The sequence below is a fragment of the Protomyctophum bolini genome (genome assembly GCF_963924005.1).
Source record: "Protomyctophum bolini genome assembly, chromosome: 9".
Taxonomy (NCBI): domain Eukaryota; kingdom Metazoa; phylum Chordata; class Actinopteri; order Myctophiformes; family Myctophidae; genus Protomyctophum; species Protomyctophum bolini.
The window spans coordinates 7,414,274-7,486,362 of record NC_137870.1 but is presented as its reverse complement, the minus strand read 5'-3'; the positions used below and the strand labels follow the sequence as shown (position 1 = coordinate 7,486,362).

Below are 72,089 nucleotides of genomic sequence, written 5' to 3'. Positions count from 1 at the left end.
AGACACGACACATAATAACAATAAAACAATAACTTTATTTATGGAGCACTTGTCGAAACGAAGTTATACAAAGTGCTTTACGTAAAAGTGAAGACCACTCACTGAACTCTGTGAAATGTTTTTTTTAGACTATACACACCAAACACACACACACACACACACACACACACACACACCAAACACACACAGGTCCAGTCAGTCACACATGTAGACGTTCTGCATTCACTGGCAAGGAATTCCAAAGTGCATTTTTGCTGAGATAAGGTTCCATTCCACACTCCTGGGGTCACTCTTTTGGAGATGGAGGTTGGCAGGGAGTGGTCATGGGGGGTGGGGTGCATATGGGAGTGCCCCTCATGTCCTCATCTCCTGACTCACCCCTGTGCCCCCCCCCCCCCCCCCCCACATAGGCTACGGCACGGTTTGACCAGGATAGTTTGGTAGCCAGCAGGCTTCCTCTGTCTGTCCTTTTAACTGGAACCCTCTTCCTGCGAACAGAAAACCTGCTGTGCCCACACTTTCCCTTCCTTTCACGATACATGATGAAATGTTCACTGTTTTAAGCATCGAATTGTCACTCGCAAGCAGGCAGGCAGACAGGCAGGCAGGCAGGCAAGCAGGCAGGCAGGCAGGCAGGCAGGCAGACAGACGGGCAAGCAGGCAGGCAGGCAGGCAGGCAGGCAGGCAGGCAGGCAGGCAGGCAGGCAGGCAGGCAGGCAGGCAGACAGACGGGCAAGCAGGCAGGCAGACAGGCAGGCAGGCAGGCACGCACGCGCACACACACACACGGATAAATCTCTTCCCATACACGGACAAATGCACACACGCATTCATTCACGGTCACAGACATACACACGCCCGAACACACACACACACACACACACACACACACACACACACACACACACACACACACACACACACACACACACACACACACACACACACACACACACACACACACACACACACACACACACACACACACACACACACACACAGTCCCTCCTCCACAACACATTCCAGTGATATCATCGCTAGGAATCCTAATGACAAGGTCGTGGAGCGGGCAAAGATGGAGAATAGTGTGTGACTGTGTGTGTGTTTGTGCATGTGTGTGTGTGTGTGTGTGTGTGTGTGTGTGTGTGTGTGTGTGCGTGTGTGTGTGTGTGTGTGTGTGTGTGCGTGTGTGTGTGTGTTTCTGTGGGTGTTCATGCATTTGTGAGCTGAGGATACCGAGTGTTTCCCCTTGCATATTAAGACAATGATTTTATTAATGAACGTGAATAAATGGGACAGAATTAACTCAGCTTTGACCTTTTTTCTCTTTCTGGGGAACACTGTGCACACAGGTGTTCATTTAACAGTGTAACAGTGTATACCTGGAACCCTACGGGTCCAAATTTGATCTAAATATGGACAGTAACCATTTTAATTGTACCACTGACAAAACAAACAGAATGATAATTATCATTGACTATTGATCATTTTCTGCTATATTGCACTCATTTCTATCATGGGTTTTACAAGGTATACAAGACTGCAATATCAGATGCTAAGTAGCCTAATGGTGTTATTAACCATCCATCCATCTTCTTCTGTAGTCGGGTCGCGGGGGTCAACAGCTCCACCAGAGAACTCCCGACATTCCTTTCCAGAGCAACATTCGTGAATTCCTTCTGGGGGAACCCGAGGCGTTCCAAGGCCAGTGAGTCGATGTGATCCCTCCATCTGCGCCTCCGGTCTGCCCCGGGGTCTCCTCCCATGCAGCCTCGAGGACCTCCCTATAGGGAGACGCCCGAGAGGCATCCTAACCAGATGCCCCGAACCACCTCAGCTATGGCTCCTTTCCAGGCGAAGAAGCAGCGACTCTACTCCGAGTCTCTCTCGCGTGACTGAACTTCTCATCTCTAAGGGAGATGGCAGCCTCCCGTCGAAGAAAACTCATTTCGGGCCGCTTGTATTCGTGACCTTATTCTTTCGGTCATGACCCACACTTCATGACCATACTGTAGGTGAGAGTAGGAACGCTTCATGACCATACTGTAGGTGAGAGTAGGAACAAAGTCTGCTCGGTAGACAGAGAGCTTTGCCTTCTGGCTCAGCTCTCTTTTCGTCACAACAGTGCGGTACAGTGACTGCTCCTATATTCTCAGGCTGATCTCCTTGCTGATAAACCAAGTTCTTGATATAGTTTGAAAGTAAAACTTTGAATGTGATTTCAAACTCTGCAGTCAGACCTGCAGTGATTCAGTGGTGATTCGTCTCTTTGTCCTTTGCATGGTTGCATTAATGCTTCAGTAAATCAGCCTCCATCACCAACATAATCCTCCTGCCTGACTGACTGATCATTTTGTGGCGGGACTGCCAAGAACAGAAACTATAAAAGAAACGGAGTTTAACAGAGAAACGGGGAAACAGGAAGTGAAGGACAGGGTTTTTTTTTTGTGAAAGGAGCAACGTCCTTGGACTTTCCTGGCTTCAACTTCACTTGAAATGTCGTGCAGAATTCACCACTTTTAAGGGACTTAGTGTAGCACGGGCCAGGAGGCACGCGCAGTTGGCTAAATCTACAGTTGATTTGGTCGACTAAAATGTATTTTGGCGGGCCTCGTCGTAATGTCTTATTTTACACTTGCTGAAAATAGAAGATGTATACAAGCTCGCGTTGTGAGCTTGTAGATCGGCTATTTCCAGCATGCAACCAAGTGTAAAATGACTTATACTGGATCTCTTGTCCACTATAGTCCCTTCCTAACATTATAGTCTAGTTTTTATTTTTTATTTGTTGACGAAATTGTCAATATATTTAGTCTTAGTTTTGTAGTCACCATAGATTAGTTTTCATTTAGTTTCCATTTAGTTTTCCTCAGTGAAAAAAAGGTAGTCGACGTCATAGTTTTAGTCGACAAAATCAACACCGCACAGTGCATGGATTTACAGTATATGTCCAGATATATCTTGCGTGGGTATAGTAAAAATAACAGGAAGCCATACTGTAGTCTTCAGTGTTGACACAAACCTGCATGAATGACCGGCCAGTCGGCCATCCAATGGAAATAAACAAACACGTAAGGAACGAACGGAGCGGCAGCGGAACTCTCTATAGGGCTAAAAATATGAAACGCTGAGGCCCTACGCTCCACCTAGGAGCCTACAGGAATAAGTCAAGTGAGTCAAGAGGCCTTCCTCAAACACAAACACCTGCAGCCTGCCCCCGAGGCCTTCCTCAAACACCTGCAGCCTGCCCCGGAGCATGCGTCCGGACAGTCGCCATGACAACCACTTGCATTGCATGTCAACAGTTTATACAGTGGAATACGAGTGGGTGGGACTCGGAGATGTGTGGATTTTGGGAGGGTTCAAAAACAGAATGATGTGGAAATTAGTCTGCGATGAAACGTGTAATAATAATAATATGGTACACTAGTAGTGAGAGAGTATAGGTTGGCAATTGGGGGGCAGAAATATGCAGAAAGAGAGAAACGATAAGAGGAATGTTAGAAGAATCTCAGATTTATAAGAAAATCAGTATTATGTTTAGCAAATCAACCCTCAAATCTCTTTGTGAATTCCCTTGATTAAAGTTGCAGTCCATAACTTTTATGTCCTACCCGGGACTAGCTATAGAACTTGTCTACTGTGTGGGAGCAATAAGAATCTCCCAAGGACTCATTCAAGTCAGTCAGAAGAATTAAGGGCCCATGGGATTCATTTGCCCTGCAGGGTTCCCAATAGTCTCAAGAATCCACACACTGCTAATGTTAAGGTTAAATATTTAGTTTAGCCGTCTCTCCTGGTTGCCCAAGGCTCCTAGACCTTCCGTATATATACTGTATACGTTTGTGCTTGTTGTTGATGGCAGGTGATGAATTAAAACTTGCATATTGGTCACATACAATTAAAGATACCTAATAAGTTGATACATTTCAATCATCTGCATTTTTGTTAATGCATTTATTATGTATTTTGACTGAACATCTTGGATGGCAAAGCACTGAGAGGAACTGCCGAGCATAAATGGACAAAGGAATTAAAGAGAAAAGAAGGATGCAGGCCCAGCTAGGGGCCCATATTTTAGATCCCTGATGGACTGTACTGAGAGGAGAATTAACATTTACTGTAACTTTTGTCCCATCCTCCTCTTATAATCCTAGAGAGGAAGTAAGGGAAAGGGGGAGCGTGTGTGTGTGTGTGTGTGTGTGTGTCAGTAAAGATTTGAGCCAGGTTGGGATGTGGTTTTGAGTAGGCGTGGACAGCAGGGTTCCGTATCAGCAGGTTATGTAGCAGTAAGACCACAGAGCTGACAACAGGAATGCTCCAATATGAGCAAGAAACAGAACACCAAAATGGCGGTGATGCTGCAATTGTCTAGGAAAACTATAAGAAAGTACAAATGAGAGATGAATAATCGGAAAGATGACAAAAAAAGGCAGCAATAAAGGAGGTTGTTTCAATCACACATTCATTATCACCATGGCTACCACTTCAAGCACAATGACCCTTTGGTAGAGTATGATACAGAGACATGGCGGTGCCGTGTCATTAGTCGGTTCATTGTTCCCAAATTACTATCCCTATCTCTAACCCTAACCTAAACATAACGCAAGCATGGGAGCAGTGCATGTTCGCCAACCTTAATGTATGTTCGGACTAACTAATTAAGACTTCGGATCTATGGGCAGTTCCCGTCATGGCGGCAAGACTGACTGCTCAGGAGAGGAGAAAAACTGATTAATTTTTTTTATCCAAAATGAGTCAATAGCACAGGCAGACTCTTGTCATACTAGAGCATGTCAGAATTAAATGTCAGAGCTGAAATCGACATGAGATAAATGCTTAAACATGTAGCTATGTTAGAGAGTCCACAGAAGTGAACCTTTCAGGACTGTTTTCTCAACATGCTGTTTCTCTCGCAAGACATTACAATATGAACCAATATATATGTAAATTTGAAGCTATGATTCCCTGCTTTCATATGACATGACAAATCAAAGATAAATGAAAGTCCAATGACTTACCGGGTGTCAAGTTTGGTCACATTTGGTTGTGCAGTTGGCTTGCTGTAATGCAACTCCAAATATCTGAGATAAAACTTGCCCGTTTTTTAAAGACTTGAGATTATCAGTTTCCATTAGAACAGATAGAAAATAAGTGTTAATTATACTGTGTTTAACCACTTAAACCCCAGCATCTGTATTCTGGGGGGAACATTCACCAAAAATAGCCGATCTACAGGCTCACAATTGTGAGGTGAAATACTTGGCTATGACCACTATCGCTTTCTTTGTGGGCCAATAGTGGCTGCTAGACATAACTCAAATTAGTCTCTCTAGATTGTGTGAACATACATTTACAACAAAATAACTAATAGAATGAACACAAAGTAAGTGCATGTGTGTGTGGGTGGACAGCACAGCAGTACTCCAAGCATTCCACAGGTGTATGAAGGGCTTTAATATCTTCTTCAACCAATCACTGGAAGCATGGTGATTGATTGGTAGCCAGCCCAACAATCAGAAAATGGTCAGCACCTGGAACTAAACACGCAATCTCCACACAGTATTCACTCACACACACACACATGTATGACCGATGGAAACTGGTCTCACAGACAAACCGCCACAATTGTCTGCAGGTGACATCTCAAGGAAGGTGTCACAATTCAATCTGTATCAATGTCTATATTTGACTGTGATTCATATATTTATAAAACTTACCCATAATGACTCAAACTCTCGTCTCACCCTAACCCTATAACCAAATGCCTATTGTCTAACCCTTACCAAAATATGTAACAGTGCATAATCTCAAACCAAATAATATTGATAGTGTTATTATTAGACTAGTGGGTCAACATTGTCGACATTTTATACATGATGACAAAATTTTAATTTTAATTTTTGTAGTGGTGCAACCACTCCTACAACCAGCAATGCCCATGTACACCTATGTGGTCATGTACCCATGTGGTCATGAGCACGAGTATGAGAGTATGAGTACCAGTAGGGGGCGCCAAAAACAGAGAGAGGGGTAGTGCTGTGCCTGCTGCCTGCTAATGAGAGAGAGAGAGAGAGAGAGAGAGAGAGAGGGGTGGGGGAATGCACCACTCAGATCACACGGGTGTGATTTTTTTAACTACACATACTGAGGTGTGGTCCAAACACTGCCATTTGATTTGCCATGGAGTTATTATGTTGGAGCAAGTTGTGAGGGATCTGAGAACCATTTGTCTCCAAGCGGTCAATACGTGCAGTCATCCATCCAGTAAAGTGCAGCTGGCCCGGGCCCCGGAAATGGTCTTCTGATCCAGGTGCGTCTCATGAATTAACCCATTCTGACCTGAGATCAGATTCATACGAGGTTTCCATGCACTGGACACACACTGGTCTGATTAACCCATTCTGACCTGAGATCAGATTCTAAAAATGTCAGTCGTTCTTCGATTTTTCAAAAATAGCAGATCTACAAGCTCATAGCGCGCCACCGAGTGGCGCGCTATGAGCTTGTAGATCTGCTATTTTTCAATAGCTATAAAGCACGACATGATGCCAACACCAACATGGGTTCCCGTTCAGAATGGGTTATAACTGCTTGAACTTGATGGCGTGGAGCCACACTAAATTCATCTAAATGCGCCCCGTCGTGTCAAGTTGAAGAGAGATTATTTAGCGGCGGCGTGACCCTGAGGGGGGGGGGGGGGGCTCTGCAGCCAATCTGGGAACGTCTTAGTCTGATATAGCTTTAGTGGGGTCTGCTCCAGCACCTGGCTGCCTTTCTCTCCAAGACGGTGCGGGGATAAAACATGAATCTTCTTTGATACATAAAATATAATGTCGAGCAGAGCTCACACCTGGCAGGTCGAGTTCGGCAAACCCATCTGGTGTGTGGGTGGGTGTCTGTGTGTACAAACTGTACATACATGATGTGTGCTTATGTGCGTGCATGTGTGCATGTGAGCATGTGCAATAGTGTGACTTAACATGAATATACAATGTGGCGTGTACGTGCATCTGTCTGTCTGTCTGTGTGTCAATCCAGTTGTGCAGCTGTATGTGCACATAACGTGTGCTTATGATTTATGTTCATTTGTGTGAGCATCTGTTGTCAACGTGCACATTTGTGTATTTCTCAGTGTGTGTGTGTGTGTGTGTGTGTGTGTGTGTGTGTGTGTGTGTGTGTGTGTGTGTGTGTGTGTGTTATTTATGCATCAGTTGGCTGTGTCAAAGAAGGCTCGCTCCAGATGGTCCAGGGTCACAGCAGGGCTGTTCCTCCCGGGCCAGCTGAGTCCAGGTGTGGTCAGTGCATGGTGGAAGCAAGTACGGTATACCGTACCGTACGGGTCCGTTTGGTTTAATGTTATACGCTCTCAAGAGTTAAAGATCTATAAGGGGTCCATTTGGTTATACCAACTCTCCATCATTTAGCGTGGGGACCTCCTGGAACCCTGTCAAGGACCCGTACTAGCCTGGGGTCCACCTATGCCTTCGATGGCATAGGCAGCTCCCGGATCTATAGACACAGCTGCGCGACATGAGACTAATTAATTAGAGCGACAGAGAGAGAGAGAGAGAGAGGAGTGTACGTGTGTGCGTCAATTTGACAAAGGTGCAGACCATCAGAAAACAGCAGAGAGTGATGGACGTTTGCACTACTCTATGCCGAATTCAAGTGGACTCGGTCCCAGACTTATTTTCTTTTCTCCCTGGAAATAAAAACGTCTTGAGTTTCCGAGGCTATAAGGACCACTGGTGGTCCCAGCTGGGCCTCTGGCCCCAGAGAGAATAATCCATTTGTTCTCATCCAGACTGGATTCATGCTTGAGTGCTTGGGGTTCGCAGGGTGGAGAAAGATGTTCTCTTCTTGTTATCTAACTGTTTACCCAGATCGCTACACTCGGATAGCATCAGTAAATAAGCCAAGGCAACAGAGACGTGCTTTGGGGAAACGGGCCCAGAGTGACCAATTGCCATGTGTACACACACTCACACGCACGTACTGCACGCACATGCACAGACACTCACACGCACGTGCTACACGCACATGCACACACACTCACACGCACGTGCTACACGCACATGTACACACACTCACACGCACGTGTACTACACGCACATGTACACACACTCACACGCACGCACTACACGCACATGTACACACACTCACACGCACGTACTACACGCACATGTACACACACTCACACGCACGCACTACACGCACATGTACACACACTCACACGCACGCACTACACGCACATGCACACACACTCACACGCACGTACTGCACGCACATGTACACACACTCACACGTTCGTACTACACGCTTGTATAGCAGACCTACAAGCACGAGCTTGTAGATCTGCTATTTTTCAATAGCTAAAGAATAACATAATGCTTTAGTTAAAACACCAAACCGGGTTCCCGTCCAGAATGGGTTTAAGCAGCTCGGCAAAGTCGGCATCAACCATGGACCGTTCGATCCGGTGGAAGAAAGCTATATGGAGAATCCAGTCCAAACCAGCGGCGCCTGGAAAGCGGGCTTTAAACCGATGATGATGATGATGATGATGAGGATGCTACTGACAAGGACAGAAGCCTTTCTCCCTCTGGCCCTGCATGGCCAAAGGCCTTTAGACCTTCAACACATGCAGTTAGAATGGGGCCTGGGCCAAGGCAGCAGTCCCTTTGAGTGCATGCGGTGAACCCAGCCAGCCCAGCCTCTTGAGTCCAACCAAAGGCCTCCTCATTTGAAATGACCCCGACCAATATGACTGGAATCGGAGTGTGACACAACTTAATGGGGGACAATTTCATTAACACCACGATGGTTCTTTGATTTAGCCAGGGTAAGTCACAGAACATTCAGTATTTAACATTGGGCATTTCAATATCTGCAGCACACACACACACACACACACACACACACACACACACACACACACACACACACACACACACACACACACACACACACACACACACACACACACACACACACACACACACACACACACACACACACACACACACACACACACACACACCCCACTTCCCTTCATTTGTCTTTTGCACTGCCTCCCTCTCTCTCTCTCTCTCTCTCTCTCTCCCTCCTCTCTCTCTCTTCTTTATCCCTTTATCCCTCTCTCTCTGTGCGACAGACTGATGTGACAGTAGAGAGCAGACAATGTCGGGTTACAGTAGCAATTTAGGAAGGAGGACGGAAGTACCCTGGGCGGGTAGCATCCCTCTCGCAGCCTCTCATTGATGATTCACCAGGCTGCGCGATGAAGGTCGCTGACCCCAATCTGACTGAAGCCCGCCCGGTGCAGCATATATACGCCGCCGCGCGGCAGTGTCGCATACACCCAAAACAGCCGACCTGTAAGCTCACAATGTGTCGCGGCCGCGGCACATTGTGAGCTTGTGGATCCGTTATTTTCCGTTGGCAATGCCGCCGCGCAAAATTAGGCATGAGGGGAGGACGGAGGAGGAGGAGGAGGAGGAGGAGGAGGAGGAGGAGGAGGAGGAGGAGGGAGATGAGAGAGAGGGAGACGATAAGGAGGAGGGGACAGCGGTACCTACGTCAGTGTTTCTCGCTAATAGACAAATGTCCTTGTCCCTGACACAACTAAATCAAGTCTCTGAGTACGGGGGAGAGAAAGAATGAAAGAATGAAAGAAAGTGATGTGGAGGGCGAGAGAGAGAGAGAGAGATGAAGGAATGGGAGAAAATGAGGAAGGCAGAAGGAGGCCGAGATTTCAGTCTGATATTATAGGGTAGTAGGGTGGGTTCTGGGGTGGGTGAAATTCTGCGTTATTATATAAGTTTGTCCGCCGCACATAGCCTACACCAGTGGTTCCCAAAGTGGGGTCCGGGGACCCCTAGGGGTCCTTGAGGGAGTTCCAGGGGGTCCCCATGCAGCTAAACGATAGTACCTTAATGGTTTCATTTGTACACACTCAGAGATAGAAATTACATTAAATGGGGGTCCGTAGCCTAATGCATGTCAAACTGGGCGGTCCTTGAAATTAAACGGGTTGAGAATCACTGCTAGAGCTGTAAAAAGTCTTCTCTTATGGGGGTCCCTGGCATATATTTTCAAATGGGGGTCCTTGGGCTCATTAGTGAAAGAAGAAGATTAAGTATATACATTTCCACCACTGACAATCAGTTTGGCTTCAAGCCCAAACATAGTACAGACTTATGTATCTATGCTCTGAAAGCAGCATGCAGTGGAGACCTATAGAAGGCAGGGCTCTACTATGCTGGTTGGTTTTATTGATGCGTTGAGAGCCTTTGATAGAATCCACCACTACAAGCTTTTTAATAAGCTCAAGATTAGGGGTGTGCCAAACTGTTTATTACGCATTCTTGTCTACTCATGGTATGCTAACCAGAAAATGCAGGTAAAATGTGGGAGCACATAATCCACCCCTTTTCGGGTGGGTAATGGGGTCAGGCAGGGGGGGAATTTTATCCCCAGCCCTCTTCAATTTATACTGTATATGGACGTCGTGTCAATGCAGCTGGGGGGTGCAGAACAGGTTGTATGATGGGTGATAGCCTATAATTAATCATTTTATGTACGCGGATGACCTTGCCATACTGTCCCCTAGTAGCAGAGGGTTCCAACAGCTACTCAATATTTGTACAAATTACGGTATTGACTTTGATATTCAGTATAATGCCAAGAAGACATCTGTTATATGTAAAACAATGGAAAAACTAATCAGGACACACATTGTAGAGCATATGAAGTCCAACAAACTCTTTAGTAACAGCCAGTACGGCTTTATGTCTGGAAGATCAACCACACTTCAACTTCTTACAGTTCTTGATAAATGGTCAGCATCTTTAGATAGAGGACAGTCGGTTGACTGCATTTATATGGATTTCCAAAAAGCTTTTGATAAAGTTCCCCATAAGAGACTGGTGTCAAAATTAAGGTCTTACTGTATAGACAACAGAGTTATAGGTTGGGTACAGGACTTTCTCAGTAACAGGAAACAAAAGGTGGTGGTTAATGGAGCCACTTCAGATTGGAAGTCAGTGACCTCTGGAGTCCCACAGGGATCTGTATTGGGACCTGTACTTTTTGTTATTTATATAAACGATCTACCAAGTGAGATACAATCCGACGTCTACCTTTTTGCGGACGACACAAAAATATTTAGAACTATAACCAATGACACAGACACAGCACAACTCCAAGCAGACCTCCAAAGTACCAGTAATTGGTGTGACAGGTGGCTACTGAAATTAAATCCAGATAAATGCAAACAGTTGCACATTGGGAGAAGAACTGACAACTTGGCTAATTATACAGTTGGAGATCTAGTGATTCATCAAGTAGAGGAAGAAAATGATATAGGGGTGGTGGTTGATAGTTCACTAGAATTTGAAATACACATCTCTGAAAAAGTAAAAAAGGCAAACTCCATGTTGGCGATAATAAGAAGAACCTTTTTAAATTTACGAAAATAACTATTTATTCCGTTATATAAATCCTTGGTGAGATCACATCTTGAATTTGCAAGCTCAGTCTGGTGCCCCTACAAAAACAAATACATAGAGAAAATAGAGAAGGTTCAGAGAAGGGCTACTAAACTAATACCAGGGTTGAAAGAAAGGTCATATGAAGAAAGGTTAAGACACTTACAGTTACCAACGTTAGTGTACAGGAGGCACAGAGGAGATATGATCGAGGTCTATAAACTTGTTCACCAGATATATGACTTTACAGCCGAGCCTGTTGTCCATTTTTGGGACAGCAGGTATGAGTTGAGAGGGAATTCTCTTAAACTCTTACCACTAAATTGTCACTCAGAAAAGAGAAAGAATTTCTTTACACTTAGAGCTGTCAGAGCATGGAATACACTTCCGGAGGAAGTGGTCCAGGCTCCTTCAGTCAATACTTTTAAGAATAGACTTGACAAATTTTGGTCAACAAAAGGTTTTTTGTATAACTATAGGGCTGGCTTGTAAGGTCATAGACTGGTAAATAGTAAATACAGGACTTGAAAGAGTATTATGTATAACTAAGTACTAAGTATAACTAACTAAAAACCAAAAAAAACAAAAAAACAAAGAGGGCGGGTCCACATGAACTTGGTTGTTTTTTAAAGGGTAAAAAAAAAAAAAAAAAGGAATACGAATGTATTTATGTATGTATGTACTTGTGAATTTTAAATATGTATTTATGTCTGTTGTGAGTCTGGCGTAGAGGATTTCATCCTGTGCTGGAAATCTTTTCAATAAATAAATTTCAATAAAATAAAAGAGCATGATACTCATATGTAGAACTAAAGAAGATCTGGAACTTAAGTTTCCTGCCTTTCATCTGTCTGGTCAAATTATGGGTGTGTCCAAAATGACAAAATATCTTGGGCATATTATAACAGATACCTTAGAGGATGACAATGACATGTTTAGACAGAGGAGAATGCTATATGTAGGCTACAAGCCAACATGTTGGTCTGTAAATTTCACCATTGTACTACGGATGTTAAGGTAAACCTATAGAGCTTATTGCACCCCTCTCTACACTCATATAAGTGGATCTGACAAACATGATTCAATCTGTTATGATTAACAAGCCACATTTACGTTTTTTGTGTACAAGAATATGTCAAGTATTTTGATTATCATCTCTTGTTAACCCCATGGTCAAAATGCATTAAAATTTACGGGCAAATGGTTATTAGGAACAGTAAATGTAAAATGATTAAATCTGTTATGATTAACAAGACACATTTACGTTTTTTGTGTACAAGAATATGTCACTTTTTTCGAGAATCATCTCTTGTTAATAATACAAGAACGTGTGCATGTATTTCTCAAATAGACTCATTTACTTAATTCCAACCAATGTTGTTCTGTACCCACACAAAATGGTCAGAATCCAGTAAAATATACAGAATTAAGCCTTGGAAACCTGGACACGCCCCTTCAATAACTTTTCCCCCTTCAAGTAGTCCTCCTGTGTCCTCACATCAGACGCCATTTTCACAGCACCTGCACAAACTTTCAACTTGTCTTCACTTCACCATTTTTTCACGTTTAAGGTAAGAATTAATAATATTAGCCGAGCATTTGATTGAGGTTCAATTTAGCAAGTGTTTACAATATGTTTTGTTTAGTAGCAGCTGTAAAAAAACGTACTGTTTGCTGCTTTACAACACACATCAAAGCAGACGCACGTGTGACGCCAGTGACGGTTTTATTTCCACATAAATGCACAGAGTGTGTGTGTGTGTGTGTGTGTGTGTGTGTGTGTGTGTGTGTGTGCGTGTGTGTGTGTGTGTGTGTGTGTGTGTGTGTGTGTGTGTGTGCGTCTGTAATCCACACACCTCAACAACCAGTTTGCAAATACAACTATTTACATGATGTCTTACGTTGCCATTTAGTGCCCTAAACAAACATTAAAGTCCATGGACTAGAAAGAAAGAAAGAAAGAAAGAAAGAAAGAAAGGACCTACATAGGGACATTCTTTGCCACCATGCCAGTCATGAACCAATACAGCCACCCTGTCACAACGACTCACAACGAACCTCAGTGACCACGCAACAACGTACATCAAATAATGTCAATCAGTCTTCTATTGAAAATTAACCATTGGAATTGATGGCTGTTATGTCAAAGCCCAAAAGCTCCATCTCCAACCAAATGGAAATAGCAAATTCACTCATGGGATTATTGAAGTGATCAAGAGCCACATACACACACACACATACTGTTCCCTGGTACAACAACGGAACTCACATACTGTACAGCAGATACAACACAACAGACCAACTCTAGATTCACATGATGACTATAGCATTCAACCCCAGAGCCAGAACCAGTTCCATTGCCATTTGCCACCCGGTCAATGGGTCCCAAAATGACAGCAATAGCACACCAGCTTGAATCACACGCATTAAAAACACAAGCAGTAGCCAAGAAGCAAAAGACAGAGTTCATACCTTGAGCTGTCGACTCTTCCACTTGACTTCATAAGATAGTTGTAGTGATGCCAGGGGAAAACTGTGGCTCTCTCTCTCTCCAGTTCATGATGAGACCTCCAGCAGCTCCTCCAGACTCCAGTCATCTCATCTCCATCCTCCATACATCTGGCTGGCTAGCCGGCCATGCAGTACTCTCCTCCCAGTATCAATGGCCCCCAACCAGCCTCATTATCCTGGCTGCCTGATCAGCCTTGGTCTGGATGTTTCGCACTACACAGCACATAGCAAGCATTCTGCTGTAGTGCCTTGGTCAGGGGTTTAGGGCATAGGCTCCATAGGGTCCAGCATTCACAGCATGTCGTGGTCAGGGGTTTAGGGCATAGGCTCCATAGGGTCCAGCATTCACAGCATGTCGTGGTCAGGGGTTTAGGGCATAGGCTCTATAGGGTCCAGCATTCACAGCATTTCAGGGCTCTATAGGGTCCAGCATTCACAGCATGTCAGGGCTAGGGTCCAGCATTCACAGCATGTCAGGGCTAAGAAGAAGCTGATCTCGGGGATCTGGGGTCGTCACCCTGGCCCGTGTACCTGTGAGAGAGACCATATAAGCTTTGAGTATAAGTATTGGCTATTTCCCCATATATAAGCCCACCGGGGGTTGGATTTTTGTGCTAATTAGCTTATTTCCATCGAAATAAGTAGTAAAGTGTGCCGCTTGGGATACTATTTACATTATGATTTGAGCAATGGAAATAAGCAAATTAGCACAACACCCCAATGCCCAATTCAATTCAATTCAATTCATTGGGGGTTTATGGTAGGGGAAATAGCCAATAATGCGCTTTTGCAGAAAATAACACCTGGACCTCTTTGGTGGGGACGTAACAACTACAAAGAAAAGTAACAAAGCCTTCTAGCATCGAATTATCCTACAGTACCATTTTGTGCGGGAACCCCTTTTGGTGATATAGCATTATGTTATGCTTTAGCTATTAAAAAATAGCAGCTGCTATTTTTGAAAAATCGAACAACGACTGACACAGAAACATAGCTTTTTCAGAAAACTGTCAGGATTTAGAAGACATTTTTAGAATCTGATGTCAGGTCAGAATGGGTTAAACCATCATTGGTAAACAGTTAAGAAGAATTCAGTTTTATACAAGGATTTGGTCCTGTGACACCCCAAACAAAACATTGTGTCTGTATATATTTATTCTATTTATGTATATATAGGACCCACATGCACACATACAGCACTTAATGCACCTTTGTTTTTTATTTCAACACCCAGTCCCTCCCTCCCTCTCTCACACACACACGCGCGCGCACACACACACACACACACACACACACACACACAGTATGCTTAGCATAGGTATAGCTAACTCAGTGTTAGCTAACTATAGCTAACACTTTACAGCACTTCAAGCACCTTTGTTTGTTCATTTAATTTCACCCCCCCCCCCTCCCTCTCTCTCACACACACACACGCACGTTAATGCTCACTTAGCATTGGTAGCTAACTCACCTGCAGAATGAAAACAAACCCAACAGTTTGTTGTTATGAAGATAACTTCTCTTTCAAGCTGTCACACAGTGTTGTGACTGAGCAGTTTTCACTTCCTAACACGCCAGACTACTCCACTTCATGGAGTGCAAAGTTACATTATAAGTTGTTTATATTTTTCACTCTGTTTACTATAACAAACAAGTTTGCAGCCCGTGTGTGGAGAGGGAGGGGGCGTGGCTACGGGAGGGTTTTAAAGAGCGCGCTTGAAGCCTGGTTAGGGAGTGTCTGCCAATTCACATAAATGTACGAGTCTGTCCAAAAAAAAGTAAGTCTCTAGCACATTCCTGTCAAAAGTTATGATTTTTTTTAAAGAAATATAAACCAAATGCTCAATCCCAGTTATGAGTTTCCCTCCCTAACTAGTCTGATTTGCTGTCAGCTGCATGTGCTCCAATGAATGGACTCGACGCATGCATAAAACCAAGGGTTGTGTATACATTTAAAATTTATGCTGAGACAGTATTTGAAATTTAAATATTCTATTTTCAAATGGTTATTTGTGCTCCATAAATAAAAATAGCATCTCTCATAGCAAATGGCTTCTATAGGCTACAGGTATAATACCAATAATACTACCAATTCACTGGAGCGTCTACTTTCTAGGGCAGTATTTTTCAGGCCTTTTCATGTCAAGGACCCCCAAATTAACCCTAATTAGCCCACAGACCCCCATTTGAAAAGATATGTCAGGGACCCCCGTAAGAGAAGATTTTTTTACGGCTCTAGCAGTGATTCTCAACCCGTTTAATTTCAAGGTCCCCCCCAGTCTGACATGCATATCCCCTTTCTTGGAAAAAATAACACGATTGGAACTATGCATGCACAAAAACGAATATGACAACACACTACAGCTGATTCTGATTCTGAAATTTGCAGGTTTATAAACCTTACATAAATGGAAATAAACGTGAAGGTGACAAAAAACTGGTGATAGGAATAAACTCGCAGCGTGATATGGTTTAGGCCACACACATTGCTCCTTGTTTCTGTACTCTGTACAGATGCATGCAATGCATATCACCCCATCTGCATCTCTCTGGCTCTTCTGCCAAATCTCACAGGATTACAGTAACTATGTGGCATTGAGGTTACATGCTCACTGATGATTTAACAAGTTAACCCCTATAGGCCTACTGTATGCTTCACTGGCTGGAGTAGGCTTGACATTTCAAATTCATGAGCAGACTGGATCGCTCCTGAATAGACAGATGACAGACCCTGGCCGTAGTTCTGTAAGGTACACTTCTACCATCAGAGGACACTGGCATGAGTGCCTCGCCTAGAGTAGTAACCTGTGGGGCTGGATAAATGTACTGTATTTTTTATTTTATTTTTATTTGTATTCTCGTACAGTATATGTGATGTATACTGTCTTACCTTTTGGGCCACGAGCCTGTAATAAAGTTTATATATATTAGTGTCAATTTGGGGGTCCTTGACATAAAAAAGTTTGGGAACCACTGGCTTTATATACACAAGGAATTTTACTTGAGGTTGACGCATCGTAGCAGGACAGCAAAAGATTAGCACATTTACATAGCAAGTTCAAAGTCAAGTGGATAGGAGAGAGAGAGAGACAATCTATCACTGCATTATTATGGAGGATATATGGGAGGGAGGGACGAGGGTGTCATTATGGAGGCTACGTGGGAGGGAGGGACGTGGGTGTCTGGAACTATCCTGTGTTTCGTGGGAAGCGCCTGAACAGTGAACACTTAGGCTGGACCTCCTCAGTGCCACAGACTCTAATGACCACATGCAGGAAGATAAACCTTCACAGGAATGTGATCTCAGCCCTGATTAAATAACTGCGTGGACATTCAACTCTCTCTGCATGCATAGCAGCACAGTTCCCCTTTAGACCATTCTGTACCGTGGGAACGCCTTTTGGTGGCAACTAAGCATTATGTTATACTTTAGCTATTGAAAAATAGCAGATCTACAAGCTGAGAGCTCATAGGGCTACGAGATTGTAGGTCTGCTATTTTTGAAAAATCGTGAAAATGCGGCACAACTCTTTGAATAATATATATTCTTTCAGAATACTTAATTATATATTTTTTCAACGTCAGGCCTAAATGGGTTAGATAGACACATCCCGATCCAACTACCTAACTGCCTCATTCACAAACACCACTTTCAACCTGAACCCTATTTTGGGAGAAAAATAAATGAAGAAACGTAATAATAATATGTATTCCCATGCCTTTTTGTTCTTGCTTAATGTAAGTCGCTCTGGATTAAGAGCGTCTGCTAAATGCCTAAATTGTAATTGTAAATTGTAATAATAAAAATAAACACTTTCAAAAAACATTATTGTTACTTACTTATTATTAAGCATGTTCCTCTCAACGGATTAAGTAGCCTAATTTCAGAACAGTATGAACAATAAAACGTATTGTCATTTTTGAAATATTGTACGAGCTAAGATTTGTGTGATGTTTGAGAGGGATGACAATCCCCGTTTAACAGTTGTCTTTCTTAAAGCCATTCAAAATTATATAATGAATTTATTATATAATAAAGCCGGAGGATTATTAATTGGGTTGAATCTTGAAAGGTGACTTCCACAGCTTCCACTTCCAAGTTTATTTAGTGTCCCCGAAGGGCAAATTGGGTTGCAGCATAGAGTACAGTACATTAAACAATGAGACAGTACAAATAAACAAACAGTTCACATAGCAGATACCAAAGTACAAAGGTGCACATAACCATTAAAGTGCAGGCGTTAAAGTGCTATGCGATACAGTGGGTCATAAAGTGCGTGTGCATAGACATTAGGCACGAGACCAATACAGTAAAAAGTAAAAAGTGCTTATCATCATAAGGTTATCTCCTAGATCTACCCACAGCCGCATGTAGTGTGCAAATAGAGACGGGGACAAAGGAATGTTTGTGCTTGTTTTTTTGTGGCACAGGGGGACTCGCAAGCGAAGGCCGGATGGGAGAAGGATGTACTCTCCGTGTAGACTTATAACTAAGGCATAGATTTGGCATGCAGGCCTTGCTTATACTGTATGGATTTTTACTCACACCTACAAAACAGCACACCCGAAATCTGCTCTCCAAACTGGCTGTGCTGGCATTTCCAGTCTGGAGACTATAAGGTTTTCTGGTTGGTCAGGTTTGTGTCTTCAGAGATGGTGGATGTATCCGGTGAGAGTCCATATTGCTGGTTCATAATCAGAATGGTAGACTGAACGGTATCGGCAGCACATCTTCCTGTTTATTCCTTCGGGGAAGGGAGTCAAACCGCATGGGGCCGCCTGGACTTTGAAGTATAGATAAATGAAGATATCTTTAATCACGCCCTAATTAGTGCTTCCCTTTTCTCCTCCCACCTCCTCTTATACAGTATGTCTTCCTGTCTAGACCGAAGCCTAAATCGTTGTTAGTTTGAAAAATATGTTATTTATAAAAAACGAGCGACATGCACCGCCATGAGACAAGGTATGAAGTAGGATTTAGGTTGTGCCAGAGAGTCCGTTCCATATACTTTTGTGTTGTTTAACTCACTTCTGGAATGGTATCCTGTGGTGGCTATTTCCCCACACACACCTGTCTGGAAACGTGTCATACTGCATTGCTTACTTGTGAACTGTCAAGTCATGTTTAATAAAGGACATCATTATTCATGACGTCAGAGCAAACCATGTTGTGTTGTTTTTACAGGTCTATTATATTATACCTGTACATTACACGTTATTACATTGGAAAAGTAAAACCCTAACCCTGTAACCACTAACCAGTAGACTGCATGAAGACACAGTCTCGATATTTGGGGCGGCTGTGGCTCAGGAGGTAGAGCAGGTCGTCCAATGATCCATGAGGTCAGTGGTTCGAATCCCGCCTCCTCCTCCTGTCCACATGTCGAAGTGTCCTTGGGCAAGACACTGAACCCTACATTGCCTCCAATGAGTCGGCCGGTGTGTGCTCGCCACCATTGGTGTGTGAATGTGGGAAGTGAGGACTCTGGCGTCGACTGTTCGCCGCCTCACCTCCCAATGTATGAATGAATGAACCATTGTAAAGCGCTTTGAGCACTTGAAAAAGCGCTATAGAAATGCAATTCATTAGATATATGAATGAGCCACATTCCGTGGAGAAGAGTTTCACCACCAGCCCAGGCCACCCGAGTCAAGTGACAGCAAATAGAGGAGAGGGTGTCCAGCCACCAAAAGGCTCTTCCACACCTCCAGCAATGTTCACATTGCAAGACATACGTCTTGCAATGTATGTGTGTGGTTCCAGAATTGGCCATCATTCTCCACTCAAGTGTTATTTACCAATGATGAATCCATACTGTATTTGACTCAATGATTATATCATACCCGTGTGCAGGCTTAAGAACAGCCAAACGAACACGCATGCAGGCACGTGAGGCGGCTGTATACCTCACAGTAGACTAGACTGTACTGTACTGTACTGTACTCTTGATCCAGAGCGACTTACATTAAGCAAAAACAAATCATGGCACGGTACAGTAGGTTTGGGGACCAGGCTGCCACTCGGTGGCATATCTGGCTGGCATTCCCCCCTGCCTGGGTCTTTATCTCCACGAGCACTTGAGCTGGGGAAGTGAGACTGCTACGCAGCGCCTGAGCCGCACAATCACTGGAGCTACTCCAACATTCTCATAGCTGCAAGTTAAACAAACCAGAGGACTGCCTGTGACTCAGCCATTCCTCGTGTGTCCCATCAACAGCACCATTAAACAATGGGCACATACCTGTAAATATCATAATAATAGAGCATAGCAGTGGCGGCCATTTTCTTCTACCATAAAACATTTGATTATGTGATTTTTCTTTTTAATAATAACGCAAAAAAAGGGTATTTATTTATTAAATACGGTATTCAAATATTCTTTGACACACAAAATCCAATGTTTTATGGTCATGATTCACCGGGAGTCTGGATGGCTTGGTTCCAGGCGTAAAAATAATTGATATAAATATTTTCTGAATTCTCTATTAGGAAACATTAATGGGTGTTCTATCTGTGTCACCACAAATTGTCCGCCCCTGCTATATGCCAAAAATAGAGAAACTTGTTGTGTCCAGTTGGACTGTCTTGAAATGTATACAGAAATACAGGTTATCAAGAAGAATGCGTTTCACACCAGTATTTCCACAATGTTTGGCTAATACGGCAGTAAAAAGGATGAGAATCTGTCCCAGGCCCCATTCTTGTAGAAATCCCCCACATCACTTTACTCATGTTCGTAGTCTGAATGATGGACAGTACCTATACCTGTCCATCATCTGTTTTGAAATAAGATTGCATGCTTTGCATGCAATGACATTGTCAATGACCTCATTTGGCCTCAACCCTTTTCTATTATATATCTGTGTGTGAGATAGATAGCTTCAATCTGATTGAATATTACCCATGATTATTGCAACCGCAGGTCGCATTTACTATGAAATCGTGCATTTCCCCTCAGGCTGTCGGTCACCCCAGGCATGACCATATATGGTCATGCCTCGTGACATCACATGACGTCATCAACAATATTAAGCCCATACTGTATATGGAGATCTCTGATGTCATCAATATTGGCTGCAGCAACTCTACATCCGACCTGGATCTGACCTCAAACCTCAAACCTTAGATCTCCATATATGGAGCTGACCTGTTCTGACATTCCATATGTTGATCCTTCCCCATCCATCCTTCCTCTTCGATGTCTCCCTTTTGACTGATCCATTTAAACTCTAGACGGGCCTGCCAGAAGGTTATTAGTAGGCAGCCGTACAGCCGCACCCGGCAGAAAACTAGTTCTCAACAGGCCCGAAAATGAAGGGCCGGCCCTACCTGGGTCATCATCAAACCCTGTACACTAAAGACACTGCCCACCCTTAGATCTCCATATATGGAGCTAACCTGTTCTGACATTCCATATGTTGATCTGACCAGTGACCACATCAAACCCTGTACACTCAAGACATGCTCCATACTGTATATGGCCAGTACAGAATTCATTCCATATGTTGATCTGACCCCCCCCATGCCAAAGCACCATGCAGCGTTCGCCCAGCAGTCTTCCCTCACCCAGGCGGATGCGTGCACCCACACACGTGCGGTTACGACCTCGCCTAAAAAGGGCGAGGAAGCTTCTCGCCCTCAGGCGTCTTACTGGTTATACATTATTCCCAGAATATGAGAGCAAATAGTAATAGAACTGTATCCACAGCAATGCCTTGTTAAGCTCCGTTGGATTCATGTACATTCTTTTGTCCTGCTGTATTTGTGGGCGAGGGCAGAGCGAAGCGATGATGAAGTGACTGTGGCCGTGTATTTTTGTAAGTTATCACAGACACTTGACAGGAAGTGAGAGAAGGCCACAAACAGGAAGGAGTGGAATGTGTTTCCTGTTGGCCAGTGGGTGTTAGACAGGGCAGATTCCTTGTACCACCATGACACACACACACACACACACACACACACACACACACACACACACACACACACACACACACACACACACACACACACACACACACACACACACACACACACACACACACACACACACACACACACACACACACACACACACACACGTAAAGAATGTTTTTCCACTGGAATCAGGGAGAAGCAGACCGCCAGGAAAGAGAAACAGTAAGAGTAGATAACATTGAGACAGTGTACTGTGCCCCCAACCATGCACTGCTACAATTTAACCGAGCATGGATCCAACTCCCTCTCATGCCAAGTGATCATTCATAGTTGGACAAAAAGGACACACGTACACCTCATTAATTAATGCAGCAATAACAGCAGCAAACGACTCCGAGCCATGGTGGTGACGGAAAACGTTTTCACGAGGAGCCTGGTATGGAATGCATACTAGTAGTTAGTGTATACTATCAGAGAAGTAAGTGAGGATGTGAACTATAGGGAGCCAAAGAAGGCTCCAGATAGTGAAATAGCGTGCAGGGGGTATATGAAATTAACATTGAGTGTCCTTGAGGAGCTTCCTGATTGAATCACAGAGACCCAATGACGTCATACACGGTTTAAACCATTCGGGGCGGGACACACCTTTTGGTGTTTTAAAGCATTATGTTATACTTTAAGCTATTGAAAGCTAGCAGATCTACAAGCTCATAGCGGTGCCACGCTATGACCTTGTAGATCTTCTATTTTTGAAAATATTTGCTTCGGGGGGGTCCTTGGAACAACATATTTTGAGATTGGGGTCCGGGGGCCAATTACATGAAAATCGACATGAAAATGTGTGAGAACGACTTACATAGAAACATAGGGTTTTTCAGAAAACTGTCAGGATTTAGAAGGCATTTGTAGAATGGGCCTCCGGCGGTCTAAATGGGTTAAGTCATATTTTGGAGTGGGGTTGAAGATGAAAAGCGAGGGAGTGCGCGGCGGCGAGGGAGGGAGGGAGGCAGAGCGGATGAGTCACCGTCTCACTGATGACTGTCTTCAGTGAGTGGTCATCAGATCATTCAGGTACAGAAAGAGACACAAACACCACGGTGGTACGGCCGCCTAATGGCACTCAAATAAAATGACTTATTGGGAACACACAAAATACACCTTTTAGCAAGATTAAATATTATTGATGCCGTCGTCCTGTAATAAGACCGGTTCCAAATGCTGATTAGTCTCGGTCTTATTTAATGCAATTTATGGAGCCAGATTTGAATGACAACCGCTTGCCCTATTATAAGTCTTAAAGATGTTGGGTTACTTTGTCCTGAGTGACAAATGGTTACGATTAGTCTGATGCACAGTTGATATCAGATAGAACATAACTAAAAAACATCGCATGGATGAACCTGGGACGTGATGTATCCTGAGGTCAACGGGGTTTCGGGTCTCTCAACATCATACCCCTCACTCAGGCGACACAGCCGGGAGTGATCAAGTCCCGACTTACGTCCCAGTAGCTACCCTCAATCAGTCCCACTAGGGAAAAACCAGGGGCACACAATCCGTTGGAACTACTCCAGAACTACTCTGCCAGGGCTGGGAGGTACACTTCTGGCACATGGAGGGACTACTAGGCTCTTACATCAATACATGTAAGGTCATAATAGTTAATATATCTGCCTACTAGACCTGTCTGGTGGTTATTAAACTGATGTCTGTGACAAAGTAGACCTGAAGTTGGAAATCCATACCTTCTCACCATTAATTTTACCTGCTGAAAAATGACTCAAATTAAGCTGCAACATTTAAATTCCAGCCTTTAGAGTATAGTTACAAAGGGACTAATAATGTGAAGGCCTAAATATTAGCATATAGTTTTGCATTAAGGAGGATATTTCCTCTTATGCTTTTCTAGAATTAATACAGACTGCAATTAATATTTAAATACAAAAAGTTTTATTATTCAAAACTAGACGCAAAGAAATGAACACAATTTGCTAACTTTAAACCATACATAAGTAAAGTACGACCAAAACAGAAGCTTCCCAAAGTGATAGAGCAGGTGCACAAGACCTGAGACGTTCAAAAGCAACTAATAACTTTTAGTGAACATGTATCCTATGTAGTGAATACTGTTATGAAGTTACAGCAATTACTGAGATCATAGCAAGATCATGTTTCATCACTGTAATTCAGTGGTTCCCAAAGTGGGGTCCGGGGACCCCAAGGGGGCCTTGAGGCAGTTCTAGGGGGTCCCCAGCTATTATAGGTTAGTAAAATAGATAGTACAATTTGTACACTCTGGAGTTTAATTAACCTCAATTTTACAATGTAAATTTGGGGGGCCCGGAGATATAAATGCCATTAAATGAGGATCCGTAGCCTAATGCATGTCAAACTGGGGGTTCTTGAAATTAAACGGGTTGAGAATCACTGCTAGAGCCGTAAAAATATTCTCTTATGGGGGTCCCTGGCATATCTTTTCAAATGGGGGTCCGCGGGCTGATTAGTGTCAATTTGGGGGTCCTTGACATGAAAAGGTTTGGGAAGCACTGCTGTAATTTGAACAGTACTTCCAGCAGGCTTTATGATGGGGAGCCAACAGTGAAGCCTCAAGGTCTCCTTACTACATTATTGGTGTATAGCTCCCCCCAGTGCTGGAAAATGGAACTGCTGGTTAAGTGTCAGCCAGCTCCTTCAATGCAGTGTCAGGTTATGTGATATCACATTAATAATCACCCCTCCACCCAACAGAAATTAGCTTTAGAAATCCAACTAAGCTGGCCTGGGCCGAGCGGTCCAGGCACCTAGGCCTGTGACAGTGTGTCGCGGGTTCGAGTCCCGAGCCCGTCTGCCTTTCCTGTCCAAACATTACTGTACCCTATCAATAAAGGCAAAAGCCAAAAAATATATATCTTTAAAAAAATAAATCCAAAGAAGCATGGAAATCACAATAGGCTTCTTAACCCATTTCGAACTGAGGACGATACTACAAAAGCCAAAACTTCGCTCTGAAAGAATATATATTCCAAATTTGCGCCACATTTTCACAATTTTTCAAAAATAGCAGACCCACAAGCTCGTAGCGCGCCACTCTGTGGCACGCTATGAGCTTGTAGATCTGCTATTTTTCAACTGCTAAAGCAGTTGAAAATAGTTCAACTTAGTTCAACTTTTGATCTGGGTGGAAATGGAAAAGGGTCCCAGTTGAACAGAAAAACATCACACATGAAAAGAACACGAGATCACGTCCTGACAGCGGATCAGCGCGTCTTTCTGCACGCCGATGGGCGTCTGCAGAGCCGACACCTGGAAGTTCAGCACGTCGATGTCCGACGCGCCGAAGGTCGCCACCACCTTCACCTTCTCGTGCATGTGGAACTGGACCTGCTTGCTGGTCATGGAAATGAGACATCTCAGAAAGTTCTCCCTCAGGGAGGACCGCGCACGCTGCTCCTCCTGCCGGCGCGCGCCGTCCGTCTTCGATCCGGCGGACGTCGAGATGGACGTCGGACCGAGGGCGATGAAGCGGGGCGAGTTGGGTTCGAAGCCCCGGCTGTGGGGGTCAGGTCCTCTGGGGAGCCGAAGCACAGCCACCGGGGTTTTCAAGGTCGATTCTCTCTGCAAGTGGATTGGGAAAAGTGCACAAAATAATGTGTAAGTGAAAAGTATAACAATCAGTGATGGCATTTCATCATCATACCCTTTGGACCTTGCACAGTGTCTATCCTACTAATAAAATGTAAGCTGCGCTGCATTTGTGGCAAGTCTACACCAGAGTAATATAGTTGAGAGAGTGGCGACACTAGCGTTGACTCTCATTGTAACCAATGGAATGTGGGAGTGCTCATTCTACCTCAATGGGATAGTTCCAGCCATAGGAGCAATGTTTGGAACTATAGCCCATATAGGCACCCGCTTTGCGGCGAGATCAAAGCGTACACTCGGGTTTACATGTACTGTAGCTTGGATGCCAGGCTATGGGATCTGTGGTTGCGGCTCCATGGCCCGGATACATGGCCATGAGATAAATGGTAGACAGCTGAAACTATACTATTAAAACTATAGGACAGGTTATGTGTGGTGATTGAGATGAGGTTAACCAACTAGGTAAGTTAATGGACCTGAATATGAAGCCATACGCCATCTATGCCTAGTGCCTAGTGCGACCCATAGAGTCTATGGCATAGACTTCAATAATTGAATAAATAAATAAAACATTTATTGCCAAAAACAAACTTACACTTGATTTAAATTGGAATGTGTTTGTGTGCCCAGAGACAACAACCTGAACAAGACAAATGCTGAAGTAATTTGAATGTGTAGCAGGATCAAAAACTGTCTCCTATTAACTCCCTTTCAGAGCTCTCTGTGTGTGTGTGTGTGTGTGTGTGTGTGTGTGTCTGGGTCTGAGCATGAAAACAGCATGGTTGTTTTTCCATCAGCTGTGCACAACCTAACACACACACACACACACACGCACATATTAACTGTATATACAGCTCCATCTCACTGAATTAGAATATTTTGTAAAAGTTCATTTTCTTCTGTAATATAATTGAAAAAGTGAAACTTTCATATATTCTCAATTAATTGTGCATAGAGTGTATTTAAACCCTTTTTTGTTTTAATCTTGATGATTATGGCGTACAGCTCATAAAAATCTAATCTTATTAATGAATTTGAATATTTTACGAAAGTATATTAATGTATGCAGTAGTTAATACTTGGTCTGGGCTACTTTTGAAGAAATTATTTCATCAATGGGGCGTGGCATGGAGGTGATCAGCCTGTGGCACTGTTGAGGTGTTAGCATCTCCATGAATTAGAATATGAAGCTTGTCAACATACTGAAGCACAATCCACTCTAAAAAGATGGCTGAAACCGTTGTTAACTTTTCACTGTCAGTGGACCAACACCATGCACATAACATGGCCTAAATCATCACTGTGTAGTTCTAGGCTCTGTGGGCAGGTGCCAATTGCTGCTGGAATAGGAAGATCAGCATCAACATAAAGCTTGTCAATGGAGGCACATACTGCTGTAAAATAACATAATAAACGGTTGTGTTGAGACTCTGGACAAAGTGGACATGACAAAACACAGTGCTGATTTAGGCCATGTAATCTGCATGGTGATCCGACTAGGCGACTGTCTAACATACACTTTTGATTTATTGTCCCCCCCCCCAAAAAAGTCCAAACATAACCAACCGTGATGATCCCGCTTGCCATAGTTGCTTCAGTTGCTTGACTCCACTTCACAATGTTGTGGTTCTGTTCTGTCAGCTTGGCGATGCTGCCTCAGCCTGTTCTGCAAACCATGCTGCAAACTTTACAAATCTCTAGTTCGTCGCACAACTGTGACAACGATCGAGCGCCGAGCTACAAGCTGAGTTGTTGTTGTGACTCTATCCTTTTATTACTCTATGGTTGTGACTGTGAGCTTGTATGTCTGCTATTTTCAGCGCGCGACACCGTGGTGCGACGGAGCATACGTTTGATCTTCTTCTACTTCTTTATATTTTACGGAAGTTAGCAACCAGTTTTCGGTGCATTACCGCCACCATGTGGTGGTGGGGGGGACCCAAATCATGGATCAACCTCAACTGAAAATCTACCTTTTATAATTCCCTCTCCTCTCCCAACACACACACACACACACACACACACACACAGGTGACCGTTCACCTTTTGTTTATGCCAATGCCAGGGCTATTGGGCAAGTGCAGTGGCGTGCGCAGACATTTGCAAATCCTCAAATATACTGTATATATATACACCGGTATATTCTTTCAGAGAAAACGTTTTTAACTCAAAGCTTTGCTTCTAGGGGGGTTAATTCCTGGAACAACATATTCTCAGATGGTGACCGAATACATATAATTCTGGAAAAATAAATACATTATTTATGGAATTCATCCCCCAAGTAGGGCTGTCCCCGACAAAGGATTTGTTTTAGCCAATCTGATTGGCCAGGTAGTCGATATTTCTCCCAATAAATCATGATATATATGCTTTTTCCCCCTTTTTTTCCAAACTATTTGTTATAACAACTGAAGCCAATCTCGGGTGTGCCGTGTGCGTGCGTGCGTGCTTGCTTGCTTGCGTGCGTGCTGGTGGGGGGCTCATAAAGGTAGCCTACAGTAAAAGGGGATTAGTAAACAAGAGATAAGGTAAGCAGACAGATCATTAAAGTCACTGTTATTGTCACACCATGAAGCAACAGACTAGGAGACAGGTTGGACAGGAGCTCACAATGACCACCCAGGCAATATTCGGATAAGAATCACTAATAACTATAGAAAATATTACATATAGCTCATTATATCATTGAGCTTGTTTTACAGAGCAGAGGTCTAATACCTTCTACAGATGGGATTGAGGAAGGAGGCCTTTTGTTGCAATAATGTCTCTTATTGTCCCTCGGCCCACCAGGGAAACGGTTCGTTTCTGTCTTCTCGGTGTGCTCATTGCCCTCTACATGTTGGCAGGCGCCGCCACCTTCTCCTTCTTGGAGCGCGCAGCGGAGCTACAGGCCTACCAGCTCTGGGATCAGAGGCGAAAGGACTTCCGCCGGGAGCACAACATCACCGCCGATGACCTGAGCTCTCTGCTGCGCCACTATGAGGAGGCCAACCGCGCAGGCATCCGGGTGGAGCAACGCAGGGCACTGTGGGACTTCTACGGAGCCTTCTACTTTGTGGGAACAGTGGTCTCCACCATTGGTGAGTGATCACACACGTTTTTAAGTGTCTGTGACTCATAATCTCAAAGAAAAAAGGAGAGAGGGAGCGATGGAGAGAGAGAGAGAGGAGGGAGGTGTTTTAATTTGGAAAACAGCAGAGGTCATCGAGTGTCTGTTTTACATCTGAAACATCTGCAAGTGATGAAACCAATCTTGAAAAACAGAAATGATCAAAACACGTTAGGCAATCGCATTTACTGCCCATCTATTCTTATACACTTCTGTCTCTCTGTCACCGTGGTAACAGAGAGAGCAAGTGCATCAAATATGGATCAATTTCCTTGTTACAACAAGTTGCATATTTACAGAGGGCGCTGACTTTATGGTGTATGTGTTAACATAATTATAAAGTGAGATAATAAGGAAACTAGACTAGAGTAGACCAATTACCTTGAGGCTGAGAATTCTGCAGCTCTCTACAGCCCCCAATAACAGCGCTAATCGCAATTATTTTGGCCACAACACGATCATGCCGTGAAATCTTCACATCGTCCCATCCCTGCTTCAAATCTCTCTGCATTCACCCCAACACCTCTCTGTTTATTCCTTCAATTGGCATTTTGCCAGGTATAATTGAATAATTTTATGGAAAACTAAACTTTTTAATATATTTCAATTAAATTGTATTGAAATATATAAAGGCCTTGACAGACAAAGCCGTCTTTTCCTGACTAAGATTATGTCGCGAAGTCCGATCGGTACTAAAGGTGTTAAAACTCACAGTTTCTGAAAAAAGCAACGTAAACCATGTTTCAACAGGTCGCCTCAAGGCTTTATAACCTGACATCTCTCTGATAGGTTTCGGAATGACAGCACCGTCCACCACCGTGGGAAAAGTACTGCTTGTTTTCTACGGCCTACTGGGGTGCTCGGCGACATTACTCTTCTTCAATCTCTTCCTGGAGCGAGTCATTACTCTCCTGGGCCTTCTCATGCACTGGTGCCACGCAAGGAGAACAGGACAGGCGGACAGGCTCCGGACAGGTGGTCAGACTCAACGTGAGGTGGGCAGTAGAGCCCACGATGGTGGAGGAGGAACCAAGGACTGGAAGCCCTCCGTGCATCACGTCACTCTCATTCTCCTCACTCTGGTCCTGGTGGTGGCGTGTGGCGCCGCCGCCCTCTACTCGCCAATGGAGGGGTGGAGTTACACGGAGTCATTATATTTCTGCTTCGTGGCCTTCAGCACGGTGGGCTTTGGGGACTTTGTGAGTGGCCAGAGACATCGCCACGAGGACAGCAGAGGGTACCAGGTGGCCAACTGTCTGCTGATGCTCCTGGGAGTCTGCTGTACCTACTCCCTCTTCAATGCCATCTCTGTCATCATCAAGCAGGGCTTGGACTGGATACTCAGGGCATTGGTCGTCTGTAGAGGCGTCTGCCATAAGAGGCCCCAACACAAATACATGTTTTATGACTCTGACTCCTCCATTTGTATTTGTGAAGATATTGCCATGGATGCACAACAGACGCAGACAGATGAAACAGTCACTGCTGCTTTGGGCCGAAATATGTTTAGGTCCTCTTCTTTGTCAAATGCTACTGGTACATGTCTATGTGATGAAGCCAAAGTGGAAACAGTGTACCATGTGGTCGTGGACAGGGGAGTCACGCTCACAGATAACCAAGTACAAGGACACTATCCTTCTCACGAACATGCAGTCCATGCTGGACCTCTGCCTATACAGCATGACTAATTTTTTCAAGTTCAGCAGCTAGTAGTTTTGAAGCCGTGACCCCAAAAATAATCCTATTTGAACTGCATGGAGAACTTCCACCACGATAAGCACTTGAAATTGTAGGAGTTGTGGCATTACATGTTGTTAGACTAGATAAATATTGTGAAAATAGCCGAGGTTGTGAGCTTGTAGATTTGTTTTCTCTTTCTTATATTGACAATTTGGCCAATGTTTGACCAGTTTCATAGTATAGTTATTGTAGAAAATTCCCCATTTATTTGCCTTTTTCAGAGCCACGGTGTCCCGATACTGTATCGTATCGGAAAAGTATCGGTATCGGGCCTTATTTGTCATATTGGGTCATATCGGTATCGGTGAATATGCCAGGTATTGGAAGGTAAATAAAATGTGTTTGCTTTCGAGTTGCCGAAACTGCAAGTGCACATGCTATAAACACAATCTCCAATCGATCTACACGCTCACAATGCATTGCAATGCTACGCATTGAGAGCTTGTAGATCTGCACAATGCGTCGTAGATCTGCTGTTAGATAAATTCTGACATCACATTTACACGTCATGTCAAGATTGGCCACTCCATCATATTCTGTTGGTCAGCACAGACAGAACTTTAGCCCAGACCGTGTTCCATATAGGTCATATTTGGTCATCTTGCATTTTTTATCATTTTACCCTTAGTTTACACAGGGTTGTTCATCTTATCCTTTATCATATTTATATTATGGATTTCCTGACGCCACATTCAGATTTAATATCTTATATCTTGTTAACTCCTTGATTCGGTCTCCATGCTGTCTGCCTCCAGCCCCAAATAATGAGAGGTCTACTACTATGTACTTGACCTTGGCCTAGTGAGAAAAGAGATGGGACAGAGGAGATGAAGTCTACGTCACTATGCTGGTCCAATGAGCGCTCGACAACCAGCGCCACCGTGGGATATTGCGGATATGAACTATCTCAAGCCAATTAACTTTATATCAACAAAACTGACGTCATCTTCACTATTAATGCCTGGAACATACTGTGAAGAGGATGGTTCAGTTCGAATCCATCTTGGAACAATTTGAATACTAAATTATTATGGATGTAAATACTATCATCTGAACCATGTAGCTGTAGCACATTATCTATGTAAATTGACTTTATACCTACTAAAAGTAATTGTTAAAACCTGAAACTTTTCTCAGAACTTTATTCGTCTGCGTCCAAATCATTTTTAAGGTCTTTCTATTTGTTATGGTACAGTGACTGTCATTCAGGATTTAAAGGGCTACTCACTAATTTTCAAGGTAAATACAGCACGGTATTTGGTGAATAGATACAGCATTACAAAATAGATATAATTTATTTTCATCTATTATCTGCTATCTGCAACATATTTTTATACATTTGAAAACCTTAAACGGGACATTCTGCGTAATGGGTATTTTACTTTTCGTACTTTAAGTACATTTTGATGTCACTACTTTTGTAGTTTTACTCAAGTACATTTTGAATTCCAGACTTTTAATTGGAACAGAGTACTTCTATATTGCAGTATTGGTACTTTTGTTAAAACTAAAAAGATTGAGTACATTATCCACCAGGTCAGTATGGTCAGCACGTCCATGTAAATATTAACAATGCATTTCAATAATAATGTTTAGGTCCACGTCACCAAGTACATTAAATCCCTATGCCTCTGCATACCTTTTTGTGTGCTGGAACTGAGAATGGTGATTTCTTGACAGATGGGTTTGGGTTCAAGAGACTCAGGACAGGAGTTAAAGGAAGTCTGGATCACTGGCTCCAGGTCCTGGCCTGTTAAATACAACACACACACACACACACACACACACACACACACAGCTGATCCAAGTCTGCAGCCTGGGTCAGCTGCAGACCCAGACTTGGGTCAGCATCTCTTGTCACAGACAAGTTGTCAACTTTAGTTTCATTCATGAAGTTATGGCAGAAAACGTGTATTTGGTCAAATTATCTCCACTCTTTTCCAACTTTTTCCACTCGATCGGTGTGCTACGTTGACTGCAGCCAGTCAGGTAGCCTATGTTGTATGTTCCAGACTCCAGTCCTCTTAATTCCGTTGGACTGCCAAGGCTAATGTTCCAATAGAGTAGAGTAGGCCTATCCCCTTCCAGTCGGAAGAGAAGAGTCGTTCGACACTGTTGACTCACTCTCTCTCTCTCTCTCTCTCTCTCTCTCTCTGTCGGAAGAGAAGAGTCGTTCGACACTGTTGACTCTCTCTCTCTCTCTCTCTCTCTCTCTCTCTCGCTCTCTCGCTCTAAACGTGGACACCAGTGTTATTCAATGGGTGCCGCCCACTAACCAATAAGAAATGTCATTACTGATGGAGCAAGTGGAACCCACTAAACTCTGTTACACTGCTATATTAAATCTTATAAAGATGTATTATATAAATTAGGCACACTTTAATACAACAAAGTTGTTACAACAAATGCTGTATCACTGTATCTGGAAGTGCAAGTTAATATTATAGAGACAACAACAAACACATCAGTAAAGAATATTATACATTAGCCACACGTATGTATGATTATATAATCTGCGAGGTGCGTTCCAGCCTGTGTGATTATGATATATGGTGCAGCCGTGACGTTTGACGTTAATGATGAATTAAAATTGAGATAGGCCTACACTGGACATGTGGACAGTACGACAGACAGCTGTACTCAACCGTCAGAGACGGTCTCAACTTGAAACACGGTATAGCTAGGTTGATGTTTTTACGTTACACTAACTAACTTTCTGTCTTTTTATATGTGAAATGACGTGTTTATACCTGTGATTTCTCTTTTTTGGATGTGTTTGTAGTTAATACAGTCTAAACTCAGTCAGGATCATGGAAGAGAATACCGGACTACTCGACGCCTCGCCATGGAAGATTGGGAAGAAGAGGATTACACATTAATCTGGAAGGAAGATAGAAAGTGAGTACAAATAAAGTTGAGATTGTTCAAAATGTGTAAATGGCTGTACATTTGATTGAATTGGCGATGTCTAGTAAACCGAATCGCAGCAGTTTTAAACGCAGGCTTTATTTCTTTGATGCATCGGTTCTCCTTTCTCGAATACTTCACATATTCATATTGTGGTATCAAATTAATTAAGCGACATTTAAAAGTTTAGGCTCCAGACTTCCCAAAACAAACTGGTCAGGCTATAGGTCTCACTCCCCGAACCCACCTCGTGGCTTAATTAGGGTTGACGAAAGAGTACAGCATCTTGCAATGGCGGTCCACAATATTCGCTACATTCAGAAACAATGGACCAAATTAATTTCGCTCCTATGCCACCAAAATGTGGAACGCCCTACCAACAGTCATTAAGACATGCGAATCCCTTATCTGAATGAATAATACAATTAATCATAAATTACCGTAATCACCAGTGAATCTCAAACTTTTTATGTCAAGGACCCCCAAATTAATATGTATTTCCCTACGGACCCTCATCTGAAAATATTTGTGCTAGGAAGGGACCCCCATACTGGAATTGTATTGTTAATGTTTTTTAACAATACAATTCCCCTAATTGCAGGAGGTGTTTTGTCATAAAAACATTCACAATGGTCAATACCGCCCTCTCCTGACCAATACCAAGTTCTTTACCAAACATAGCTGATCTACAAGCATGGGCTTGCAGATCAGCTATGTTTGGTAAAGAACTTGGTGTTGACAGAAAAAGCTGTCCCAGAAGGGTGCAATTTATAAGGATAAAGCACAGAGATCATCCATGAGATCATCCATGGAATAAAAACAAACAATTGAAATGTCAGGAATGGACAAATGCTACATTATCCCACTTAGACCTGTCTGTACTCTCAGTCTCAGACACTCAGTCAGAATGTACATCTGTAGCCATTCTAGCCCAGTAGGGCTAGTATGTGTAAGATATTATTGCATATGTTAGGCCCTATCTTGGGCATGCCTTACCCATTATCCCTAAATGTCTTTGCCATATTTTGCTATCTTGAAAAACATTTTTAAATGGTAGTTCAACTAGCCGACTGACACTGTAAAAGTAGCATAATAGGGATGGACATTTAGTAACTCACTTCTTGGCCTCAATCTGTAAAACAGGAAGGAAAAACTAAACTCAATGCCTTATGCTTCTAAAGTTTAAGACTGATCTGAAATCATGGCTCAAGATAAACATTTCAGTGACCTGGCTGGACTGCCCCATGGCTGCTCTTTCTTTGTTGAGTTGCTTGTCCTATAAGGTTCTTTTTTAACAATTTTATTTATACATTTTCAGGTTTAAAGACAATACATACTTTACAAACAATCACATACACAAACCCTTCCCACCCCCCCATTCAAAGGAAAGAAAAAAATATACATTTAGCACAGAAACAAAACATACACAAATGAAAATAATACTATACAATAGATCACAGTTAAGAGTTTTTTAGAAAATAAAGAATTAAATAAAACATTTATGTGCATACATACTTCAGCCTGTTAAAGATAGGTGAGAAAAAAACGGTTGCCACATTCTGTCAAATACTTTCGTTTTAAGAGAAACGTCATATCTTATCTTTTCCATTCTTAACTGTCTATATTAGTATTTATTATTGTTTGTGTTGTTTTAATGGACCACAATGGACCACATTTGTGTTGCATTTGGCGCTGCGGTTTTATCATTGCCATTTTGTCAATAAAGTATTCTATCCATTCTATTCATATTCTGTTCTTCTTGCTATCTCATATAAACACATAAATAATATAAGATAGCAATACATATTTAACCAGTATCTTTATTTTTTAGGAAAAAATGGATTAAGAAAAAACACCATGAGAAATTCCATAGGGAAATCGAGCCCAAGGCAAAGCTTACGTACAAGTGAGTAACTTGTAAAAAATGGAATAAGAAAAAACACCCTGAGAAATTCCATAGGCCAATCGAGCCCAAGGCAAAGCTTACCGACAACTTGACAAGTGAGTAACCTGTATATTGAAGCCATTTTTTTAACCGCTTTAGTTTCAACCTCGCATCACTGTTTTAATTTTGGTCATGTAATTACAGGCCAACATTAAAAGACACCATGAGAAATTCCATAGGGAAATCGAGCCCAAGGCAAAGCTTACGTACAAGTGAGTAACTTGTAAAAAATGGAATAAGAAAAAACACCCTGAGAAATTCCATAGGCCAATCGAGCCCAAGGCAAAGCTTACCGACAACTTGACAAGTGAGTAACCTATTTTTTAACCGCTTTAGTTTCAACCTCGCATCACTGTTTTAATTTTGGTCATGTAATTACAGGCCAACATTAAAAGACACCATGAGAAATTCCATAGGGAAATCGAGCCCAAGGCAAAGCTTACGTACAAGTGAGTAACTTGTAAAAAATGGAATAAGAAAAAACACCCTGAGAAATTCCATAGGCCAATCGAGCCCAAGGCAAAGCTTACCGACAACTTGACAAGTGAGTAACCTATTTTTTAACCGCTTTAGTTTCAACCTCGCATCACTGTTTTAATTTTGGTCATGTATTCTAATTCATTATTTTTATACAAGCCGTTTTTATTTTTGTTCTTTCAATTGAAGGGGGGTCGGGTGGGGTTCGCTGGACACTTCATCGATCCCCGTTACCAACGCACCGCCATAGGTTGGCTTTTGTAAGGGTTATAGCAGTCATTTTGCGCGTGTCTCTTTAATGGGGATGCTTCAGCGTAGGGAGGGAGGGGGTGGGGGGTAGGGAGGGTTATTTGTTTTGTTGTTTGTTTGTCCTCTTGGCTTGGTCGCCCTGTCTTGTTATATTGTATTTTATGTGCTTTGCATCCAGCATGTGTTCTCAGGCATTTTTCATCCCTGTGTTTGCTGTATGACCCAACCTAGAGCTGTGCCGCAGTCGGGAGGTATGCTCAAGTTCTGTAGCTGGAACTGCAGAGGTCTAAATCAACCACTGAAATGCTCCAAGGTGATTCATCACCTTCAACATCTGAATGTAGGTATTGCTTTCTTGCAGGAGACCCATTTGAAAGGTACCAGTCATGTGAAATTACGGCGGAGATGGGTTGGCCAGGTTTATCATTCATCATTCCAATCAAAATCTAGAGGGGTGGCCATTTTGATTCATAAATCTATTGGTTTCATTTCCTCCGATGTTGTTTCAGATCCAGGTGGACGATTTGTGTTTGTTACAGGAACGTTATACAACACCCCAGTCATCCTGGCTAATGTATATGGTCCAAATTGGGATAATGAGAACTTTTTTCAAACATTGTTTACTAAAATACCTGATATGTCGACACACTACCTCCTATTGGGGGGAGATTTTAACTCCTGGATTAACCCAGAGTTGGATAGATCATCTTCCAGAACTAGTGTGCCCTCGAGGTCCGCCAAAGTCATTCAGGCTTTTATGAATGAGTTCAATGTCCTAGATCCCTGGCGCTTTTTGAACCCACTTGGTAAACAATACAGCTTTTTTTCCCCTGTCCATCAATCGTATTCCCGTATTGATTACTTTCTGATGGATAACCGATTGGCTCCAATGTTACACTCTTGCAACTATGAAGCAATAGTACTATCGGACCACGCTCCAGTGGTTCTTGAACTGCATTTTCGAGAATATGATAATACACCTCCCCCCTGGCGCCTAAATAGTCGTCTATTGTCCAGTGAAACTTTTGTAAACTTTGTTAATAGCCAAATAGATTTATTTATTTCGATCAATCAGACGCCTGGGATTTCAGCATCCCTACTATGGGAGACATTAAAGGCATATTTAAGAGGTGAAATAATTTCGTATAGCGCATTTGAGAGTAAATTTAGGAAGCAGCAAATGTGTAGTTTGGCTAAACAAATAAGTCAATTGGATAGTATACATTCTACTCAACCCTCACCTGATCTTTATAAAGAACGTATTTCTCTCCAAGCTAAATTTGACATAATCTCCTCTGCCCACGTAGAGGACTTATTACTTAAATCTAGATCTAATTATTATGAACATGGGGATAAGGCTAGCAAACTACTGGCTCATCAGTTACGACAGGCCTCTGCCTCCCATCAGATCCCACAAGTTCGGACTCCTACTGGTGTAACAACAGATCCTAAGCAGATCAACGAACAATTTAAACAATTTTATACTTCCCTGTATACATCTGAGCAAACCACTGATCCCTCTGCTTATGATAATTTTTTCAATTTATTGGACATCCCCAAATTGAGTCCAGAGGTAGCTCGGAAGCTGGATGGGCCGGTCAGTATTGATGAGCTTAGAAGAGCTGCTAGTGGTATGCAAACAGGAAAATGCCCAGGTTTAGATGGTTATCCAGTTGAATTTTATAAGAAATTCTTTGAGAAATTAGCACCTATTCTAATTGATATGTATACGGAATCATTTAATTCACACAGTTTACCACCATCCCTCACCCAAGCTTCAATTTCAGTATTATTGAAGAAAGACAAGGACCCCTTGTCTTGTACTAGCTATCGTCCTATTAGCTTGCTATCTGTGGACCTAAAGCTTTTGTCCAAGCTCTTAGCTATGCGCCTTGAATCTGTTCTTCCAACCATAATTTCGCAGGATCAGACGGGGTTTGTTCAGAATCGATATTCATTTTTTAACATCAGGCGTCTCTTTAACGTTCTATATAGCCCCGCCCCCTCAGCTAGTCCGGAGGTTGTTATCTCGCTCGACGCAGCCAAAGCGTTTGACCATGTGGAATGGGGGTACCTCTTTAGTACATTGGAGAAGTTTGGATTTGGGGACAACTTTGTGTCTTGGGTGAAACTGCTTTATACATCTCCTACTGCATCAGTAAGGACCAATAATACCCGTTCAGCACAATTCCCCCTATATCGCTCGACCAGGCAGGGCTGTAATTTGAGTCCACTTCTGTTTGATATCGCCATCGAACCGTTGGCTATTGCACTTCGATCAAGTCCTCGCATAACTGGTATAGTTAGAAATGGCACTGAACAGCGGACATCCCTTTATGCAGATGATTTACTTTTGTATATTTCTGACATATCTACGTCCATTCCGGCGGTACTTGATATTTTCTCCTCATTTGGCCCCATCTCTGGCTATAAGCTGAATCTCGATAAAAGTGAGTTACTCCCATTAAACGCAGCCGCACGTAATTACTAGTGGTGGGGAAAAAAATCGATTAGTCAATTAATCGCGATGCCATCATGGGCGATAATTCATCGATGCACAAATGTCAAACATCGATTATTTAATGTATTTTTTTTACCGGAGCAAAAGGGCGGAACTAATCTGCGACTGCGCTGCGTCGTCGTACCGGACCGTTTAGAGTGACGCACACAGCGCTCGCACACGCTTTAGCTTTCAACAACCAAAACAGAACGAGTTACCAACGCGGAGGGGAAGAGAAAAAAGATGACAGAAAGGGAACATTTTGGATTGTATGAGGTTGAGGGGACACGAGAACTCGATAAAACTCACACCATCGACCGCCTGTGAAATGTGGCCGAGATGGGACGATGTAGTGTGGCTCCAAAGTGCTAACATGGCCCGGAATCCGTCGCTCCCCACGACCGAATGTGAACGTAAATCCTTTGCAATAAAAGTGCCGATGGACTTCGTAATTCTAGTCGCCTTTTCTGAGTGCATGGGCAGCTGTCCGTGTGTTCGGGATCGGGATGGTTGTCTTGACTGCATCTCTGGATGTCAGTGGGCAATATGGTCTTGTACACGTTGTGAGTTGTATCGAGTTCCCGTGTCCCCTCAACATCATAGAATCCAAAATGTTGCCATACACTTGTAAAATACTTTAAACCAAATGCTCCTTAATGTGTGCAAACAAACAGAAAGGTGCAACATAATAGTCTCAATAACTACCCCAAAGTTTCCTTAATGACACTTCAGTAACGGAAAATGAAATCCCTGAATAAGGAAACAAAGAAAAGCACCTTTTTTGTCCTAACAAAGAATAAAGGCAATTTGGCAGAGTGCTGCTGACCTCAACCGAAATCCTGCCCATGTATTTCTATGACATGACATCTTATGTCATTATTAATATATATTTATTGTATGCTTGTACAAACTCATTCTTTTTTTTTTTAAGAAAACTGCTTATTACTGTTCTGTATTTGGCCACAGACACCCATCTGAAAATATTTTCTTCTATGGACCCCCCCAGAAGCAAAGATTTGAGTTAAAAACGTGCACTGTGAAAGAATATATATATTCATAATCATTAGAAAGCACTTTGTTTATTAGTCACACAGTGACTGAGTGATTAACAGTGAGTGATTAATCGGGATCAATCGGGATTAATCGAATCGTAACGTAGCCCAATTAATCGGGATTAATCGGGATTAATCGCATCGTGACCCTCGGAAACGATGTGTAATCGCATCGCCAGGTACCTGGCGATGAACGCCTCTAGTAATTACCCGCTGAGCAATTTTCCATTCAAAATAGCTCTAAATGGTTTTAAATACCTTGGTATTCAGATTACAGACAAGTTTGAAGATTTATTCAAATGTAATTTTGGCACTTTACTGACTCGCTTCCAGGAGGACTTTGAACGGTGGTCTCTATTGCCTTTATCTCTTGCTGCACGTGTTAACTGTGTCAAGATGAATTCTCTCCCAAAATTCTCTTATCTTGTCCAGTGCCTGCCCATTTTTCTCCCCCTCTCTTTTTTTGATAAAATTGATCGCATGATCTCAGAATTTATTTGGAATAAAAAAGTTCCCAGGATCAGTAAAACATTGTTACAAAGACCCAGACCTCAGGGTGGGTTAGCCCTACCTAACTTTAGGTTTTATTACTGGGCAGCCAATCTTAGAATTTTGCAACATTGGCTAATGTTGGAGAAATCTCCTTTACGTCCAACATGGATTGAGATGGAATCTTCCTCAGTAAGGCCTGCCTCATTAACTGCTCTTATTCATGCCCCTATTCGTTTTTCTCTTACCCCTTATTCTAAGAGTGTTATTGTCAAATCCACACTGAAAATTTGGAATCAATTCAGGCGCCACTTTGGTCTACAAGCTCAGTCCTTCCTTGCCCCAATAACAGCAAACCCTTTATTCCATCCATCTTTGAGTGATAATGCCTTCTCTTTATGGTCATCACTTGGCATTACAAAGCTCAGTGATCTGTATATTGACAAAGTATTTGCCTCCTTTCAACAGCTGTCTGGGAAATATTCCCTTTCAAATCAACACTTCTTTCGATATCTTCAGATTCGCAGTTTTGTGCGTAGCCTTAACCCTGTATTTCCAAACCTTCCAGAGGCCACTGTGGTTGATTCCTTCTTAACTCCATTGCCGAGCACGAAGGGCCTAATATCGGTTATGTACAATTGTATTTTCTCTTTGCGGCCTACTTCAATAGAAAATATTAAAAACAAGTGGGAAGAGGACTTAGGAGAAGAAATCTCAGACGATGATTGGGAAGATATTTTACGTCTTGTCCACTCTTCTTCCATTTGTGCGAGGCATGGGCTAATCCAATGCAAAATTATCCATCGTGTGCATTTCACTAAAGTTAGGTTATCCAAAATATATGGTGATATTGATCCCCTATGTGATAGGTGTCGTTCAGCCCCCGCCACGTATATACATATGTTCTGGTCATGCCCTTCTTTACGTAGGTATTGGACTAAGATCTTTGACACAATGTCGAGTAGTGTTGGGGTACCATTTGAACCAAATGTAATGACGGCTATTTTCGGAATCTCTCCCCCTGATCTATTCCTGACAAAATACAAAGCTCACTTGGTGGCCTTTACCACTCTCTTAGCTAGGCGTCTGATCCTGATGAAATGGAAGTCCTCTGCTCCCCCAACCCATCTTCACTGGATTAGAGATGTACTCCACTTCATTAAATTAGAAAAAATTAGATGTACCCTGAGAGGCTCTGTATCCAAATTTGAGGACACATGGGGCCCCTTCCTCGCACTAGTAAATGACTTGCAGTTCCAAGCAATTCCAGATTGAAGGAGATTAAACCTGGATTTGAGCATGCTACTACTGTAGATTCCCGACGCAGCTGGGTTGTTCAGTATATTTATTATTAGGAGCCATGTGTGGATGCACTACCACGTCGATTATGTTTTGGGTGACCAATGACCAAGCCATGTTGTCTTGTCTTGTCTTGTCTTGTCGTACGTTTGTCTTGTTTTTGTTTTAAAACTTGACTCAGGTTATGTGGTTTGTATTCCATGTTAGCATAGGACTATGCAACTTTTTATTTTATTTTCTTATTTTTATTTTATGCTACCACAATATTTCGTATACGGACTCACAATATTTTGTTATATTTTATACGTTTCATATGGGTGTGTCACATGTCTTTTGATTTACTGTATACCCTGGATCTTGAATAAACAAAAAAGTGGAAAAAAAAAAAATTTGGTCATGTAATTACAGGCCAACATTAAAAGACACCATGAGAAATTCCATAGGGAAATCGAGCCCAAGGCAAAGCTTACGTACAAGTGAGTAACTTGTAAAAAATGGAATAAGAAAAAACACCCTGAGAAATTCCATAGGCCAATCGAGCCCAAGGCAAAGCTTACCGACAACTTGACAAGTGAGTAACTTGTATATTGAAGCCATTTTTTTAACCGCTTTAGTTTCAACCTCGCATCACTGTTTTAATTTTGGTCATGTAATTACAGGCCAACATTAAAAGACACCATGAGAAATTCCATAGGGAAATCGAGCCCAAGGCAAAGCTTACGTACAAGTGAGTAACTTGTAAAAAATGGAATAAGAAAAAACACCCTGAGAAATTCCATAGGCCAATCGAGCCCAAGGCAAAGCTTACCGACAACTTGACAAGTGAGTAACCTGTATATTGAAGCCATTTTTTTAACCGCTTTAGTTTCAACCTCGCATCACTGTTTTAATTTTGGTCATGTAATTACAGGCCAACATTAAAAGACACCATGAGAAATTCCATAGGGAAATCGAGCCCAAGGCAAAGCTTACGTACAAGTGAGTAACTTGTAAAAAATGGAATAAGAAAAAACACCCTGAGAAATTCCATAGGCCAATCGAGCCCAAGGCAAAGCTTACCGACAACTTGACAAGTGAGTAACCTGTATATTGAAGCCATTTTTTTTAACCGCTTTAGTTTCAACCTCGCATCACTGTTTTAATTTTGGTCATGTAATTACAGGCCAACATTAAAAGACACCATGAGAAATTCCATAGGGAAATCGAGCCCAAGGCAAAGCTTACGTACAAGTGAGTAACTTGTAAAAAATGGAATAAGAAAAAACACCCTGAGAAATTCCATAGGCCAATCGAGCCCAAGGCAAAGCTTACCGACAACTTGACAAGTGAGTAACCTGTATATTGAAGCCATTTTTTTAACCGCTTTAGTTTCAACCTCGCATCACTGTTTTAATTTTGGTCATGTAATTACAGGCCAACATTAAAAGACACCATGAGAAATTCCATAGGGAAATCGAGCCCAAGGCAAAGCTTACGTACAAGTGAGTAACTTGTAAAAAATGGAATAAGAAAAAACACCCTGAGAAATTCCATAGGCCAATCGAGCCCAAGGCAAAGCTTACCGACAACTTGACAAGTGAGTAACCTGTATATTGAAGCCATTTTTTTTAACCGCTTTAGTTTCAACCTCGCATCACTGTTTTAATTTTGGTCATGTAATTACAGGCCAACATTAAAAGATGTATCTACAAGCTCAAAAATGGAATAAGAAAAAACACAATGAGAAATTCCATAGGCCAATCGAGCCCAAGGCAAAGCTTACCTACAAGTGAGTAACCTGTATATTGAAGCCATTTTTTTAACCGCTTTAGTTTCAACCTCGCATCACTGTTTTAATTTTGGTCATGTAATTACAGGCCAACATTAAAAGATGTATCTACAAGCTCATAATATTTACTCTTGTTCCAATAGGGACATCAAATTGCAATTGCTGACCGGAAACAACTGGCACTTTGTTGATGACATTTTCCAAGTGGAGCTGAACCATGTGTTTGACAAAAAAGAAAAGAAGGAGGCAAACAGGACTCCTAATCTGTCCAGGGCGGGTGAGAGACATGCGTTACATAACTTGACAATCGGTTCACTAAAATATATTTTTAACATTGCATGCAAACAGTTGCACTCACCAATCTATTAGTAATTAACCATATTTATTTGCACAAAGATGTTATGGTTTCCCTGGCTATTGATGCTGCTGCTAATCTTCACCCTTTTCCCTGTTTTGTACTTCAGCATTGGTCCTAAACCATGTGGTTGGAGGAATATGCTGCTGTCTCACTGATGGACGGAAAGATAAAATCACTCTGGGCCAGGGCCGGGCCCATCACCTATATGTGATGGGCCTGGCCACAGCAATGGAATGGAAACGACAAGGACTAGGTACGGTGTTCAGTATCTATACAGTACAATTAGTACTTAACAGTGGAGTTCACTTGATATCAAATATGGACTTTGTTTAAAAACCCTCTGTACTCTCATTTTAGCAACCCTCATGATGAATTTCCTCGTCGACTCAGCCGCAGAGGAAAAATACAAGATTCAACATTTCACAGAGAAGTATGCACTCGACAGAGTGCAGTTCTAGTTAAAGAGTTATTTTCACCTCCTTTCATTTTGCTGTAACTAATTCTCAATCCCATTTCCCCTACCCTGCAGACATGTCAGGGAGGACAACGAGCAGGCCATTGCACTTTACAAATCCATGGGATTTGTGCCGGAACAGCACGTGAATAATTACTATACACCGGAAAACAAGCAGGCCATTGCACTTTACAAATCCATGGGATTTGTGCCGGAACAGCACGTGAATAATTACTATACACCGGAAAACAAGCAGGCCATTGCACTTTACAAATCCATGGGATTTGTGCCGGAACAGCACGTGAATAATTACTATACACCGGAAAACAAGCAGGCCATTGCACTTTACAAATCCATGGGATTTGTGCCGGAACAGCACGTGAATAATTACTATACACCGGAAAACAGGCAGGCCATTGCATTTTACGAATCCATGGGATTTGTGGAGGACCAGCGCGTGAATATGTACTATAAACAGGAAAATCAAGATGCCAAGCTGTTCATCAAAAGGATAACGAAAAAATAGGTAGCTTGAAAAATAAATTATTCTCGTATAGGAGTGTATGAATGTATGGTTATATCATTGTACGCTTGTAGATCAGCTATTTTTGCACAGTCTATTGGAATGGTCTACTCTGGCAATGTTCCATGACTTGAGTTCATGAGCCATATGCTACAAATTTCCACAGCACAGGAATGGAAACGACAAGGACTAGTAGTAGGTACGGTGTTCAGTATCTATACAGTACAATTAGTACTTAACAGTGGAGTTCACTTGACAACAAATATGGACTTTGTTTAAAAACCCTCTGTACTCTCATTTTAGCGACCCTCATGATGAACTTCCTCGTCGACTCCGCCGCAGAGGGGAGATACAAGAGCGTCTTCCTGTGAGTGATAGTACCCACTAATTACTTGCACAAGCAGAGCGCGCAAGTACTAGTTTCGCCCAGGGCCCGTATGCACCGTCACAAATTAACCATATTTATTTGCACTAAGCCTGAATACCGCAGCTAGGAATAATGGAATAGGACCCCGGTTCTATTATCTGAACTGGGGCCATGATTAAGAGGGACGGCCGGGGGCATTCGTATTGCGCCGCTAGAGGTGAAATTCTTGGACCGGCGCAAGACGGACAAAAGCGAAAGCATTTGCCAAGAATGTTTTTTGATGCTGCTGCTAATCTTCACACTTTTCCCTGTTTTGTACTTCAGCATTCGCCCTAAAAAAGGGTATCGTGGTTGGAGGCATCTGCATAAAAGGATGGACGAGAAGATGCAGCAAAAACCATACCAAGTCTGTAATTAAAAGACATTAACTGAATATAACTACCAAAGAGGTTAGTTTTCGTTTTGTTATGGTTTTATGTTGATGTATGAATGCACTATAAGCATTGGTCCTAGAGGAGGTTGGAGGAGGAATATGCTGCTGTCTGACGGATGGACGGAAGGATAAACTACATCGGGGACAGGGCCGGGCCGGGCCGGGCCAGGCCCATCACCTATATGTGATGGGCCTGGCCACAGCACAGGAATGGAAACGTCAAGGACTAGGTACAGTGTTCAGTATCTATACAGTACAATTAGTACTTAACAGTGGAGTTCACTTGACATCAAATATGGACTTTGTTTAAAAATCCTCTGTACTCTCATTTTAGCGACCCTCATGATGAATTTCCTCGTCGACTCCGCCGAACAATTTTTTAGGGTAAAACGTAATAAGAAAGTTCACCATGAGAAATTCCAAAGGCCAATGGAGCCCAAGCCGACATTTTCGGAGTGGAGCTGAAACATGCTTTTGACAACACAGAAAAGAAGGAGGCAAACAAGACTCCAAATCTGTCCAGGGCGGGTGAGAGACATGTGTTACATAACTTGTTACATATTTTGTGGGTTTTATTATCTGAACTGGGGCCATGATTAAGAGGGACGGCCGGGGGCATTCGTATTGCGCCACTAGAGGTGAAATTCTTGGACCGGCGCAAGATGGACAAAAGCGAAAGCATTTGCCAAGAATGTTTTTTGATGCTGCTGCTAATCTTCACACTTTTCCCTGTTTTGTACTTCAGCATTCGCCCTAAAAAAGGGTATCGTAGTTGGAGGCATCTGCATAAAAGGATGAACTTCCTCGTCGACTCCGCCGCAGAGGGGAGATACAAGAGCTTATTTGCAATCTAAAATCTTTAACTTTACAGGACGATGGCTAGCAAATGGGTACCGGCGCCCCAGACGGATGAGGAGCTGGAGCGTGAGGAGACCTTACGGCTGGAGCATCTGGAAGAGCTGCTGGAGCAGCAGCTGCAGAGGGAAGATCAACGGCTGGTGCAGATGGAGCTGGATCCGGTGCCGCTAGGGTTCTATACCCTGTTTCCTCCGTTAGATCCAGGGCCAGGCCCATCACCATCACCTCAGTTAGCAATTCTTCTGCTTCAGGTTCAGTTTGTGTTCCCTCCTCGTCTGAACTGCCACTGGCCCCTGCCTGCTGCATCTAAAATAAACATACCAACAAGTAGCACTTCATTAAAGTGATTTGAAATGAAAATAATTAAATAAAAAAACATTAACTTATTTACTGTAGTTAGTCTAGAGAATGAAATGGCATAAAACATGTCATTCTCACTTACGTAATATATATATATATATACACACACAATATATATATTAATTGTATTGTATATTGTATATATATACAATATATACAATAACATTCTCCCTCCCTGTGATGAATATTTTCACTTAAGTACTGTAAAAGTAGCAATTTCACAGTGCAGAAATTCTCAAACTATAATTTACTAGAGTAAAAGTACAAAGGTGTTACCATCAAAATATATTAGTGGTTAATGTATGTTTTGTATTCACAATAAAAATCTGCAAAGTAAAGGTTACTTTACACCACTGTCTGCACTGCATAATGCTTACCGGTTCAACTAGTACATTATTGTCACAGTCTTCACCGTCCTCCTGGTCACTCCGATTGTCCTCTGGATCTGACTCAACTTCAAGCAGCCCCTCCTCCTCCCTGTCCACCATCACCTGTTGGAAATAGGAATGAAGACATACATTGATTACTCTATAAGGCAGAAATGTAAACAGCACAAAGTAAACTTTAGACATTAAGGCTAAAATGATAGGTTAACTAAAACTACAATGTTTCCATTGTAGTCCCAAGTCTACTAGCAGACAGACAAACTGACCAATGTGAGCTTTTATAGCAAACACACAATGCTGACAAAATAACATGCACCCTCCCTGGCTGGCATGTTTAATGTTTTTATTTGCTTGTGTAATACCAACTTGTGCCAAACGGGGGCGAGTGACACTTCTGTGAGTAACTTGTAGCACCTATAAGGCACTATAGCAAAATCTGGACTAGTTATTGTGTAGGTTCGACTGCTGGAGCTATGGGGAGTGCTTAAATGAGACTCAGACACAAGGAGGTTAAATGTTAAATGATTGCCGGCAGTTATATTGAAAAAACAATTAACAAACATACAATATGGTAAAGAAATAACTTGGTACCAACTCTTGAATAGCAATTGCTTGGCCACTTTCAATCTTTCTAATTTGGGTGCACCCTTCTAACTTGAGAAATCTAATCAGTATCAAAGTATCAACTGTCTGTTGATTCGTTTTTAACCATGAAATATGCATTACATGAACTTTTTTAAATGAAAACAAATGAAATACTGTATGCAACAATGTGCATTTTTAACCTTTGTACATACTTTTTCACATTATGTATTTTAAACACACATCTTCACATGAACATCAGTACACACTTGTAGGAAGTGCATCATGAAATGGATTACATCCATTTTAGTAAACAATATAAATTTCTTCTTAGTAGTATTACACTCTCAAAGTGTTGACTTGCAAATGCAAAAATAACAATATCCCTTCATTGAAATGAAATGAACTGTCTCACCGATTCTGTGTGAAACAGGCTGGGCACAAACAATGCAATGGCTGCCCCAGTGAATCCACAATGGTTTCTAGAAAGAAACAATACCACTCATCAAAAACCAAAGTAATTTCCAATTATTTGTTACTCTTAAATTAACTCATAAGATGTGGTGAGTTACCTTGCTTCGCTGTGGTTTGTGCTCATAAAACTCTTCTAGTATCACACTTTTCCTCTCTCTGTTCTGTGCTCTTCTCATGTGCTGTGCCTGTTTGGCTGTCTTTCTGTCTCTAACCTCAACAGCTGAACTGACTCAGTTCAATTGGGCTTGATTAGTGCAGCACTGCAGGTAGATGGTAATCACTGCTTCAACAGGTTGCTGTGTGGCTGGAATCAGCCAGGCCTAAACTGACTGCTGATTGGTGGAACCACATGTCACTCTGTCTCTGATATCTAGTGATTTTTAAATAGCTTAACAAATCTCTGCACCACGGCACTCAGTGGTTAGGTTTTAGACAGGGTCACTAAACATAGTAACTTTAGATCTTTAGTTCTTAGGCAAAAGCACACATATAAGGCAACTGTAGCTTGTCTATATGTTAGGGTTATACTGTAATCCACTAAATCATGTGTGTTACACTTGCCTTTTACTAAAAGTAGCAAATAGCAATACCACAGTGCAGAAATTCTATAACTAGAGTGAAAGTACAAAAGTGTTGCCATCAAATGTGAAAGTGGCACATAATGTGAAATGTAAATTTTTAATAACAGTACATACATTAAGATTTAATACTAATCAAAATCTGCAATGGAACTATAGAGGCTCTCTCAGATTAAGTAAAAGTATATTTAAAAAAATGCCATTGTTACAGGTACTTATAGTTACTTTCCACCACTGACTGTGAACTGCATAATGCTTTATGCTTACCTGTTCAACTACTGCACAAGTCACTGTCAGTACTGTTGTTGTTGTCGATGACTTTGTCTGTGTTTATTATTGCACACACCGACACCGGGGGAGGGGGGTACATTTTTCGGGACAAGTTGAACAGGAGTTGGAGGAGAAGTAGTCAAGTAGCCCTGCTTCCAGCAGCAGCAGCAGCATTACACTTGAAAAAGGCATTTATTTTCAAACAGGAGTTAGCGTCCTGCATTAGTTGATTTGCCTTCTTCGCCCTCTGCTTTTCAGCACCCCCCTTACGTTTCGGCATTTTCTCGTCTTTGACTCTCTCTCTCTTTCTTCTCTTCTACATTTTGTGTGTGGCGTGGTGCTCGCCGTTTGAATGATAACTCAGCTGCAGCTCGCTGACTGAGCCGAAGAGTTCTGATGATCCTCATGGGGGCTCCCCGCAGCCAGCTCCAGAGTGAGCAGAGGGAGAGAGCACCAGTTTGGCTGCCAGAAATATGTTTCTGTCATTTTTTTTTTTTATTTCACATTATATTGGGAAGGTAATTTGGAATTACGTCACGTCCGGTGCCATGTCCTTATTTGGTGTTGAACCAGCGATGGCTCACAACATTGTTTGTCAAGCCTCCGTGTAGACGGAAGGACATGAATTGTTTGAGAGAAGCGTGTCATTAACCAAGGTTTGTTTGTTTGTTTCTGAACCAATGTTTTACGTTCTTTGTCAACATTTAAGGTGTATGTTTGATTTATATATGAGTTTAATTGATGCGATTTGTTTTTGTTACAGTTTGACGTTTGTTGTTCATATGGGTTTCCTGTCATTCCATTCCCTTCATTCCCCTTATGCAGCCAGTGAGGTAAATCCATGTGTTCATGTATGCATTATATTGTCATGTTCGTTATGTTAATGTGCTTAAGTTTGTTCATGTACTGATCGTTGTTTATTCATTGTGTGTTCATCAGTTTTGACGTCAGTAAACAGAAACGACTGACTCGTTCATGGAGGGAGTGACAAACCAGTGTGTGTGTTTGCACCAGACCACACGGTATGAAATGTTTGACTGTTTATGTGACTCTTATTATGTTTGTAGCCTACTCTTATTGATTAAGCAGTGTTAAAGCCTGTGACATTTGCAGTTGTAGTGAACTTTTAGTGACTGAAGTTGTCTGTTGTCTACAGTGCCTGTCCGTCACACTATGTGTAAATGTGACCATCGGTGACTGTTGATGTGCCCCGAGGTTCAAGTTGGTTATGCAGCCCTATAGCACCCTCGATACGCGGAGTGAGGTATACATGATTATTTATTTGTCTAGTTTCCATTTGGAGTATATCATTCATGATTGTATTTGTTTGGTTTTCGTTTGGTTGTGGTACTTTTGGTTATTGTGCATTTTCCTTGTCTTATAATTGAAATTACTTGAGTTTTGTATCACTGTATTTATAATTGACCATAAATTAACCATTTTTATTGTTGATTGTACTGCTGAAGTGACAAGTTTATTGCACAGATTTTAGTAGTGAAACTATGAGATTATTCGATTGTAACTGTATTTATTCTATATCCTTATAGTTTTCACAGTGTTGGAACAATAAACACACCCGTCGAGACCACCCAAACTTGTCATTCTTTCATCAATCGAGGGGCAGCTACAATCAACCTGTTGCAGTCATCATCAATCACCATCGACAAACAACTACAAGTGAGTAAACAACAAGACGCCCAAGTCCCAAAGTGTGAGCACGTTGTTAAACCGTATAGCCTATCTCTGGTGATAAAAGAAAGAAAGGCATATTGTCCCTACATTCAAGTTGAAATCTTTACTCTGATACGGACACAAGTATTGAAATTTGATCAATTGGAAGGATCTAACCATAATGGATGACATTGGATGTGTCACGCTATTGAAGCTAATGAAATGAGCGATACCATACGGATGAATGAACGCGCAGAGCGCAACATTTAATGTGGATTGGAATGAATTGATGTCGCTATTAAGCAAGCTTTGTGCAACGCTAAGTTTGGATCTGGAAAATAAGCGCTGCTGTTGTATTCTAAATACGGACGTCACGTCACATTTTACTGATGTCTGTAAATGAAGCGGATGAATTACTCCAGTATGAAAGAGGCCTGTCCGTGTGTTTGCTAATACAAAAACAGCTTAATTGATATAAGCATCAAAGCAATATTTTAAGTACTTTTTATTAGCAAGTGCATTCCATAGCGCTCGACCACACATGGACATCATAAACCTGCGACGGGAACAGTTCAATTCAAACTTTATTCAAGACACTCACAGGGGGGTCCATAGGGCAGAACACATAAAACACAAAAGTAAACAAACTATAAATAAAATAAACAAAGTATAAACAAACAGGGGGGACTTATCTCTGTACATACAGGCTAGAACGCCAGTGGCTCCACAGCTTAAATGATAGTCTGACAGAGCTCTTAGCAGGGTTAGAAAGTGATGCAATGATGCTGTTCTCAGAGTCTGTTAACCTGCACATAAATCCATACATCAGGTTTCGTAGCACAGCAGGGCAAGTGGGTACATTTATTTCTACAAACATTTGACTGGCACTACAGCATCTTGGGGCTTTGAGCAGCAGTCTCATGCAGTCATTATATGCCACTGTCATTTTTTGCAGGCTGCCCTTTTTGTAGTGTCGCCACAAGTGGGCAGTGTACAGCGGAGTACAATAAGCTTTAAAAAGTGAGATTTTCACAGGAACAGTTCCTATGTAGTAAAAGATTATATGAAAGAAATAAAATATTTAACTGGTTTATATATTACAATTTTAGTTATAGATGGCAAGTATAATGTTAAGGAATATTTGTCTTATTAGCCAGAGATCCTTTTAAAATGTTTCTATTACTGTGAGTGATATGGTCAGCTTCTGATGTCTTTCTTTCTTTCTAGATGTAGATGGAGATGACCGTAGATGCTGCTGGAACACTGAACCTGGTCTCCTGTGTGAACCACCCCATCCTGACTGCTAAGATGTCCATGTGGACATTATGAGTGTTTGTATAGAGAGAAGCATGGCTGAAGAGCTTTGCATATCAATCGTTTCTTGCTGCTGCCAAAGTCAAATTGTGATATCTGTAGTGTTTAGTTCATGGCCGCTTATGAGATGTAGATATAAGTACACCTGACTGGTGGAATAGCCTTGTGATACATACTGGGTGTGCTCTTTGGTCGTTCACAAAACAAACAAACAAAAGCTCCACAAAATGCCACAAACTCACTAAAAGCAAATCAAGGGATGTCCGACAGTCAGTGTTGGATATTGTCCAACTCCTAATTGCCGATATCAACAGATACCGATATATATATATTATATGCAGGCTTTTTCCAGTGGTGGAAACATAACTCAAACTTTTTACTTAAATAAAAGTAGGCAATACTGCAATATAGAAATAATCCGTTACAATTCAACATGTACTCGAGTAAAGGTACAAAGGTTTTGGTATAAAATGTACTTAAAATACCAAAAGTAATTATTAATAATTACTCATTATGCAAAATGTCTCATCTAAAATGATCTAATCTCTCACAAGCTCACATGTGTCTTATTGTATTGTGAGCTTGTAGATGTTTTTAATGTAAAAGAATAAATAAAGTAAAATTTAGGGTTGGGGTTATTAATTTTTAATGCCTTTATCGGCTGATAATATCGGACATCCCTAACAAAAACATATATCAAACGTGTCAATACATTTCAAAGAATGCCACAAGTGGCACTAAAACTTCACCAATAAATAAAGAAACATCCACATGTTCCATAAATTAAATGCCACAAAGGTTTGCCGAAAAAATGAAGAAATTACAAAAAATAAGTTTCTTAAACATCTTCTGCCGTATGTCCATAGAACTTCAGCTCTGTTGCAGCAAGCCAGTACAATGTGTCATAGTCTAGGTCACCTAAGCCACGATCACCATTCGGTGGCCGGTATTTGGGGAAAATGGTCATTACGTGTTCCACAGTCTGTAGTGGATCCTCGCATTCACAGTGGGCACTGTCCGAGATGTCCCACTTCTGCTTTGAGGGTTGTCCACTCCTTGCAGGGGAGGTGCTGGCAAAGAACATATTTGCGGTCCTCGATGTATTCCACTGGTCCCTCTGTCTTGCCTTCACCCAGGATGCCTTGGAGGTGTCAGCTGGTGTTGTGTGGAGCAGTTCCTGGGCCTGTGTGGCAAAGGGGCACAGTGACTTGAGGCACGTGTGCTGTGGCAAAGGTCGCCGTGACTTGGTGTGTGTGTTGTGGCAAAGGGCACCGTGACTTGAGGCACGTGTGCTGTGGTGTCTCTGACGACCTTGTGGAGGAGATGGCTGGGATTCACTCAGCTGTGCCTTCCCGGTGAGGGCCAGCGTGGCTGCTTCTCGTCTGACCTCTGTTGGAGTGATTCCAGCGAGAACAGGCAGTTTGTTTGGGGTGGCCCATCCGGTGTTGAGGGCAGCATCCAGCTTCTTGACATGAGAGCTACGGCTCCAGACTGGGACACAGTACTCGGGTCGTCTGCATAGCCATACTTCATTGATGTTGTTGCAGGGAGGTCATGGATGTAGCTGTTAGTGTTGAACAGCAGTTACTGGTGTGGAACCGAAAAGCTTCACAAACATGCCAAAAAATTCTAGTTTTGAACCTTTTTAATCTAGTTTATTTTCAAATAAATTAGTTTTTACTGTTTTGTGAAGCAACTTTGGGTACCTTGAAAAGTGCTATATAAATTGTATGTATTATTAAAAAAACAGACACACAGCAATTGTCGCCACACAGACATCACAAATTCCTATTGGCGGCAACAACAAGGGAGTGATGTGCGAAGCTCTTTTCTATGAAGCCATTCATAGACTATAACGGCCATGTCTTTCTTCCAGATGTACTGCAGGTCTCTCCAGGAATCTGCATTCCTCTGAAGACGACTCAAAGTAAGACCCTGTTAGGCCTGTCAAAAAGAACCCTAACTGAAACGTTTATTACTGTAAGTGATATGTTTAGCTTCTGTTTAAATGTTCTCTATAAATAAAAGTTTTATGTATATATGTTGTGACAGGATAGAATATATATCTGGCTCTTGGTCACTCTAATCAATCTTTCTTTGTTAGGATGAAGATCGCGGTAGACGTCGCTGGAACGCTGCTGCTGGACAGGGAGTACACACACACACACACACACACATACACACACAGAAAGGCTAATTTGTTGTGTGTTTTTTTTTTTTCTTTGTTAGATTGGAGATATCGATAGACGATCTGATGTTCCCTGGACAGAGATCCGTTCCAAAGCTCCCCCCCCCGGGGGCTTCCCCAGAGGACTCTGATGAGCTGTGAGTAGGAATAGTTCTTGCTTGTTTCTGAGGATGGATAACTGCTTTTGTACTGTTATGGTACGAAGAATGGCATCATTTACAGTAATCCAAATGTTTTAAATATTTTAGGATAAATCTAAATGACTCTGCACAATAGTTTGAAAGTCAATATCTCATATCATGAGCGTGCCTCTTTGTCTTTGTAACAACTTGAATACAAATTACAAAAGATGTTGAGGACTGTACATGTGTTGATGCCTCCTAGTGGCACTCTGGTTGAATGTCAGCTTTCCAAGCTAATCAAAGTCTTTTGTTAACCACTTCAACCCCAGCATCCCTATTCCGTTCGGCAAAAATAGCAGATCTACAAGCTCACACTGCAACGTGTTGTGAGCTTGTAGAGCTAATGGTTTCTTTCTCTCTCAGGATGGAGATCATAGACACAGCTGGAGGCTGGAGCCTCTAGAGATGGAGATCTGCAGGTCTGTCCATGGATGGGAGGACGGAGGACGGAGATCTGGGTAGACGCTGGAGGACTTCGGACCTGGGCCTTCTCAGTGAGGAACTCAACGGTACGAACCGCTTTAGGGTTAGGGCTTTTTTAGGCTTCGTAAAAAGCCAATAATCGTCCGTTGCCGATAATTGGTCGATCCCTATTCTTAAACGTTACTGTAAGTGCATGTGTATGTTGTGACAGGACACGCACGCACACAGCAAAGCTAATTTGGGCTGCGTCTTTCGTTCTTTGTTAGAATGGAGATCTCAGCCGATGCCCGAGATCCGAAGCAGATGTACTGCAGGTCTCTCTAGGAATCTGCATTTCCTCTGAAGACGACTCAAAGTAAGACCCTGTTAGGCCTGTCAAAAAGAACCCTAACTGAAACGTTTATTACTGTAAGTGATATGTTTAGCTTCTGTTTAAATGTTCTCTATAAATAAAAGTTTTATGTATACATGTTGTGACAGGATAGAATATATATCTGGCTCTTGGTCACTCTAATCAATCTTTCTTTGTTAGGATGAATATCGCGGTAGACGTCGCTGGAACGCTGCTGCTGGACAGGGAGTGCACACACACACACACACACACACATACACACACAGAAAGGCTAATTTGTTGTGTTTTTTTTTTTTCTTTGTTAGATTGGAGATATCGATAGACGATCTGATGTTCCCTGGACAGAGATCCGTTCCAAAGCTCCCCCCCCCCCGGGGGCTTCCCCAGAGGACTCTGATGAGCTGTGAGTAGGAATAGTTCTTGCTTGTTTCTGAGGATGGATAAATCTAAATGACTCTGCACAATAGTTTGAAAGTCAATATCTCATATCATGAGCGTGCCTCTTTGTCTTTGTAACAACTTGAATACAAATTACAAAAGATGTTGAGGACTGTACATGTGTTGATGCCTCCTAGTGGCACTCTGGTTGAATGTCAGCTTTCCAAGCTAATCAAAGTCTTTTGTTAACCACTTCAACCCCAGCATCCCTATTCCGTTCAGCAAAAATAGCAGATCTACAAGCTCACACTGCAACGTGTTGTGAGCTTGTAGAGCTAATGGTTTCTTTCTCTCTCAGGATGGAGATCATAGACACAGCTGGAGGCTGGAGCCTCTAGAGATGGAGATCTGCAGGTCTGTCCATGGATGGGAGGACGGAGATCTGGGTAGACGCTGGAGGACTTCGGACATGGGCCTTCTCAGTGAGGAACTCAACGGTACGAACCGCTTTAGGGTTAGGGCTTTTTTAGGCTTCGTAAAAAGCCAATAATCGTCCGTTGCCGATAATTGGTCGATCCCTATTCTTAAACGTTACTGTAAGTGCATGTGTATGTTGTGACAGGACACGCACACACACAGCAAAGCTAATTTGGGCTGTGTGTCTTTCGTTCTTGTTAGAATGGAGATCTCAGCCGATGCCTGAGATCCGAAGCTTTCCCGGGGTGTTTCCGCTGAGGACTTCTGGGTCGCTGGGAGGCTCGGACGGAGCTAGAAGGTTCGGTAGACGCCACTGGAACCTGTTTAGGCCTGTCAGAATTGAAGGTTTTATAATGGCCGATTTTTAATTGTCGCTCAAATAAATTACAAGTAACTGTTTAATTTAATTGCGTCATACTAACATTCTAAATAAAACTTTGGCTTTTGTAGGCTTTGTAAACAAAAAGATGCACATGGCATAATTCAATAACTTTATACACTAAGAAAAGAGAAGTAAATTACAAAGTGACACATTTAGAGCTTGTAGATCGGTTGCTTGCATTATTTCTTTAAAATGTTTGACAATATATGAACATTTTCAACATGGAGACGATTATGACTCTAAAAAAAGTATCTCAAATACTTGGCGATTAGGTAATTGTGACAGGCCTAAATCCTTCTAGTTGTGTTTTTTTATATCATGTTCTGTAATCAGTTAGGGTTGACTATAGACTTTTTTTAGGAATCATCATGGAATCATTTTTTTAGGATCATCATGCCGGTGAAGAGCAAGTTTCTAGCCGATGGAGCAACTATTTCTGATCACCTTTGGAGTTACATCACAGCAAGGTAACTATACAACACACGCACACACACTATGATCATGACATGACATCAGCTTGTGACTGCAACTTGTTCCTGTTCGCAGATGACTCTGCACTGCTAGTCTCGGACAGGAACAAACTGCAGGTTGAAAAGGCCCTCAGCTCTGAACTCGGTAGAATCTGCACCTGGCTCGCTGATAACAAACTATCTTTACACCTGGGAAAAACTGAATCCATTCTCTTTGGATCTAATAGTAATCTCTGCAAGGCAAATGGCTTCTTGGTTAGAGTTGGTGACAATGTTATCACACGTAAAGATGAAATTACCTACCTAGGTTCCATCCTGGAGGCTAATCTTTCCGGTGATAAAATGGCCACCAACGTAATCAAAAAAGTCAACCAAAGAACAAGATTCCTTTGCAGGATCTCCTCACTGGTCAACAAAAACACCTTGAAGACCTTAACAGGAGCCCTCGTACAAGGTTTCTTTGACTATGCATGCACCTCCTGGTACCACAGCACCTCAAAGGCCCTTAAAACTAGGCTCCAGACCTCCCAAAACAAACTGGTCAGGCTCCTACTTGGCCTCACCCCCCGAACCTACCTCACTCCTGCCCACTTTGACAGGCTGGGATGGCTTAGGGTCGACGACAGAGTACAGCATCTTGCAATGGGTCTGGTCCACAAGATTCGATACACCACCAAGATACCCATGTACCTGTCTAGATACTTCCTTTATGTTAACGAAGTCCACACCCACAACACCAGAGGGAGTGCAACGAACCATGTACAACCCAGATTCGGCACAAACAAGGGACTAAATTATTTTCACTCCTATGCCACCAAAATGTGGAACGCCCTACCAACAGTCATTAAGACATGTGAATCCCTTGACTCCCTTTTTCCCCTCACTGTATAAGTTTATTTTCCCTTTTTACCTCCTTTATGATGAATTCCTGTTCTGTTCTTTGACTATAGAAGTGTCTTATTTGTATGTCTCTAAATGTTTTGATGAATTGAACATGGTGGACCCTCTTGTAAACAAATTGGGTCGTCCACTTACAGTTAACAGTCTTTGTATTGAGTTTGTGCTTGACATGTACTGTAATTCTGCAAACTGTTAATAAATATTTCAATCAATATTGTTTTATGAACAAAGTAGTAATGAGCATTTCTTTCTTTTCTTTAGGACGTTGCTGGTCTCCTGTGTGGCTCCATCTGGAGGTCACCAGGGTTCTGAGTCACTCAGATCCTGACTGGTAGTGGTGATATGTAGATGTGATCAATCAGGGCTCTAAACAATAAAATAATAAACCAATATAAATAACTAGATAATAATATAAATAAATGGATAAAACGAACGATAAAAAAATAGATTATAGTAAAATAAAAGTAAATTAAAATGGTAAAATAAAAGTAAATTTAAATTAGTAATACATAAAATAAAATGAGTAATGGCATAGTAATAGATAAAATAAATATAATTAGTAATATAGACAATAATACATAAAATAAATTAAATTATCAATATAGTAATGCATAAAAAATAAAATTAGTAATAACAGTAATACATAAAACAAATACAATTTGTAATGCATGAAGTAAAATTAGTAATAACATAGTAATACATCAAATAAATACAATTAGTAATATAGTTATACATAAAATTAATAACATAGTAATATATAAAATACAATTAATACATAAAATAAATTCAATTACTTTGTGTTGTTGTTATAGAATGACTTAAAAAATATATATATATATATCAATCACATCTACATATCACAACCAGGCTATATTGCCAGCAGGCAGGTGGACTGTAGACTCACTACAGCTGTCACAATGTGGTGTACTTTGTTTTGACCCAACTGGCCTCCAAGGAGAGGCGAGCATGGAGCCGGACATCTGATGATACTGTGATGTGCGTGCGTGTGAACACTGACTCATCAATGACGCCACACAGGCAGGTGTGGTAAACAAACGGAGACACGGTGATTGCATGCATTGAATTCAGGTGGTGACTATAGGACGCCAGTATAAAAGTGACACTTAGACGTTTGTGCGTCGTTGGAGCTCATGTCTTGTGAAGCGGCACTCTGGGTGCGGGAGGGGGCCGTTCGCAAGTGCTTAGTCTTGCCGGCGGCGAAGACAGGTAGTGAGGGGGAGCTAGCTGTCAGTCAGCAGGAGGGGAGACTACACCTGCGGTCTCCTGTAGTTAGATAGCGGGGGCTTAGAGAGTGTGCGCTCACCTTGCTCCGCCGCAGACCTGCGATCTGAGAAGGACTGAATGTTAACTTGTCCGTAGCCTACGTCACGTCGTCCAGCACGCACGGAGGGTCGCGCCGGCATGGCGAGTTAAGTACCCATACAGACTGAGACATTGTGTTGTGTTATTGTGTATCCATTGAGAAACATTGTATCGTGTATTCATTATACTGTATTGATTGAATGCCTGTTTATATATTGTGTGCAGTACCAATACGGTCTGCATTTTTATAGTGAATGGTTTTATTAGGATCATATGAAATTAGTTATAGCGTAACACTGTTTTGCCTCATAATTTTATTATATAGCCCACTGAGTACTAATTACCTTAATAAAGATCACTCTCTTATAACTTTATATCCATTGTCTGTGGTACTTTCAGGTTCTGACATTATACTTAAAATTTGTAGTACCATAAGAAACCGACGTCTATTACAATACAAGAGAGAAGACGCCATAGTCAAAGAAAAATGTAATAAAAGTAATATGTTTCATGTTGATTGTAATTTATGCATGATGCCATATATCTGTAAATATTCATTATTTTCTTGTTAATAAATTATTGCATTTATACCCGGGTGTCCGTTATGTGTCCATTACCCTTATAGTGAGAGAGAGAGGGGTCCAGTCCCGACGGCACGACACATGCACGTTATGAGTATAATTTTATAACCATAGCCCATGCAGCATCCACCTCGTGTTTGATGTGGTCGCTCAAATAGAGGAGGCATGTGTCAGTGGAGTGGGATGTTCTGAAACCAGATTGGAACTCGTACATTAATTTATTAGTGGCAAGATACTTTTCAACCTGTTCATAGACTATTTTTTTTCCATCACTTTCGAGATGGAGCTTAGAATAGAAATAGGGCGGTAGTTTCCAGGTTCTAATTTACTCCCTTTTGCAGGGGGTGTTACTTTGGCCAGTTTAACATCTTGGGGGACAAATAGATGTAATTGCACAGATGCAGTAGAACTCAAGGTTCAAGGTTGTACTTTATTGTTACATCTTGTGTACAAGTACATAAGAGTAAAACGTATTTTTTTGTGACTTCCTTTAGATAATGCAGCAGCAAATAACTCCAAAACAGCAAACAAAAGGATAGAATAGAGTGCAAAAATCACACCGTGTGAAGTGAGGCGCGCAAATTAAAGTCTAACTCATGTTGCTATGATTAGGTGATGTAATGATGATGTAAAACAAACGGTGTCAAAACAAACATTAAATTATCTTTATTGTTAATGGGATTTAATGTTTGTGTTAGGGACAAGATGACGTACATTTTCCCTTCATTGTCAATGGTGTTTTTAAAACAAACATTGAATAAAGGCGCTAGTCCGGCCCTCCTATAAACAGCTATAGTGTTTAATGTTTGTTGTCTGAACAAACCTTAGTCTATGGAACAAACATTAAAAATGCCATTGACAATGAATGGAGAAATGACGTCATATGTGCCTGAAATATGACGTACATTTGTGGCAACACAAACATTTAATGCCATTGACAATGAAAGGAGAATTAAATGACGTCATATGTGCCTGAAATATAATGTACATTTGTGGCAACACAAACATTTAATGCCATTGACAATGAAAGGAAGATCTATGTCATATGTAGACGAACAATTCGGCTTTATTATTTTATTATTCTTTTTCATACAGTTTATATATATTTTTAATTAAATATACATAAATACATTTAATGATTTTTTTCAAAATGAATTAATAACTTGATAAATTAATTCATGAAGATGATATATTCATTTCTTATTGGATGATGTACGACGACAAGAGTGCCCCTCACACACAAACTGAGCACACATGCTTCCTTCAATGCATGAGGAGTGAGCAGGCCGCTTCTTATCACCTGACGGGGGAGTTTCCCCAGTAGGACGTAGCGTGTGGAGCCTGGAGGGAACACGTCCATCAGGCACCCCGCCTGAACAGGGGGTGGCAGTATGGAGACCATTCAGACTCAAATCCGGCACCTTTATAGCTGTGAGGCGACAGAGCTATCGACTGCGCCACACCCTGCCCCCACCCAATTTCTTTTTTTGGGGAGGTCTGTTCCTGTTTACAGCCATGGCTGCCAGTTCCCCACCCAATTTCTTTTTTGGGGGAGGTCTGTTCCTGTTTACAGCCATGGCTGCCAGTTCCCATCTGATGTCATGTGGGAGTTCCGACTGATCCAGACCATACATTATAACTGCTAGCTTGCATAACGTCTTCAGACTAGGACTTAGATCTAAGATATACAGGTCATGCTTTGTGTTACCTCCTCCAAGGAGGATGGCACAATCTCCCACCGTGGAACAGCCCATGAAAATTATAGTACACGGAACTTTCCCCGGTTGAGCCATCTTCCAGGAGGGCTCAACCTTCTTCCAGGACATGGTCTTTGGACTGAACTTACACATGGAATCGCACCACTCAACATTATCTAGTGCTTTGCCACCAAATATGTATAACTCTCCATTGTAGGCAAAAGCTAAATGATAGGTTCGGCATACTTTTTTGTTTAATGAATAAGGCCGTGTGGGTATGCTCAGCCAGTGGTTGGTCTCTGTATCAAACACTCTGAAGGGGTGGCCGTCGTCTCCCCCACATACAAACATCTTTGTCCCAATCATGGTGGCAGTGTGATACTTTGAAGGAAGGGCTGGAGTGCCCCTGGTGTTAATTAGAGACCAGACCATTGTGATGGTGTCCAACTTGTAGATGTCATTACTTGTGCCAGTGTCTATGGATCCTCCATAGATATACATGAGCTTCCCCAATACACAGGCTGAGTGGTGCCTTCTATTCTCTGGTACAGTGCCGGAAACCTTAGGATTGAACCATTCGTGGGTGTCGACATCTAATGCATAAAGCTTTTTATTTATAGGGGAACCCCCGTACATGTAGATTATATGTTCTATCAGTACAGCTGTGTGAGAATAGCGTCCAGTGGGAACCTCAAGGGGACTTTCTTTCCCGGTTGTCAATAACTTCTTCCATCGTAAGGACACAGTGTTGAAGACATTGACATCAATCTCCTGGTGCAGGTCACTGTTACAGCCTCCAAGCCCTCCAATGGAGTACACCTTGCATCCCACTGTCACGGCAGCACCATTGCAGGAATCCAGTTGAGGTCCTTTCAGATGCGCAGTCCAGCACAACATGTCTCACACACCAGCACCACTGTGTTGGTCAAGTCTTTCTTGCAGTGCAAAAGTATTCAGTCCTTAAGTGCACACTAAGCTGTCATAAACCAAAAGCAGACTTTAATGACACATGGGTGGCAGAAGGAATTGGAATTTGAGAAGGAATCTCAAATCGGGATAGCAGGAAAACCACAGACAACACTAAAAGGTTATAGAACGGGATAGCAGGAAAACCACAAACAACATTAAAAGGTTACAGAACAAAGCATTTGACTATCTTTTGTAATTTGTAAGTTTAGTGGCAATTATATATGCTACTGTTGTTTAACATTAACATTGATGATGACATGCACTGACAGACACCACTCTTTACACACACTGAGGATGTCACTGATGATGTCAGCCTCACAAAAAGGTCACACAACATTACAAAGCCAAGGTAGGCTGATGCCTGTTCATCTCCCTATTAAGGCAAATTGATCACCATAGCAACCACTTTTCAGAATGTATCCCTTACGGGTTTTGCTTCCTTCATTATGCATTAGGCCTTCATGGCCTGGACCCAATGTTGAGAATCGGTGATATAGGTGATTTGGGAGGTTCCTCCACTTCATTGGCCTACAGCAATTTTGTAATAGTACATTTATGAAACACTATAGAGTAGTCTATAGTATAGACCATACTACACCTGTTAAACATTGCAAATCAGCCCCAGCATACAAGAAAACATCAGACATCATATTATTCAAGTAGACTATACAAGCTCACTCAGTCATTCGTCAAAGGACCTCTGACCTCTAGGTCTCCCATTGAGTCAATCAGTCAATGATTTGCTCACTCTTGATATTAAGAAAGCTAAGCTCCTCCCTAAACACCTATGGTCCAAACACAGCTGAGCATAACATGGGTTAGACAAACCTCTCCACCAATAGTTTTCCTATATGATAAAACACTGTTTTAAAAAAGAAATGCCACGCACATATTTTTCCAGTGCATACAGTATGGCAGGCCTTGTTGACGGATTTGGAAGAGATTTTAAATGAACCAGTCAACTTTGTGAAATCCATGATATTACATTGGAATGAATGGGCTGGAAAGTGTCTAAGGTCACATTCATACCAGAGAGCTTTGCTGCGAGTAAAACGAATCCTGCTGCGCATTTTCAGAAAGTGCACTTCGTTTGGCAGTTGTGAAGGCTCATTCGAATCCTAATGCGTATCAGTTATATGTTCAGCGCTGTGCCTCCATGCCCAAAAGAACAGTGCGTGCGTGCGTATAGTGAGAGAGCGAGAGAGGGGGGGGGGGGTCCAGTCCCCGACGGCACGACACATGCACGTTATGAGTATAATTTTATCACCATAGATTTATCATTTCACTGTGTAGGCTAGTTTATGAATGGAACACATTGATAAAGGTCCCCCCTGCTGCGTTTCCAATTGCTGCGGATCATGACAGTGTGAAGGCAAACCGCAGCAAATTAAATATGCTAGAATCCCATTTCTCCGCCCATACGCATCCGAGTCTACCGAAGTATTAGGTGAGAATGTAACCATAGTCTCTTGAAACGTTTTCATTTAGTTTTAGTCACATTTTAGTCACCTGGAATGTGGCGCATGCTGTCTGCATGCACACGTGTACTGTACGCATAACAATTATGACATATAGGCCTGCGATATTCAGAATTTACAGCAAGGGATTGCTTAAAAATAATAAACAGCCAAAAGCTAAGCCAAATAAATGCAAAATGAGGGTTTAAACACTTCCAGTAATGTACCGTATCATGATGGTTTAGGACTTTTGAGGTTATTTTATTGACACAAATGAATAAGCCCATTGTTAATAACAGTGACAAGGACTGTGTGTGTCACTGTTATTCACTGTTACCCCTTTTGGGGGTGGTGGGGGGGGGGGGGGGCTGAGTTTGAGCCTCTTCGCAGACTGCGGACGCTCAAGCTCAGGGCCCCCCCTAGCTCAGGGGCCCCTGGGCCTGGGCCCAACAGGACCATTGGATAATCTTCCCCTGGGTGGTAGACCTGCTCTTTGCCATAGATTGATAAATAACGTCATTGACAATGACAATAATGCCCTATAAAATAAATTGCTCAATGATGACAGCAGGTGGATTCATGAATGTATGTAGACAATTATGCCAATGAAAAAAACTATATAGGCTACCAAATTTCCCACTTTGAACAAAAAAAAGCCTGTTGGCTGCCAGACTAAACAGGGCTTTTTCCAATCATTAACTTAAATATCCTCACATTGACATTAAGGATATTAAGTTAATTTTTTGTTCAGGAACAACAATTGAAATAATAATTAGAATTATATGTTAAAATAGCAATACCTAAATATAATTATTTAATGAGCCTATAAGCGAGGACAAATATGGGTATTTATTTACTACCGGTATTTACTATCAACGACGACGCACATACACGCGCGCGCGCGTGTATGTGCGTCGTCGTCATCGCGGAGGGATATTAGTACAAGCGAATCGACCCCACACTGTTCGGTGCAGGGCAGGCAGACTGACGTGATAGCAGCCAGCAGCTTTTACGGTCAACTTTAATATTACAATTGACACCATTTTTCGCCAATTTAACTATTCTCACATTATTGGCAGCACGTGCTGTAAGGGGAATCTGGATTAAAAAAATAAGCCTTCGGTAACCACCAGACCAGCTGCAGTGAGAATAACAACGGTCTGATATTATTTCCCCCAAAGGTTCCTGAGGAAGACCCAACGAGGCGATGGTAAGTGCTGCTAAAGGGGCTGGTCTGGCGTTAGCGTAGCTCGCTGCTAATGTGGCTAAAGATGCTAACGCCGTCGCCTTTACGGTTTATTTATGCACGCTTATTGATAATGGGGCTAAGATGCTAACGTCGCTCGCGCCGTCGCAGTTTATTCACGCTTACTGCTAATGTGGCTAAGATGCTAACGTCGCTCGTGCCGTCGCCTTTACGGTTTATTCACGCGTATTGCTAATGTGGCTAAGATGCTAACGCCGTTTATTCACGCTTGTTCGCACCGTTCGACTCCGAGCCTTTCTCTCGACACTAAGTGCGTCAAGTGGAGAAGGAAGGCCGCGTCGCCACTTATTTCTCGCACATGGGAATTGTCATGTTTTTTGTCGTACCAATAAAGTGTGTCTAACGTGTTTGTGTAACCTACAATTATAATCCTTACTACGGTGGTGTGTCGCGACTCGCTTGCCGACAAGAACGGCTGATCTGCAAGCTGTTTGCGGACGGCGTCGCGGTAGGTTATTTGTTGGTAATGTCGGCCTGTAGACCAGCTTTTTGTCGGCCAGCGGCACTGCCCTGCGGTGGAGTAGAATAGTAAGCGTTGTTCTGGTATATCATCACCCGTTCATGACGGATTTAGAACGGCTCGGATACATACATGCAACCCATATAACATATCCCAGTATATTACGCACGTGCACTGCTGTTGTTAGTTTAGAGATTGACAGGCAATGATCAAACGATCAAACGAACCAGCTAAATGACAACCACTAGTGCTCTCTTATTCACCAACTGCGCAGCATTGATTGTGGCATGGCATGGCTCTCATCATGACGACGGCAGAGAGGAAGAACATTTATTTTATTATTTATTATGACATGGTTGCGCGTAGTTCTATCTCGTTACAGTCTAGTTGTTTTAGTTTTTGGCTGTTAACATTGTCAAATTTGTCAGGTGATTTTTCTTTTTTACAACCGGCCGGGATCAGGGTTTTGCACTTTGCAGCTTTCAAGTGTGAGAGTGGGCGTGGTGGTGTGTAGAGGTGGGGGGGTATAAAAATAGATCCTCAGCCCACCCACCATATAACTAGCTGTTAAAGCTGCCCTAGTAACGAGCTTGTTGTATTTTAACTTAATGTTTTAATCTTAACATTGGAGTTGGGGAGCAAATGCATCTCTCATGGGGTTTGTTTTGAGTCTAGTCTAGTGTGGTATGCGCAACAAGCACAGCTTATATAATCTATAAGGCTCAGTCATACACTGAATTAATATGCAACACACGGTCATCAATAATTGTCTTCTTGTGACACGACTGTCCCTTATTTTTAAGTCTGTTTTTAATTGATGTGCTTTTTTTATTTGTAAGATTTGACATTTGTCATCTTGATGCTGTGGCATATTGCACCACCACGTTGAACCGCATTCTGCTCCTCAAATTATCCTCTCTGCCCACCCCCCCTCCTCCTCCTCCTCCTCCTCCTTCGCCCCCACTCTACCACACACCCCCCTCCTCCCTTCCCCCTGCATTGAACCAAGCCATGCTTGGTGCAGTAAGCTGAGGGGATCCGCAGTGCATGCTCTACAAAAAAAAAATAGGAATGCAAATTCTGTCTAAAGGCCTCATTGCTGCCGCGAGAAACCTCATCCTCGCATAATATTCATCGTTGTTTTGTGAAATGCAGTCGGCCCATGCTCTGAATTTATATTATTTCCTAATTGGATTTGCAGCAAAAGTTTTAAACATTAACACAACTCTTTTTAAATATTTTCCATCTGCCTAGCCGGAAGATGGAACATGCTACATCGTCTTAAACGGTTGCTTATTGTCAAAATAATCTCGTATGAAGAGTGGAGATAAAACTCTTAAAAATCTAAATGATCTCTTACTTTGGGCTAAAAGTAAGACGGCAGTCCCATACAGCAGTCATGTAAATCCTCCCAACATTTAAACTGTGCTCTGCTTTGATCCTGGCCTAGCTCACTTGCTTCAGCACCGTTCTGTTGGCCATGAACAGTCTGCAGCCTGGCTACCCCCTCCTCCCCCTTTCTTCCTCCATGGTGACTCATGGCGAATGCGATGGAGCCTAGGAGGAGCACATTCTCCCTGGGCTAGAGAGCTCAGTGATGCTAATAATGGGGTGCATTTAGCATCCCAAAAACGCAGATTATTGATAAATGGACCCATCCGTTAGGGGTAGAGTGGCCGGATGGTAACCGCAAGGTTGCCAGTTCAAACCCGGTCTCCCCCAGAGTTGGTGTCGAAGTGTCCTTGAGCAAGACGCTGAACCCCTAATTGCAGATAGCGGATCTACAAGCTCATAGCGCGCCACCGAGTGGCGCGCTACGAGCTTGTAGGTCTGCTATTTTTGAAAAATCGAAGAACGACTGACATAGAAACATAGCTTTCTCAGAAAACTGTCAGGATGTAGACATTTTTAGAATCTGATCTCAGGTCAAAATGGGTTAACTGCATGAAGAATGAATAGTGCACAGGTATGAATCTCTAGGTTTCAAGTGGTTAATTGCATGAAGACTGAATAGTGCACACACAAACTCGTATCAACTGAATTCAATTGAAGCTAGTTCTTGCTCACCCTATTATATTATGATCTCTCGCATCAATCATCATCAGAAAGACACAAAGTGGTGGTTCGTGGCGTCGGTGTTCAGTGTGCTACATTTGCGACCCTGTTCGTGTCTCACTAATTATAGCAGGCGTGTGTATTTCGGGTGGTGAAGTATTTATACCCTTCCCTCATCACACTTTCTCGGCCTGAAGTGGTGCGCATGTTGCCCGACTCGGACAGGCCTTTCTCAGCCTGAAGTGGTGCGCATGTTGCCCGACTCGGACAGGCCTTTCTCAGCCTGAAGTGGTGCGCATGTTGCCCGACTCAGACAGGCCTGACCGTCGACCATGTATGAGGATGAGAGAAAAGAAATCCTCAGATGAAGCAAAAAAAAGTTTATTTCTAGTCATTTCAGGTGGTAATTTAAAGGATTGTCTTCATATTATGTTTTACATAATTCCAATTGATTCTGAACTTCTGATTTACAATTGCTTCATTTAAGTGGTATAATTTAAAGTTTGTGCGGCGGGTACCGAATTCCATCCGAAACAGCCAAACTAATCTCATTAAAAAAAAAGGCAAAAAATGCTCTATGTTTTAAAGCAAATGGAGAGCTGAGGCTCCAGTATTTGCTCTGGGTTCAGACAGTCGTTCAGAAGTGGGCAAGTGGCCCATAGATGGTTTCTTTTCATTACTTTTAGTACCAACTGTTGTCAATGGGCTGATGCGCACTGCACAACACCCCTGTCAATGCTGTTAAAAATAGACATCCAATTATCAATGACCTGACACGGCAGTGATGTGGTTTAGTGGAAGCGTGCTGTGCTGTAACCTTTTCTCCATCCTCCACACTTGTTTGACACTCTTTAAGACGGTAGACGTATAAAGCCAGCACCAGGAACTGACTACTTGACAGAGGGGAGGAAAAAAAATCAACTAGACTATATTTACTGAAATCTTGTGCAAAAACTCAATGTTTTTATGTTTTGTCAATTGGCCTGTCATTAAAATTCAGTTTATTGAAATGTGAACATGGCTCACAGCCCGCAACCCTTTAACCTAGAAACACTCCACTGAGTCCCGCTAATGTTGGCATAACGTTTCGCTATTTGCACTTGGCACACAGGAACTAACGCCCCTGATGCATGTGTGTGCACACCACAAAATGATGTACTGCTAAGAATGCAATGAAAACATGAACAATTCAACAACTCTCAAAGCATGGAATCGCGGAACTACTTTTCTCTTGAGTACAACATCCACTGTTTCCCCATTTGAATGTCAGCTATGATGTATGACTGTATCCAAATGATGCCGTCGTCATTTTAACCCATTCTGACCTGAGATCAGATTCATACGAGGTTTCCACTGGACACACACTGGTCTGATTAGCACATTCTGACCTGAGATCAGATTCTAAAAATGTCAGTCGCTCTTCGATTTTTCTAAAATAGCAGACCTACAAGCTCGTAGCGCGCCACTCGGTGGCGCGCTATGAGCTTGTAGATCTGCTATTTTTCAATAGCTAAAGCATAACATGATGCTAACACCAAAATGGGTGCCCGGTCAGAATGGGTCAAAATGCCATTACAGCACCGTTCAGTTCTGCCCAACCCTAGATCTGACCCAGTCATGAGCGAATAATAAGCAACTTACCCCATGATCCATTAAAGGTCTGAGCAGCACCCAAACCAGCTCCAGAGGTGGTCTGGGGCATATTTCCCAACATTAGAAGTAAGAGTGTGGTAAATGCAATGCCATTCAAAGTGTAGAGAAAATAACTTGAGAGTGAGAATGCGACCCCTCACTTGTTTAAAATGAGTGCAGGAGTGCTCATAAAGTATAGAAAGAGGATGGCTCATATGGTAACTTGAACTTTAAAATAAATCCCATAATTATAATTCACATTGAGCATAGTGGTGGTCTTTCTCTTTACTGCTTGCGTTAAATATTATGAGGAAATTGTATGCAGTAATGTGCATTTAGCGTGGGAAGATAATCTGATATCAGTGTGTATACTGGGGTTAACTTGGCATTAACTACGATCTGCATCACTGTGTGTTGCACAGCACCTATGCCACTTACCCGTTTGGAATTTTGCACACAATAAAATAAAACACGTACATAAGCTTTGTATATCTGCTATTTCCTCCGTCTAACATTGTATGATGAAGTTGAAAATAAGTAATTATTTGGGTGAACTACTCCTTTTGAGCCATACGGTATTTGTAATTTTATATCAAAATTACACACCGTGTGTGTGTGTGTGTCCACTTAAGTTAGAATGCAAACCACCTGCTGCAGCTTGCTCTTACTTACGTCTGTTTATTCTTTGTGTTCCTAACAGGCTGACCAACTGACCGAGGAGCAGATTGCTGGTGAGTACTCCTTAACCCTGGATGTTGTCATCTTTTGGTTTCCATTTCTGCTATGCCAAATGCCACCAAACCCAGTTGCTGAACGTGATAAAAAACACGCCTTGCACTGCGTTGGTTAATCGTCTACAGCACAAGTACATAAAGCTTTAATGTTAATTAAATATTATAGATATTATAGACAAATTTAATCAGACAAACGAGCACATTTCAGAGCTATGTCCTTTTTGGACTGTTTAAGAACTTTCTGTTGAGTTACATGATTGACCATTTGTTTTGAACAAAGCGTATTAAATACATACCTGCACATCGTTGGTTGTGGGATAATGGAGAAGCATAAAAGCATTTGTTTTTCCACGTTGAGTTTGTGATGGCAAATTTACACCAGCAGTGGCACTGATTTATACAGCTGCATTAACCCATTTTGGGCGGCAACCCCTGTTGGTGTTTTAAGCATTATTATGTTATAATTTTGATATTGAAAAATAGCAGATCTACAAGCTCTCGGCGCGCTACGAGCTTGTAGGTCTGCTATTTTTTTTAAATCGTTAAAATGTGGAGCAAATCATTGAATATATATATATATATTTCAGAGCGAACATTTTGAACTAAAATATTTGTTTCTGGGGAGGTCCCTGGAACGACATATTTTGAGATGGGGGTCCGTGGCCCAATAGAGATCATTCTGGGGGTCCTTGACATGAAAAATGTTCATGAACACCACTGACATAGAAACAGGTTTTTGTTTTTAATCAAGCTCAGTCCAGAATGGGTTCACACCATCACAATGCCGACAGGAGTCATTATCATGCAGGCTTGTTTCAACAAATGGGAGCCAATCAGTTACCCTCCTACACTATTATCCCATTCTGACCTGAGATCAGATTCATACGAGGTTTCCACTGGACACACACTGGTCTGATTAACCCATTCTGACCTGAGATCAGATTCTAAAAATGTCAGTCGTTCTTCGATTTTTCAAAAATAGCAGACCTACAAGCTCGTATCGCGCCACTCGGTGGCGCGCTACGAGCTTGTAGATCTGCTATTTTTCAATAGCTAAAGCATAACATAGTGCTAACACCAAAATGGGTGCCCGGTCAGAATGGGTTATAGATTGACCCCCAGGGTCTGGAAAAAGTGCTTCATATTGCTTCATTACTCTGACCTGCCAAATACAGTATTATAGGTACATAAATGGCCAACTCGTTGCAAAGCAATGTAGCTGTCTAATGTCGTTTAGGGGGAGGCCGTTTAGAGACCAGGATTACTGCATGTTTTTTGTGAGGGTGCCTGTGGGGCTGTGTAATGTCTTAACGCCACTGCTTGTGTGTTTTTGCTTTCAACAGAGTTCAAGGAGGCCTTCTCGCTCTTCGATAAGGATGGCGACGGCACCATCACCACCAAGGAGCTGGGCACCGTCATGCGCTCCCTGGGACAGAACCCCACCGAGGCTGAGCTACAAGACATGATCAACGAGGTTGATGCTGACGGTAGGGCCCATGACGCCATTCATAATTTTTTGTCTTTCCAAAAAAGTTTTGACCTTCTGTAGATCTGCTACTTTCGAAAAATGTTTGAAAATGTACAGACATTTCTCAAAGACGATTTGACTATTACGCAGAGATAATTGCAAATTGTGACTGGACGATTTATGTAATGACTGACAGTGAGTGTGGCCGTTTCACACCTGCTTTAAGAACATTATTACTGTTAAGACCTTGAAAATCTCTTGGGCTTAAATAGCCAACTACACTGACGCGCACGCGCGTGCGCACGCACACACACACACACACACACACACACAGAGATTTGTATTACTATACTTGAGGAGATTAACATTTTTGTGAGGACATACGAATGCCATTCTTAACCATAAGCCTCAATCCGGGAAAAAATAGCAGATCTACAAGCAGCTTCTCGATGGGCTATGTTTCGGTGCGCTACACCAGCACGCAACTAAGTATAAATCGTGTTTAACTCTAGTTCCAAACCCTAACCATAAACTCTAAATGTCTCATCCTAATCTTAACCCCAACCTCATCTGTTCCTAATTGTGAACGTATGTGTGTCTTGTGACGACCAGGAAAGTGGTCCTCACAATGTCTATTCTACTGTACACGTATAGTAACTAACACACACACAGGCGTGTGCCTTTGCAGCAGGTACATCATACTAACTAATGAAAAGCAAAGCTTTTGCACACCTACAGGTGCGTAGGAGAGGGTACGGTGCCCCAAAAATGAACAAGGAAAACAACCGCACACTGTCTTCAAATGCAGTGACCAACTTTTATTTTTAGGGAAATCATACATCATACTAACTAACACACACACAGGCGTGTGCCTCTGCAGCAGGTACATCATACTGACTAACACACACACAGGCGTGTGCCTCTGCAGCAGGTACGTCATACTAACTAACACACACACAGGCGTGTGCTTC

The 72,089-nt window shown here is 42.2% G+C and overlaps 4 protein-coding genes across 4 annotated transcripts in view; 3 read left to right on the top strand and 1 right to left on the bottom strand.

Moving 5' to 3' along the window:
- Positions 1 to 24,378: 24,378 nt before the first annotated feature.
- gemin7 (gem (nuclear organelle) associated protein 7) lies at positions 24,379 to 27,253 on the bottom strand. The gene is made up of 2 exons (XM_080771687.1): positions 27,127 to 27,253; positions 24,379 to 25,533 (listed from the first exon to the last, which is right to left on the bottom strand). The coding sequence occupies exons 1-2, from the start codon at positions 27,145 to 27,147 to the stop codon at positions 25,135 to 25,137; spliced, it is 420 nt and encodes a 139-aa protein (XP_080627813.1). The 5' UTR covers positions 27,148 to 27,253; the 3' UTR covers positions 24,379 to 25,134.
- A 1,068-nt stretch (positions 27,254 to 28,321) lies between these two features.
- On the top strand, positions 28,322 to 48,119 carry LOC308321294 (potassium channel subfamily K member 13; the record flags this gene model as incomplete). The annotated part of the gene is made up of 5 exons (XM_080772135.1): positions 28,322 to 28,640; positions 29,459 to 30,094; positions 44,734 to 44,797; positions 46,102 to 46,249; positions 48,111 to 48,119. The coding sequence occupies 5 exons, from the start codon at positions 28,322 to 28,324 to the stop codon at positions 48,117 to 48,119; spliced, it is 1,176 nt and encodes a 391-aa protein (XP_080628261.1).
- A 5,520-nt stretch (positions 48,120 to 53,639) lies between these two features.
- Positions 53,640 to 57,939, top strand: LOC308321332 (uncharacterized protein). Its single transcript, XM_080772172.1, has 6 exons — positions 53,640 to 53,650; positions 53,828 to 54,048; positions 54,457 to 54,602; positions 55,925 to 56,021; positions 56,492 to 56,572; positions 57,737 to 57,939. The coding sequence occupies exons 3-6, from the start codon at positions 54,521 to 54,523 to the stop codon at positions 57,801 to 57,803; spliced, it is 327 nt and encodes a 108-aa protein (XP_080628298.1). The 5' UTR covers positions 53,640 to 53,650; positions 53,828 to 54,048; positions 54,457 to 54,520; the 3' UTR covers positions 57,804 to 57,939.
- A 6,520-nt stretch (positions 57,940 to 64,459) lies between these two features.
- The window catches only part of calm3a (calmodulin 3a (phosphorylase kinase, delta)), a 14,164-nt gene continuing 6,534 nt past the window's right edge, over positions 64,460 to 72,089 (top strand). The window contains exons 1-3 of the mRNA XM_080772746.1: positions 64,460 to 64,712; positions 69,617 to 69,647; positions 70,994 to 71,137. Of these exons, the coding sequence (XP_080628872.1) occupies positions 64,710 to 64,712; positions 69,617 to 69,647; positions 70,994 to 71,137 (178 nt within the window). The 5' untranslated portion in view covers positions 64,460 to 64,709. The remainder of the gene's footprint in view (positions 64,713 to 69,616; positions 69,648 to 70,993; positions 71,138 to 72,089) is intronic.

What these genes read in the sequence shown, in the direction of transcription:
- gemin7 (XM_080771687.1), bottom strand. Translation starts at nt 27,147, where the DNA reads ATGGCAAGCGGGATCATCACG. An exon ending in TGGCAAGCGGGATCATCACG is followed by an intron (nt 25,534 to 27,126) that starts GTTGGTTATGTT and finishes ATCCACTTGCAG; the next exon opens with AGAGAATCGACCTTGAAAAC.
- LOC308321332 (XM_080772172.1), top strand. Translation starts at nt 54,521, where the DNA reads ATGGATGGGAGGACGGAGGACGGAGATCTGGGTAGACGCTGGAGGACT. An exon ending in TCTCAGTGAGGAACTCAACG is followed by an intron (nt 54,603 to 55,924) that starts GTACGAACCGCT and finishes CGTTCTTGTTAG; the next exon opens with AATGGAGATCTCAGCCGATG. An exon ending in TGGAGTTACATCACAGCAAG is followed by an intron (nt 56,573 to 57,736) that starts GTAACTATACAA and finishes TCTTTTCTTTAG; the next exon opens with GACGTTGCTGGTCTCCTGTG.